General features: G+C 34.8%; 2 protein-coding genes and 2 long non-coding RNA genes across 7 annotated transcripts; 1 reads left to right on the forward strand and 3 right to left on the reverse strand.

The window, feature by feature from the left end:
- Positions 1-3,957: 3,957 nt before the first annotated feature.
- On the reverse strand, positions 3,958-12,722 carry LOC136204178 (oxysterol-binding protein-related protein 4C-like). Its single transcript, XM_065995378.1, has 7 exons — positions 12,615-12,722; positions 12,121-12,270; positions 7,439-7,684; positions 7,032-7,128; positions 5,895-6,183; positions 5,457-5,559; positions 3,958-4,567 (listed from the first exon to the last, which is right to left on the reverse strand). Exons 1-7 carry the CDS (start codon positions 12,615-12,617, stop codon positions 4,316-4,318), a joined length of 1,140 nt encoding a protein of 379 aa, XP_065851450.1. The 5' UTR covers positions 12,618-12,722; the 3' UTR covers positions 3,958-4,315.
- A 10,384-nt stretch (positions 12,723-23,106) lies between these two features.
- Positions 23,107-26,511, reverse strand: LOC136201917 (uncharacterized). The gene is made up of 4 exons (XR_010674185.1): positions 26,218-26,511; positions 25,238-25,446; positions 23,786-24,281; positions 23,107-23,382 (listed from the first exon to the last, which is right to left on the reverse strand). It is a non-coding gene; the product is annotated as an uncharacterized lncRNA (long non-coding RNA).
- Positions 26,512-32,315: 5,804 nt separating this feature from the next.
- Positions 32,316-41,449, reverse strand: LOC136202960 (protein FAR-RED ELONGATED HYPOCOTYL 3-like). Of its 4 annotated transcripts, none has more exons than XM_065993980.1 (4): positions 41,086-41,449; positions 34,128-35,476; positions 33,406-34,034; positions 32,316-33,321 (listed from the first exon to the last, which is right to left on the reverse strand). In XM_065993980.1, the coding sequence occupies exons 3-4, from the start codon at positions 33,530-33,532 to the stop codon at positions 32,693-32,695; spliced, it is 756 nt and encodes a 251-aa protein (XP_065850052.1). In that variant the 5' UTR covers positions 33,533-34,034; positions 34,128-35,476; positions 41,086-41,449; the 3' UTR covers positions 32,316-32,692. The 4 variants fall into 3 exon arrangements, 2 of the variants coding, with proteins under 2 accessions (XP_065850052.1, XP_065850051.1); XM_065993979.1 differs by lacking the exon at positions 32,316-33,321 and having other exon boundaries at positions 33,337-34,034; XR_010674683.1 differs by lacking the exons at positions 32,316-33,321; positions 33,406-34,034; positions 34,128-35,476 and adding an exon at positions 36,809-37,387.
- LOC136202961 (uncharacterized) lies at positions 39,841-41,895 on the forward strand. The gene is made up of 2 exons (XR_010674685.1): positions 39,841-40,253; positions 41,445-41,895. It is a non-coding gene; the product is annotated as an uncharacterized lncRNA (long non-coding RNA).
- The last annotated feature ends 30,194 nt before the right edge of the window (positions 41,896-72,089 follow it).

Consider the following 72,089-nt stretch of genomic DNA (forward strand, 5'->3'; position numbering starts at 1 on the left):
TCTCTCTTTTTCTCATCCGATTTATTTTTGTGTATGTCGATTTCAGCAGGTGGAATAAGGATCTATTGATTTTTAGAGCTATGATTTAAAGGGTTAGATCTCTCGCTTAGATACTGATTTTATTGTATTCATTGTTAGATTCACCGATAAAATTCTTGGGTCATTATCTTTTTTAACCTAGGGCAATACATTGCCGGTTGCTGAAGATGTTCTGATTTCTTTTTATTTGAACATAATATTTGTAGGGATAGTAAGAATGCTACATGCGAAGGCTGACTGAAGAGATTGTCAATCGGTTTATGCCTTTAGCATATGGGAAGATTTTTTTAACTTACTGAATATATATTAATGTTAAGTTGGTTTGAACTGATTGGTCATGCCTTTAGAAGTGCTTGTGTATGTTTGATGTACTGTTTTGGAACCTAGAACTCATTGATTTAGGAAACTATCCTGATTTAGTATATATATTGTTATGTGGGTTTGAACTGAACGATTACATATATGTATGATGTTTTGGGTGATGATGAAATGATTGGTATGAACTGATTGGTTAGATATAACTGTTTAGGAAGCTAGGACTCATAGAGTTTATGTATGAATGATCATTAAGCATGTGCCTGATTAGGCATACTCTAAAGCTTTGAATGTTCTTTGAGATTGGCACTACTCTTACACCTATGGGTTATACTGCTAGAAGTGATTGAGTATGTGTATGTGTATGAACCATGTTTATGTACGATGTTCTGTTGATGTTTATGTTTGAGGTTCTGTATGAGTATGTGTACGATTGTTCATTTGGGCATGTAGCTTATTAATCATGCATCAAGTATGAGAGGAACATTGTAAAAGGGTCATTGAGCATGTATGAAGCATGTATTAAAAGGTAAATTTAGGCTAATTGATATCACCATTCTCTTTTTTATTTGAACATGACCTATGATGATAAGTAAGGAATAAGTTGTATGCTTGTTATATCATGTTCACTTGAATAAGTTGTCTACTTGTTATAGCATGTTAGGCATACTCCTAAATCTCCATTACTATGTATCATGTCACTTGGCTTGTTATGCTTATGGAAAAGTGTTTAACATGGTGATGAAGTTGTATGATTCTAACAACATAAGTTTATGACTAAGCTTGTGGTGACAGTATCATACACTTCATCACCATACTAACTTCATCATGAACTGTACAATCCAAGTGGCAGGTACATAGTGGTGGCTTTATGATGCTATGAGAACAAGTTTTAGATATGCACGAATAAGTTGTCTATTTGTTATAACATGTTAGGCATACTCTTAAAGCTGAAAATGTTATGAAACCATTCAGAATGGTGATGAGATAAGTTTACAATATACCTTCCACTTGGCTTGTTATCTGATTGAAACCATTTAGGATGTTGATGGGTTTTCGATGCTATCAGCATAAGTTATGAACTTGATATTATGTTTAGGAAGGTAGCTGATCATGCATACTCTTAAAGCTGAAAATGATGAACTTGCCTGATTCTTTTCTATTTTAACATGAGTTATGCTGATGAGACATATGTTGGCTTGTTTTATGTTCTGTTTATGAAGTAACTGATTCAAGAATAGACATATGTTTCATATCAATTTAGCATGTTATGTGTTAGGAAGTAGAACTGATTCAATTTAATAGACATAAACGAATAAGTTGACTACTTTGTTATAGCATGTTATAATCCACTTGAATATACATATATATGTCTACTTGAATAAGTTGTCTACTTTGTATTGCCTATCAAAAAAGGATAGCGTGCAAGGGGGGCATTATGATGTGACGTGTGAATAGCGTACAAGGGGGGGCGTGATGCGCGATTAAAAAGGAGATTTTGATGCTAAAGAAACACTAGAGCTGGATGGATGGAGTGGAGTACTGGAGGGGCATGGAGCCAACATTGAAGATCAGATTGATTACCAAGTACATTTGTAATCAGTAATCATTCTGTTCTTTAAGATTGGCTCTATGCCCATCCAGTAGTCCACACCATCCATCTCAGTGTTTCTTTGGCATCAAATCTCCTTGCTTCAAGAATGTGCAAATGGTAAACAAGGATATCGGGATGATGGGAAACCATCAGAGTTAAATGGCGTCGAATACTGGAGGGGCATGGAGCCAACATTGAAGATCAGATTGATTACCAAGTACATTTGTAATCAGTAATCATTCTGTTCTTCAAGATTGGCTTTATGCCCATCCAGTAGTCCACACCATCTAACTCAATGGTTGCCCAGCATCTAAATTTCCTTGCTATTCGCACATCACGCCCCCTTTTGTACGCTATTCGCACGTCACATCATAATGCCCCCCCTTGCTTGCTATTTGCACAACATATATCCACTGTATGCTCTTCAGTCCATCTCCTGGCAGTTGCTATGTAACCTGCCTTGTTGCTGATGTCTCGTTCAGCAATTCACTCTCGGCCAGGAAATGGCCCCTCAATGAAGGGCTCTACCAGCAGTCCATAAATATTCCACAGCAGCTATAAAATGCATAGATAAATTAAATTAGACCCCAAACATGAGTAGATAAACTAGACCCCAAACATGAATAGATAAATTTACGGGTAAAAAATACATAGATTTACATCTTACCATGGCAATACTATGGGCAGGGCGATCAAGTAGCTCGGGCATAGAAACATGCCCCAAGGGACCGATATTAGGATGGTAAATTTTGGTCCTGAATATTACCTGCGAACAATAGTAATATCATGAGTGTATTTACAAAGACATGAACTGATTTATGTATGTTAACAAGTTTATGCATGTTCTTACAACTGGAGGTGTGGAGGGGAAATCGACAGGGAAGTCCATTTGGACTATGAATACACCTCCTTCATAAGGGGTGTTTGGAGGGTCATTCATCACAGCAGTCCATTGCTGCTGGTCAGGACCATGTATATTAACAAGCCACCTAGGTGTCTCATATCAGAGTTGGTCAATCTGAAACTCAACATTACGATAGAGGTTCCTTCTATCCATGCTCGAAATAACAAACTGTAAGTATAGTGTTAAGTTGCCCTGGGTGACTATTGAGAATTAGTAAATGCTTCCTATTTATAATGTGGGTGGGTAAGTGAAGGGTCTCAGAATGGAAAAAGGGTAAAAGTAGATTAATTAGGTCTATCTGTATACGATGTGTAATTAATGAGCATCATCAATTGGTTTTGCAGATACCAAGATTTTGGGGATTCTAGGAGATGATGACTTAGATATGTTTCAGTTCAAGTTGGATTTGGCTTTCCAATCAACACCACCACGCCTCTGACTATATATACAGATTTGGAGATGTACATTAATTGCTTATATTTTTTTTACCCTACATTCATTCAGTTATTTGTGTAGTTCAAATGTAAACAGATTATGAGCATTATTCTCCAGTAAAATTAAAATCATTGATATACAGAAATTCTTGTTCATTTGATAATTATTGTTCATTTCCAGAATCATTCGAAGAAGAAGGCAAGGAGTGACATTTACGTTTAAAAAAATATTATCTAAACAACAATAAAAAAGACATTATATTAAAAGAATCTGTCATCTAAAACAAATTTCTTGACATGATTGATTAAGACCTATGCCATCTGATACAAGTTACTACGACATAAATTATTATAAAAACTGTCACCGTGAATACCAATATGCCAATTTCCCATATAACGACTTGACATTTTTAATTATTAGTATGTCATGTGATGACATTAAAAGTGACGTTAATAAATAAAAAGATGCATCATAACAATGTTCATATAACAGTACGAAACTAGGCTGATGTCATGTATATTATCTTCAAATGACAGAACCTAACCATCGTCTGAAGGTGCAATAGACGGTAGCGAGCCCTGTGACAGATTTATATCTCGCGGGACGACGGTTTTTAACCGTCGTCTGAAGGGGGTTTTGGCATTAAAGTCCATACAAACAAAACTGAATGTAATATATAATGCATGTGAAAGTTGTATAAATTTTAGATCAATCTAATCTCATTATTTCAATAGTACATTAATATTTCTCTTTCTCTCAATTAGCTTTCTAAGAGAGAATTACATAGACATAAATTATATCCTTATAAAATAGGAATTTCGAGACAATATATGTGTAATAATATTATTTCACCAACATAAACAGACTTGAAAGTTACGTTGGAGAAGTGTTGTACTGAGCGAAACTAAATATGTTAAAGTAGGAAAATTATTGCAAGCCTCGGTCCTCACAAAAAGAAAAAAGAAACGACATGTGTCGTTTCTTTTATAGGAGTTCTCAAAACACCGAGCGCTTGCAATAAAAACGTGTTAAAGAGGAACGACAATAGGGGCCGGTGGGACCGATTTTTGAATAGGAGAAGATTCCCAAGTACCATTATTTTTAGAAAGAATGAAATGTTTGGGAAGCCAAGTTTGTCCTTTAGAATCTCTCTCTCTTTTTAACTCTCTTTGTTTTTCTTCAATTGATTTCTTTGCTTCTGTTGCTTTTTCCCAATTTTTACTCATTATTGCTTCACTTACTTCACTCCACACTGCTCCTGATTCAGTTTCCCATATTCCCTGATAAAAAAGAGAAAGAGTTGGAGCAATTAAAAAAACAGACTTTAGAAATTACCTTATATAGAAGGTGTGACTTTAAAAATTAACTAATACACAAATACTTTTTGACCGAAAAATAAATTCAGAGATCCTTAAATGACAAATTACATAAACCACAAACATGTGTTATGCAAACTTAATTGAATATTTGAAGTGGCTGAATAATTGCAGTTATCAAACACATTCGTTGTAAATAAGTATTTAAACTATTAAATTAAGTGATTTTTAATCAAACAGAGCCTTAGTAAATGGATATACTTCACTGTCATGGAACCAATTGAACTAAAAGCTCGAGCTGATAGTTAAGGCTCAATCATAGATCTTATATTAATCTCTAACACGCGCCACACACAAATGCACATTGGGCTTGCAACGTACACAACACATGCCCAACCCTTCATGTGTTTTTAATTTCACAAATTAACGAGGTTGTCAGGACTCGAAACCCTTGACCTTTTGGTCCAAGCGGCTCTGATACCATGTCATGGAACCGTTTTAACTAAAAGCTCAAGATGATTGTTAAGGCCCAATCGTAGATCTTATATTAATCTCTGACATTCGCCATTAGACTAATGTTAAACTAATAATTTACGGAGAAATTATAGCAAGCACCAAATCCTCTGAAGACCTCAATATATTTTGCGAAAGGTGTCGTCTTACAAAATGTATTGGGTCCTCTAAAAGTCCCGCTTACTATAAAATCTCCGCGCAGGACGCCTTTCTACCGTAGTTTCTAAAACACGATATAAGTAAGAAATTTGTTTCATCAAGCTTCATTGTCCCAAGCTAAATAGTACTAAAGTTAATTTTCTTAAATATAAAGTAAATCATAGAATATTTGATGAAGTACCTGAGGGTCCTTAACAATTGGAGTTTTGAGCCCTGAAACTATTTCTTTAGCATTGTATATTACACTTTCTTTCCCAGTTTTGGTGTCCTTAACTGTTATAATGCTGCATTATCAAATCCAATCAGAAAAATAAGTTTCAAAATTGATAAAATTAAGGAATAATTTCAAATTAACAACGTGGTTACAAGTTTTTACAGATCTCGTTATAAACCAAACCATGTGGTTTGCACCGTTAGCAGAATCAAAGCAAATGCCTTAACATGCTGATATGGTAGAAGGGTATTTTGCCTTGTCAGCTTTTTTAACAGAGTTAAGGTATTTGACTTGATTCTGTTAACCGCACAAACTACAGGATTTGTTTTGTAACGAAAAAACCCAGCTACCAATCTGCAAAAACTTGTAACCACGAGGTTTAATGTAACGTAGAGTTATATATACCTGTTCCAATGTCCATTAATGTGATAGAGAATGTTTGAGGGTGAATTAGAATGATAAATTTTGCCTTTAATGGAGTGAGGTTCTCTTCTTCCAAAGAAAGAATTAGATAAGAAACATAAGTCAGCTACAAGACCTGTCTCTTGGCATTCAATTTGAACATTTCCAACCCAATCAGCACCAGGTGGAATAAATCTTATATGTAGCTTTGGTGTATTCATTACATATGTTTCTCCATAATTATGAAGCTTCAGCTTCCTTTTTCCTTCCAATCCAGCTTCCACTCTAGTCCCTATAATAAGGAAAACAAATAAAAAGTATTATATCAGCGGAAATTTCTGTCGCTAAACGTGTTAGTACGTCAGTAATTTCACTCTATTCAGAATTTGTAATGGATTTGATTTCGGTGGATAGAATCTGAGGCAGAATTATCCGTGGCTGATGTTTGAAAAAAAGTTACTGCCTCCCTATTATACGAAAACGTCTTATTTACTCTTCTGAACTTTTTTAAAGTGATCTATTGATTTTAAAATCCATGTGGTGGAGCAAGGAGAGATTTTGGATAATTTGAAATTTGTACACTTTAAACAAGTTCGGGGGTTAATAGATCGTTGTAAGTAAGTTTATGAGACTAATAGATTACTTTCAGAGAATCAATATGTCATTTTAAGCAGTTCAAAGGGTAAATAGAACGTTTTCGAACTATAGCGTGGCATTTGACTTTTCTGGACAAATTCGAGAAGCTAAAAATGTGTTAAGCTTATTTTTGTCCATTAATCCTCCGAATTTTTGTTTCTAACTCTGTCACTGTGTGTCAATGTGAGACAAATGGACCTCTTGCTATACTTCGTATATGCTATTGTACTTGTTCAGATTATCCGATTGATTTCTTGAATTTTGGAGATATCTCATTAGTCATATGAACTTACTTAAAATGTTTCACTAGCCCCCTTAAGTTCATGTAGCGGAACAATGAGAGATTTAAATAATTTGAAACATGTATTACTTTAAGTAAGTTCAAACACTACTAATATATCATTGTAAGCAAGTTTAGATAACTAACCAGGCATCTATAATTTCAAGAAACATGATGAAAAACTATAAAAAAAAAAGTGACAGTGGAAGTTTGGTTATAAATACCATGAAATTTGGCAACTGTGTTCTGGCACCAAATCATCTCAATGTTTTCTTTCTCATCTGTGGCATGGAGTGCAAAAACTGGTGGATGATGTTCTACCTGAAACATCAATGCTCAAATCTCATTTTTTTGGTTTTCACGTGACAGTTTCAAGCAGTTGAATCAAGTAAATAAAAAAAAAAACACAATTTTTTTTGCTATCACTTGGCTGCGATATCGTATGTAAGAGTTAATCATTTCTAACATAACTGTCACGTAACTATTCTAGTGATTTTTCTGTCTAAAATGACCAGAATGATTTTATTGCAATAAAGTGAAAGTCCAGTTATGTTGTTGAAACAAAGGCTATAATCATGTTAAATAGGTTGTGTTAAGGGGTTGTGTCAGTAAATCGTGTTGTGGAATGTACCTGTTCGAGAAGAAGATTGAGGGATCCTTTCATGACATGATGAGTTTCGCCAAGAATAGGATTGTACGGAGAAAGACCGTAGTTAACGGGACGCATAGTTGAAAAACTCCAAGCAACAACTGCTATCAATCTTTCAACTGGGTTTTTGCCGTGGTTGCACTTGCTTAACATATCTTCTCTTACTGCATAAACCCATTCTCCAAACCCTTGTAGTTGTGATTTTGGAAGGTTAAACAATGGTGACAGCTGAATGCATATACGTTCAAACTGTCAGAGATTAATATAAGATATATGGTTGAGCCTTAATTATTAGCTCGAACTTTTAGTTCAATCGGTTTCATGACACAAACAATTATTAAACATTAATTATTATATGAGTAAACAATTTATTAGCCCCTATATTTTACATATTATATTTCTTCAAAAGAAAAAAAAAATATATCTTGTACTAATATGTATAAGTATATAAATGTTACTGTATGTGTACTGTAATTTTTTTATAATATTATGTTTTTGGTTAGAGACTGTTGTTTGTCTTTTATACATGAAAAATAACGTTTTTCCAATAACATGAATCCATACTTTTCTAATGGTAAACATCAAATTGTAACAGTAAACATCAAATAGCAAACAACAGATAAACTAAACAATCCGTTATTATTTTTATTAGAATTGATGATCATTAACTAAACTTATAAAATGTTCCCATAAGAAAGAAGCAAAGTTTGCAAGGAGAGAGAGGAATTAATGGAGATAAGATATATTAATTTAGAAGGGAAAGTAGGAGCCCCCACCATTTATGGGCTTTAATTCCTATTAAATGTAAAAATAAAAATAAACATCTTACTTTTTTGGTACTAAAACTACATTAAAATAAATGAATGTTTACTTATTACACTAATTAGTTATTTTTATTTAAAAAAAAAAAAACTCTACAGAGTGAACCGGTTTCATAAACTAACTACTTAATAATTTTATCCGTAATTTATTAATTAATATTTAAATTTTATATAAAGTTTTTTAAGGGAAATTTTATACAAAGTTAAAAGTGTATTTTTATAAATTATTTCAATGTTTCATAATATTTTATATATATATATATATATATATATATATATATATATCTTCAAAATAGATATTAAAATATTAAAAAAATTATTTTGTTATATATATTACATTAAAAATATATAATATTTAATAAAATATTACATATTAAAATTAATTATTAATTTTACTTATAAATTCAATTTTTTTTAATGAATATTAAATTTACGGGGGCGTTTGTTTACCTTTTCGAATGAGCTTTAACATTTTTTATGTAAAACTGCAGCGTTTTAGAATTTTTTGTGAAAAGTTGTTTGTATATGTTTGATGCTGAAAAAAATTATCTTTCTAATTTTCAAACATATTTATTCTTTAATATTATTCATATTTCTATAATACTATTGTCGAAAGAAAATGTTTTGCCCGATTCAATAAAATTTTTATTAGTTATTTAAATTATTTTTATTAATTTGGATTGTATTTTTTATTGGGCAACTTCTAAATATAACTGTGGTTTCACCGATTTACAAATTGATGCTTATGGGTTTTATTTTTGGTGCTAAAAGAGGACTAGGGTCCTTACCGTTAGTAAAATTAAAAACTTTTAGGTTGAAACCGTCAATATTGACCATTAATAACTTCAAATTAAAAAATTTCAAGAATTAAAATATGTCTATATTAAATATTTTACACACTAACATTTAATCATAATTTTACCAAATATTAATAATTAATCAGCTAAAACAAACCGCTTAACAACAGCAACAACAAACATCTAACTACAACATCAACATCAATAACTATCAGTTAATAACTGAATCAAACAGATCTTACATTATATTTCATTTAATCGATTATTATTTAGTAGATTAAAAATCAATAATATTTAAATTACAAACAATGTATAACATAAAGTTTAAATTGGAATTCGGTGCATTATTATCTAGAAATAACGAAAAGATTCCATATCAATTGAAAACTGGAAATTGAAAATGAAACATGGGCCGTCCTATTAATACATGTCTGTTACATTTTAAAAACATGATGTGGATGTACAGCAACTCACTCATTTAATTTTCGATGACTTTATCAAATATTAAATTTCTATCAAACAATTATTTAAAATAACTAATAATAATAGAATATAGACGTGATTATTTTGTTCTTCTTAATTCTTAATCAAAGAAGACGCCATAAATAGAAAACCAATAATGAAATATTTATTAGGATTCAAAAATAGTTGTCGATGATAAGGAAAATTAATTAATATCGACCTGTTAACAATATCAACAAACAAACAGTAATTAATAACATCGCATTAAAATAGTATGTACATGCAGTTGCAGAACCAACAAAAAAGGGTTGGGGGAATATTTCTGAACTCCAACTTTGGGGGGGGGGGGGGGGGGGGGGGGAATGGCCCCGACTTACCAAAACGACCTTGTTTTGGTCTGTCGGATGCTAACAAATTAAAAGTACCCAGTTAGAAAGGTAGTCACCCTTAATTTTTTTTTTTTAAAAATTATCTTTTGATTTTTAGTTACAAAATTCATTTAATGTTCTTACATTAAAATTGAATTCAAGATAATTAATAATTGTAATATAATTATTTAAAAAATAAAATGCAAACAAATAGTTCTTTTTTAAAAAATAGATATATAAAATTTGATCAATGATGTTTTATCACTAAAATATTCGACTTAAACCAATTCAACCATCTTAAAATAACGAATTGGAAAAGTTGTCGGGTTGGTGCGGGCAGTTCGGGGTTGCCCGGGATGAAGGTAGCTAGACCCTTGTTATATGTCATTATTGAAAGTCAAATATAATAATTTTTTGAGTTGTTTCCTGTTAGTGGCTTACTTGTATGAAAGCTCATCAATGCATATAGTTAGGAAAACTTTCATATTAATTAAAACAGTACTGCATTTCACTTTCAACTTGATCTATCTACCTACTAATAAAATTTATGAACAATAGAATTAATTAATTAATAATTGGAAAAAGTAAAAAAAAAAACATGTACTTTTATTCATTTATAAGTAAAAAAAAAGTATTTTGTTTTGTAAATAAAAACACATGTTTTCAGGGGCAGTTCTAGTAAAAAAAAAACATAGCAGTTAGCAACTTTATATTATTTGGAAAGAACAGATTTAGCCTTCGCATATAAAAAAAATGCAATTCATTAAGGAAAAATGAGCTTTTTCACGTGTAATTTGATGTTCTGGTTATCTTTCAACCTCTAGCATTATAGCCATCGAAAATGGTTGAAATTGCATATCTTATGTAAATGGGAAAAACTCTATCTTTCGGTATTGATGTTTGAAATTACACTGCGTAGTAAATGTTTGGCTTATGTTTGTATTGTTTTGTACGTGAATGCTAAATCCGCTCGCTCTATAACTAAATTTGTAATTTATCCCGATTATTCTTAAGAGAAAATAATTTTTGAATTTTGTGTTATTATTGTTGAAAGGTTGTAATTGATAAAACATAAACAATGTGTGTTATTATTGTCGACTTTAGATTTTATTTTATCAGACTGTATTCTTTTTTCTTATACATGATTACTATTAAATTCGTAAAAATATTTATATGGATAATTTTTAACAATTAAAATCTTAATAATTATTTTATTGTAAATGAAATAAGTTTTATATTTTATGAAAAAAATTAGAGGATAATTTTACTATAGTGTTCTTGGTCCAATAAACTTAGGTAAATTACACACATGGCCACTGAACTTTACTCATTTTCATATTATGGCCATTGAATTCCATTTCTTCCCGGTATGGCCAATGAACTTTACACTTTTTAATACTGGTGGCCACTCAATTTTAACTAACTTCTCAAAATAATCGTTAACGATCGTTAACGATCTCAAAATGAAAATATTCAAGAATTAAAGTTGTTCAGGACGACATTTACCATGAAACCACATTTTTTATTTTAAAAAATCACATTTTTTGGAGCTTTCTCTCTCCTAACCAAACAACACATAAATGACCTCAAAACGAAAATTTTCAAGAATTAAAGATTCTTAGAATATCATTAACGCTTTGAATTTTTTATTTTTAGTCGACAATGGTCGGTTTGAGGTGTTAAGTGGCCACCGGTATTAAAAAGTGTAGAGTTCAGTGGCCATACCGGGAAGAAATAAAGTTCAGTGGCCATAATGTGAAAATGGGTAAAGGTCAGTGGCCTTGGGTGTAATTTACCCAATAAACTTAACAATCAAAATATGACGATTATACAATTTTATTCTATAAATCAATTATTTTCTGACGAAGTGGTATATATCTCATTTTTCATCATTGTATCTATTTTATCTGGTCTACCATAGTTTTGGATTAGAGACCCTTTAAATATGAAGCCATAGGCTGGCTCTCCCTATATCCGTTTTTCATCGACTAACTAACATTTTTTGCCACGCCATCGAATCAATATATCACGATATCAAATCACTTGTCACGTTAATACTATTTAATATATTATTATAAAATGTTAATAAAATCATCAAAATCATTGTATCACATCAATCCAACGTGACAGGTGATTAAATGGGAATGCAAGCAAAAATATCTTAAATTTTTACTACAATGTTAAACTAATATCAGGAAAGAATGAAAAAAAATTACCTGAAAATTAGTAAGATCAGATCCTGGCCGTAAATTTGTAAGAAGACTTAAAATCCGACGAACTAGATTTGGAGCTTGATAATTAGCAGAGTCGTCTAATGATGTTGGTGCTGTCAGGATTACTTTCTTTTCATTTTTATCTCCGTTTATCTGTTTCATATCATAATATATTCCGGCCGATTAACCATATTCATTCGAATTTAGAAATTAAAAACCGTTAACCATTATTTTCAAAATTGAAAACCGTACACTACACCATTAACTTAATTTTCGGTCCGATTTCAATTTAAATTTTTTATTTTTCGGTTTTCGAGAATTTTTGTGTGCAACTCGAATAAAAGCTATATCTGTAATTAAAAGTACAATCTCAGAGTACATTCAAATGTTATTGTACTATTTGTATAAACCTATTTAAATAAGAATTGGAAAAAAGAATCTTGAAGAACAATATGTTTGATATATGAATTCATAGAAAAAGAAAGAGATGGACTTACCATTTTTTTTGGAGAGAGAAAGCTTGAGAGAAGGAGAGGAGGAAGAAGAAAGAGAAGTGCAAAAACTGAAGTTGGCGTATACTTAGAAGAAAAGAGACAAACTATTATATAGATAGAGAATGAGGTTGAAAATGATTGCACGTTTATCCTCTACTATTATATTTCTAGTTTTTGTTTTTTCTATTCAGAGGTCGTTATGGGGCGGGGAAAAACCGAAATCTGTAGGGATCCGAATTGATGGGACCAGGGTAAAATAAAAAAAAAATTGATGCAGGGTTAGAGGCTGGGTGGATATTACTACTCTCGAACCGTGGAGATCTCTATCCCGTCTCAAAAAAACCAACGGATACTCAAAAAATAAAATAATATATATATATAACATTCTAAGATACGTGGAATGTATCTTCCGTATTTAACTTACTTTCTTTTGCATCCGAGTGATCAATTGATTACATTTTATACAAGTTCAAGAGGCGAACTAAACATTTTATGCAAATTGAGGGGGCTATTGGGATATTTTGAAAGTTCAGGGGGCCAATCAAACTTTTTAGACAAATTCAGGGGGCAAATGATGTATTAAGCCACAAAAATATGATATATATAACATTTTGGTCAAGGTTTGAAATTTTTTCATTTTGTACATTCTAACATTAATAATCTTCAAATTAATGATGCTCTATTTTATCATAAGCTTAATAAATCTCTATTATGTGTTCAAAAATTATCTCGTGATAATTCTTGTTTCTTTGAATTCTAATCATTTTCTTGTAAAGGATCAAATAACTGGAAAAATCATGTTACACGTCCTGAGTAAAGATGGACTCTATGTGCTTCCAACCATCCTGAAGGAGCCGCTTGTGGGAGAGAATGTGTCTTTTGAAAAGTGGCATGCACAGCTTGAACATTGTCAGAATCAGACTGTTAACACAATTATCAAAGAAAGCAAGTTATCATCTTCATCACCAGTTAGTAGTCGCTCCTTTTGTCCTTTAGGAAAGTTAGCTAGATCATCTTTACTTTCTATTATCAAACACAATATTATCAAACATTTAATTTTATGAAGCTAAATACGTCCATGACAGTTTCAACTTAACACAATACTTACAAATAGTCAAATACAATGCACGACACATAAACAATCATGCGTATAAGCAACCTCTTACCTAATAATCAACTATCAACAGAGAAACACTAAGCGCCAATTGTTGAATTTTTACTCCTACAGTACTGTTGGAGTCTCGTCGGAACGCGGTGATCCACAGTTGAAAATTCACTAGAGTTGTCAAAAAAATGAACAAAAACCACCATAAGATAGACGATGTTTCGAGGAGTTCAACATTATGTTTCACTCGCAAACAAAACCATTTAAATAGTCGGGATCTAACACTCTTTCAGTGAGTAATGTCACACCCGACCATAAACATCCTTAATCGACATCGAGCATAATTTAGAGAGATCACAATCAACATCTAGAAGTCTCCAAATTATCCAAATATCATTAATATCATACTTTTTAGGCATTCATCTTAAATATATTTTTAAATAAATCCATATTTCTACTACATTTAAGTCCCAAAATATTACTTAATACAAACAAATCTCCAAATGAAAAGAAAAGGTCATAACTAAAGACAAAATTAACGACTTGATACTTCAAACCTTGTTTATCGACCAGTAACTTCTCTTATATATTGCTCTTTCTCACCTAACACATTAAAACATTTAAAAACGTGAGACTAAAATCTCAGTAAGTAATTATCAACTACATAAATTAGTTATACACAAATTAAATAAATAAATAAATATATATATATATATATATATATATATTATGATTTTCAAAAGTACAAAATATAAAATTTATTGATACGGATTAATGTCAATATGAAAAGAAGAGATTAAGTACCTCTCCCAATAGGAAATGAAAAGAAGAGATTAAGTACCTCTCCCAATAGGAAATGAAATTACATCACTGACCTCACTAGGGTTTCTTTTACTTAAAACAAGCTTAGGATAAAATAGTAAAAGACAAAAGATAAGGGGCATATGGGTCATTAAGTTATGTGGCAAAACAGTGAAAAGTGGGGGCCAAAGCGGAATTAACTAGCTAAGGCCGAAATCAGCTTGGAGCTGAAGTTACAGGTGACACGGCGTGTCAAGGTGGTGACACAGTGTGTTGCCAATGCTTAAAGTTCCACAAGGTTTCTTCAGGCTGACACGGCATGTCACACCTTAGCACGATATGTCAGCTGCAGTTTCAGCCGTCTTTTTATTTCCTTGGTCCGTGTGACCGTGTCGCTAGTGTCGGGAGATTTGGTGATTTCCTTCGGGCCCGTGTTGGAGATGTCCTCATCATTCACTCTCTCTTCAAAAGAGTTGGATCCCAACTCGTCCCTTGTAGTCTCAAGGTGCCCATCCAGTTCTTACAAGCTTAAATCTCCCACATTGAAAGAAGTAGACATCCTCCCGAGCCAATTAGGAAGCTCTATATGATAAGCATTGACACTGATCTTCTTAGTCACTTTGAATGGCCCATACCTCCTCGGTCTAAGCTTGCTACTAGGAGCATTCACGAGCCTCTCCTTGCTCAAACACACCATAACCTCATCCCTGACCTCAACCTAAAGACCCCTCTGATGTTCATCAACTTTGGTCTTGATCTTGCTATTCTTCTCCTCAATTCTCTTTTTCACCTCTTGATGCATTTGGAGGTAATCATTAGCTAGGTGTTGGGAAACCACGTTCTTCTTTTACCCTTTTGGAACCTCCCCTAAGTTGAGTGGGTGTTTAGGCGTCTTGGTGTACACAACCTCAAATAGGGACTTCCTGGTAGTTGAGCTCACATCTGAGTTATATGCAAATTCGGCTTATGCTATCACGTAATTCCACATCTTGGGCTTATCCCGACACTTGCGTAGTGGCTCGGTGGTTCGCTGCTTGAGGCTATTGAGGTCGGAGCTGATCTTTCTTACTTTTGCAGTCGCGGTGAACCTTGAGAGGAAGAGGTCTTTCAAGAGATCGAAAGAGTCAATGTATTCGGGCGCCAGTCCCCGATACCATTCTTGTGCGCTCCCGGAGAGCGTTGTGGGAAAAACCTTGCACATAATATTCTCGTCCTTGGAATAGAGGTTGATGGTGCTCATAAAAGAAGCCACATGGTCATTGGGGTCTTCTGTCCCTATGTATTACGACAAGCGAGGTGCCTTCCAGTCTCGCGGAAATCTAGTCTCAATGATTCTCTACACTAATGGAGTTTTGATGGATGTGACGCTTCCTCCCATGACTCCTCCGAGTGCCCGCTTGTTAAGGAAACGCTGAATCTTTAGCTCTAGCAAATCTTCGCTGCTCGTAGCTGTTGGGGGCTCGGGGCCCGCAACACTCCTTGCTGGTGATACATTCGGGTTTTTTGGTTGTTCCTTTGTGGAGGCATTCGGGATGGTGGGTCCCCCAGCGGTCGTGCTCGCTTGTCGCGGTTCTGCGGCCTCCTTGAGGTATTGCCAGATTTTAGCATTCTCATCTCGCAGGCTTCTTTGCTGCTCCGTGATCTTCATCTGAGTCGCCGTGTGGACGGCCTGAGTGGTTTGGAAGCCGCGTATCGCGCTGAGAAGCTGCGAGGTATTGTATGCTTTCTCCTCCGCCGGGTCAAACTCCTCCATCAAGGGGGCTAGGTTCCTGGGGAGATGGGGAGCACCGGTGCATAACGTAATTCATTCGTCATGGAGCTTGCTACTTTGGTGACCGGCTCTCTTACTGGAGTGGATTCAGTTTGCGTTTGCATCTTTCCGAAGTACTGAGGTCACTCGTAGTCCACGTTCACCGCTCCAAATAATTAGGTATCGAACTACAGTGATCCGTTGTGGGCCTCCGCTCGGCGAGGAGCACTTCTGCGAGGTGCTCAAGTCCCTTCGTTGTCGTCTCTGTGGGGGGATCGGTCCCTGCAGACACTCCGAAGCTTAAGACAGTTAGAGGTTTTAAGCGAAGTGCACAATTAGTATAGTCGAGGTGTCTATTTCTCTATATGCGTACCTTTAGTGGAGAAGCCTTCGGGTATCTATAGACTTTGTTAATGAGCTTGGGGCCTCCGAGGGGGCCTATAGCATATGTGAGCCTGATGGGCCGTATTCATATTCCGGATCAATACGTAATTAACTTATCAATCAATAAAAAAAACTATAATATAATATAATATTAGTGTATAATAACTAAAAATTAAAGATACGAACATGACAAGTAATACCATGCGGTTTATCTATTTTATACAAAGTGGGTATCAAAATCTTCTTTATGAAACAAGAAATTTAATCGTATAATTTTTACTTCGAAAGTGGCTAAAAAACTGAGTTAGGAGAGGAAATAAAGAATGAAACTGAAAATAGAAAAATAAGCGGGTTACTAAACCCAGCCCCACTTTCACACTTCCAGCCCCGGAAAAAGACGTAACCGCCCTTTAACCAAAAACTGAAAATTTCAATCCCTCCCAAACTCTCTCAAAGTCTCCCAAATACATTTTCATCCGAATCAAAGACAACACGTTTGATGGAAGGCAATCCGTTATCACCGGGAGGAGACGGGAGTGATGCAGTGTCTGAATTCGAGGTATTTTTCCAATTGAACTTCCTTGCATTTCTGTAATTTGAATTAAAAAAAAATCTGGTTCGGCACTCGGGCGTGTGAGCATCACGCCTCACCATATGGTGGGGCGTATGAGTATCACGCCCCACCACATGGTGAGGCGTGATAGCCACATGCCCCACCATGAGATGAGACGTGATGTTCATACGCCCCACCATATGGTGAGACGTGATGTTCATACGCCCCACCGCATGGTGAGGCGTGATGCTCACACGCCCGAGCATATTTGTGGCTGTTTTTCGGGTTTAGACACCGAAACGCTATACAAATGTCACGTTTTGGAATGTAATGTTCGTTATTTATCATTTACAGGAGGTTTCGTGGGAAGAATTTGACAGAAACGGCATAGATTACAGTTCGCAGTTTTTTTCCAAACAAATGTTTCAAACATATCATGAAGCTGTTAACTGGGCAAAACAGACGGTAATTGGGATCGGGTTCGAGCTAACCACAACGTCGCACAAGACGGGGTGCAAGTCAAAGTGGATATTGGTTAAATGTGCTCGTGGTGTTAAGAATTATAAAAGGAAAAAGGATATGGATACGGATGTTATACTACGGAAGAATACAAAAACAAAGTACTGTGGTTGCAAATTCCAGATAAAGGTTATGGAAATCGCTGAATTGGGCGGTTGGGTGGTGAATGGGATTCCTGGAGATAGAGGACAGCACTGTCATCAGTTGGCTGTATATCATCAGGGCTACAGACAGATGAGCGGACTAATCCCGGCTTCCAAAAAACTTGTTCGTGAAATGAGTTCAGCTCAAGCTAAGCCTTGTGCTATTTTTGCTGCAATCAAAGAAAAACATCCGGAGGATTGCCCGACACAAAGACATATCTATAATTATAGGGAGAAAATCAAGACTGAGAGCTTTGAGGGTCGGGATGTAATCGGTCAGTTTTATCGGCTTGCTATAGATAAGGACTACATACATTGGACGCAAGCGGTGCCGGGTATCAATGTCGTGACTCACTTATTTATGGCACATCCAACATCGATCACACTGTTCCGATCTTATTACTTGTTTGTTGGTATGGATTCAACATATAAAACAAACAAGTATAAGATGCCATTCTTTGACATCATTGGAATGACGCCTTCAAACAAAAACTTCTTGATCGCCTATGCAATCATGAAGGATGAAACTGAGGGTAGTTATATGTGGGTGTTACAAAAATTGAAGCTTTTGCTCCAACCTAATGTGCATCCGACAGCCATTGCTACAAACCGGGAGTTAGGACTGATGCGGCCGGTTCGTGAGGTATTTCCTCATAGTCATCATTTATTGTGCACATGGCATATTAATAAAGATGTGGAGGATAGAGTAGGCAAGTTGAGTGGAATGAAGAGGTTTGGTAAAATTTTTAAGAATTCCAAATGGAAACGTATAATTGAAGCCCCGACAGTAGCCGAATATGAGGCGGTAGTGGTAGCCATGAAGAATACTACTGCCAACTGGCCTCATGTGATAGATTACGTGGAGACCACATGGCTAGTGCATAAAGAGAAGTTTTGTCGAGCATGGACGAACAAGGTGTTGCACTTAGGAAACACCACAACCTGTCGAGTTGAAACTGTGGAGCACCTTTCATGTATCTCGACTTACACGTTTCACATTACTGCTTGGCTGTACTAAATGCTGAGCTCAAGCGGATGCACGGATTGAGTATGGATGTGGTAAGTCAATGCGGATGCGTGTTGCCCATGACTCATGGCATTCCGTGTGCATGTGAGCTTAAAACATATATTGACACAGATGAATCGGTCTGTGTTGACCACATCCATCCTTTTTGGAGATCTCTTGCATTTGAAGGGTTGAGTGACATACCAGTTACTGCTCCAGTATATGCTGACGGGTCTGAGGATCACCGATTTTTTCAATCTCTTGTGGAAAAGGTTGAAAAATTAGATAATTCAATGGTGCGTAGCATATCGATGTACATTCATGATCAGATAAACCCGGAACAGAGTGGCTTCAAAGAACCTGAGGTCAAAGACACTGTTAGGGGTAGACCAAAGGGAAATTCATCGACGAAACGATATCCGAGTGCATGGGAGTACAGTCAGGCACCACGAGGTCGAGCACGGTCCTCAGGTTCGAGGAGTAGTCGTAGTCGAGGCCGTTCCTCATCCTCATCTGTGCATAACAGCCAGATGCCGGGTATATTTTATTTCATTTATATATATGTTGAAGTTAAAGTAAATATATTTTTATTGATAAATTTCATATATTAATATTTTCAGTCGGATTTGATACGGATATCGCCGGTTACCACCATTTACATCGGGTTCAAGGTCTCATCGTACCATTTATTACTGGATTCCATGATGTTGTAGCAGATGGTAACTGTGGATTCGTGTTTTAGCCGATGCCATCATTTATAACCAAGAGGAGTGGAAGCTGATGAGAGTGCTCATAGAGAATGAGATGTGGACAAACCGTGATCTGTATGCGCCAGTGTACGGGAACGGATTTGATGCTGCCCTCACACGTATTAAATGGGCAGGAGCGGGTTGTGGTGAGTCCCACTGGATGGTGAGTCCGGATGACTTATTTGCTGCTGCATCTGTATTGAACGCAATAATTTTCCTCTTTACTACACAACAGTTAGGATGTTGCACTATACTGCCGATGCGTTCGGACGATGGAAGACCACCATAGCGAGAGATTATGATTTGTCATTTGGGGAGTTATCATCACTACATACGTCTTTATTTACATCATACGTTTCCAGTGCCTCCCATTGCCACCCAATGGCGTTTATTTTGTCATCCGAGTGTTCGTCACTTGGAGAATCTATACGCTGAAAGGAGAGAGGCTTGGACTAGATTATATTAGTTTTATATGTTGTGCTTAATAATATTTATTAATTAACTTATATTATTTTTACTGATTTTAGGACTAAATTGTATGGTATTTTTAGGTTTTAAGTACAATTCTGTAGTTACGGTTTTAACGGTCTATTTACGGGTTTAATGGCCTATTTACGGGTTTAACGAACTATTTACGAGGTTAAAAAGCTATTTTTTTTTGCCAATCCGACACGCGGACGTGTGGCTATCACGCCTCACCGCGTGGTCGGACGTGATAGACACACGCCTCACCGCGTGGTCGGACGTGACAGCCAACTGCCCGACCTTGCGGTGAGGCGTGCGGTTATCACGCCCGACCACACGGTGAGGCGTGATATCTATACGCCCGACCACGCGGTGAGGCGTGATATGCACACGCCCACATGTCGGATTGGTAAAAAAACAGAAATTCCCCTCCCCAAAACCCATGAAAGGGCATTTTCGTCCTTTCACAGGGCTAGGGGTGGGAATTTGAGGCTGGGTTTAACAACACCCAAAAATAAAGAAGTTGAGGAGAGATGTCGACGAATTGAAATTAGGAATAAGGAGTGGGTATTTATAATAATTAAATGAGACTCATACAAATTATTATTATTTTGTAATGTTTCTTTTTGGGTAAATTACACTCATGGTTACTGAATTTCAATTCTTAACGGTATGATTATTAAACTTTACACTTTTTTTTTTATATTAGTGGCCACTTAACTTTAACCAAGTCCTCAAAATGACCGTTAACGACCTCAAAATAAAAATATTCAAGAATTAAAGTTGTTCAGAACGCCATTTATCATGAAACCACATTTTTTATTTTCCAAAATCATCTTTTTTGAAGCTTTCTTTCTCTAAAAATTCACCCTCTTTCCTAACCAAACAACACCTAAATGATCTCAAAACGAAATTTTTTAACAATTAAAGCCCTTGGAATATCATTAGCTTTTCGATTTTTTATTTTCAGACCGTCGGCAGTCGTTTTAAGGCATTGAGTGGCCACATGTATTAAAAAGTGTAAAGTTCAGTAGCTATATTGTTAAGAATTGAAATTCAGTGGTTACAATGTTAAATGAGTAAAGTTCAGTGACCATCGGTGTAATTTACCCGTTTCTATTTTATTTATTTCTCCACTCAAAACCATCACTCATGTGAATCAAAATCAATTTAGAATAAAATTTAGTCAAATTCAAACATAATAAAATTGGACCCACCATCTTTATATGGCTCACAAAATATTAGAAACTAATAATAAACTACCTTATTAAATGTTACTTGCCCATAATTAAAATTGGTGTAGGCCTGTTCATGGATTGGATCGGATTGGGCTTGAACCGAATCTAACCGAACTTGCATATAATTAGTTTGTCCAAACTCACTCCAACATGTATTAAATTCGTATTAGGTTCGAGCTGGACTGGGCCAGATTAAAGGGACTGATTTCGAAGTCCAGCTCAGGTCGTCCAGCTTATTTATTTTACATTAAAAAAAATAAAAAATTAAATTATGATTAGTATAAAATACAATCAGCAATTTAATTTAGGGTAAATTCTAAAAGAAACCCATGTAGTTTCATGTTTTTCCAAAATAAATCATGTGGTTTGTTTTTACAAAAAAAAAAAAAGGATTGTGTCATACGCCGTTACAAGAATTACGGAAAATGACATAACAGCGTTAAATTTGATGACGTGACAAAGGGTAAAATGGCCTGAATTTGTTGGGGGATTCTTCTTCTTCTTCAAATTCGGGCCATTTTACCCTTTGCCACGTCATCAAGTTAAACGGTGTTAAGTTATTTTCCGTAATTCTTATAACGGCGTATACCACGATCCTTTTTTTTTTTTTAAACAAACCACATGATTTATTTTAGAATTTACCCTTTAATTAAATATAGACTTGTTTTTATATTTTTTATACCGTTTTATGAAATATTAATGGTATGCAAGATTTTATTTTGTATTTAAAAAAAATGCATAGATCGTACGTGATGTATCATATGCATTATATTTTTTGAGTTATATTCTCTAACAAATTTTAATATATCAAATATGAATTACTTTTTCAATAAAATAATGATAAAAACATATAATATAAGGACGGGTCGGAATGGCCGAGCTTGGGAGTTTTAGACAAATCCCAAACCCCAACCCATTTTATGTGCGGTCGTGAACGGACCTGGATCGGGCCGGGCCAAGCATAAAATATACATGTCCAAACCTAATTCATAAAGAGCGGGTCGGCAGGCCCTTGAACATGTCTAATTAAAATAGTAAGGCTTAATATCTTTCCAGCCCCTCAAGTTGTTCCAATACTGCAACTGACCCTCCGAACTTAGACTTGTGACAACTAACCCCTCAACTTGCTTATTTGGATTAAATAACCCCTCAAATTGCTCAATCGGAGCAAATAACTCCTCAAATTGCTTATTTAGAACAAATAAGCCCTAAACCACTACAAAAAATGGCCTACAACGACACTAAAATTTAAGGTTTAACGACGCTTTTTGGTGTCCCTAAATGCTTACCCATGCTTTTCAAAGCGTCACCGCAAGCGTCATTAAATCGTGTGTCGTTAATTTTAACGACACATAAAACATTGTATGTGTAAATTCAGTCCGACGACATAATGCACACAAAAGTCGTGATGTTTCCATCGCTTACATTTTTAGCATCATGATTTATTTTATATTATTTAATTTAATTTCAGAAATTTCCACTACGTCTTAATAAAACGTCGCAAAATTCACAACACATGAAATTTGTTATGTCGTTATTTTGTTTTAGAAAATATTAATAACGTCTTAAAAACCACGACACTTTAATTTAATTGCATCTCCAAATTGACGGCATTTAGAAAAAAATGTCTACATTTGACTACATAAAAACCCATTACGTCCCAAATACAATGACATTTCGCAGCTACATTATTGCCTTTAAATTGCAACACTTGTATATTATTATGTCCTTAGTATAACGAAATTTTCATAAATAAGCGACCAAAAGCTCGCAACGCAATAATTACAAAAATATAAAATATTAATAATAATTATCCAAAAATATATCAATAATTACAAAAATAACTTAATTATTATTTATCATGAAGCTCATCAAAGAATACAAAAAGAGTGCATGATTATCACTTTTTTTTCTTAACTGAATTGTAAGCGTCAACTACTTCTCCTTGGTGATTCAAATTCTTCTTGCGTCACTTCTCTTTCCTTCTTTTGCAAACCTCGTACTAATCCAGAGCCTTTTCAAGTTTAGAACAGGTTATCAGATAAAATTCTGATAGTACTGCACATACAGACATAAACAGATTAGCAAGAGCAATTTCAAACATAAGACGCCCTACCTAACGTATGAGGTACATTATACATACAATTGGATTTTCTGTTCTTTTCTGTTTCTTTTCTGTTTCCATTACCACTTCCTAGCTAAATTTTCTTAAAAATAAAGTTTCCGGGTGTCTGTTTCAGTTTCAGTTTCTGTTGAAAATAGACGATACTAGTGCATTTGACAAAAAAGGATCTAACCCAATTTCTTCTTTCTAACAGACACAAAACAGCCATAGAAATGATCAAGGGAAGAATAACGTATGAATAACCAAATTCTCATTATGAAACTACCTATCTCAAGTATCACAAGAATAAATTTCATATCTACAAATTAGATGGCAATAGAGACAAATAAGCCTTACAATGTAAAGAGAGGGGAGAGAGCGCAAAGGTTTCTAAATCAGCACGTATCGATTGCATAAGATACTCCTTCGAAATAGGCGAGAAAAGAACTCATATTCCTTTATGTACTGCAGATTCTCTATAATTTCATTCTCACCTAATCCCAGAATCATTTACAGTAGGTACTTTAGCAACGTAACCAGACAAGTCCATATCGATAAGCGACATATAGTATGGAACATGTACAAATTCTGAAGCATCCGCAAGCAACGAAGACTTCATTGCATCCGGAACAGAACCAGACGCTTGATTGATATGTTTGGGTGTGCTTGCACTCAAAGTAGACTGACTGGAAAGTTGAATTTCAACCAACTTGTTGTCAAACATAAGCTTGTTTCTCCTAATAGCATCCATCTCATGACCAGTTGGTATGAAGGTGCGTGAATGATAGTTCTGTGTTTCCCCATCTTCATCGCTATGGTTGTAGAGCACATAATTATGATAAGTCTGTGCAAACTGCAAAATCGACATATAAGTTGTTGGCATCAGTAACCATACAAACAAAGAAGCAATATTGTGACTACCAAATGCACCAACATACTCTTTGTAAAGAAATGCTAAGAAATGACCACCAAACTATAAGCATCTCGACACACATGATATTGTTTTGAAACTGAGCAACTTCGTCAACCTTCTTTATGAATCCAGATTTCGCAGCAAGAAAAACCAAAACTCCCTAGAAAATGTAACAATTAGAAGTTACACAATAGAAAGGCCACATGCTAAGGTCTTTTCCACTGCACTTTTTGAAACTGAGCAGCTTTGTCAACGTTCTTTATGAATCCAGATTTCACAGCAAGAAAAACCAAAGCTCCCTAGAAAATTTAGCTAGGAATAGAGAGAACAAGAATCAAGCAAATTCTAAAGGCCAAAACACATGATTTAATGGTTACCAGAAGCAGAAAACCAACAGAATTTCAAACTTCTTGTAGTATGATTTGTCTTACACTGCCATCAAAACCATTCTCTTCCAATTAGCAAGAAAAAATACTAAGTTTGAACCAAAGTAACAAGATTCTAAAATGTTTTACACAGATGTTTTGTTCAATAGATTGATGATGTAAAGAAAAGATGTGGTAATTAAAAACCAAAATCTAAGAAATCGTATTCACCCTTTCTGAGTAATCAAACAAAAGGATAAACCAAATGATACCTATAACTAAAACGGGAAAACTGGTTTTGATAAAACATGGGCATGAAACTAGAGGAAAAAGAGGAGACAACTTTTTCAGTACTAATCACCTAAAACAAGTAACCTATGCTCTCTATCCTACAATACATGTATCAACATCAAAGCCCCTAAATTCCTACTGTACAACATTATTAGTTAATCATAAAGTACACCCACTAATTAGCTGTCAAATTGAACTAATATCTAAAGTATCAAATGTAAAATTGGGGAAAACACATACATGATCTGAGAATCAATCTAGAGAATGTTGTACTGATGATAATTATCAGATGGATTGAACCAGAGACTGTATCTTTCTTCTCTGCCAATGCTGGTGCTTCCATTACCATAAACATTAGTCTAAATCCTCCAATATTGCCTCTTATATTACCCCAAGAACTCAAAATCGATTTCATTTTGATTTTTCTCAAATATGTCACCATTTGACATCTGTTAATAATACAAAAATTGCAACTTCATCAGTCCAATTAATTACTTATGCTATGGAATCCTAATAAATAAACTGAATCGTATTACTCACATAAAAAGCAACCACAACTCCGGCAATATAATAAGAAGGCAACTTGATAGAAGCACTGATCATATAAGTATAAATTGTAAGAAACGAATCCGGACCCTGTTCATAATCCCAAAAACACTTTAAATCAAAAAGCTCAAAATCATTCAATTTGAAAAGATGATTTCAAACAGGGCACCTGTTCTTTCATCAAGTGATATATGCACTGTTTCAGGATCAAAAACACTTTGAATCAAAAACCTCAAATTCAACCACAGACCAAAAAGCACTAACATGAAGAAATACAACTGATATTGCTAATAATAGAGAAAACCAAAGGAATCATTCAGTGTTATTAATGGAGAAATTTAGTATATATGCACTAATTTCAGCATCTGCTACTCATCAATTTTGACAAACACACAACAAGCATCACATTACTAGTAATGCTAAAAATATGTCATACAGTTGACGAAACCAAAAGGAAAATTGATAGGAAACACAATGATAAACCATTCTTCACCAAAGGAATTATGAGCCTAACATATCCAAACTGAATTCCTAATTCTCAAATATCCAAATTTGTCCTACAGAACAAACCCAATTAAGATTCCACTATCTCATAAACTATAAACCCAATACCGATATCATGTGGCGATGATTTCTAAGCAGATTAATTAAATTGGAAGATGAATCTAACTTACGAATTGAGATGTCGAACTGTATGAAACAGAGGTTCCGGAGCTATGCGGCTTTCCGATTTAGGTGATTTGATTCTGAAACACCTAGATTTTTACCAATTTCTGAAAGATCCATCCAAATTGCTTAATGGGCTTATGGTTTGATGTTTGTAATAATGAGAATTAGAGAAAGGGAAAGAGAAGCCAGAGACAGATTGGTGAAGGAAAGAGGATTAGAGAAACGGCCGGAGCTGTGGAGGAGACAGGCAGAAGGTGAAGGAAGGATTTGGGGCTCGAAATCACGGCAAGGATGTGAATAGCTAGTGCTTAAAAAGGGCCAAAACTTGGGCCCGTTTGGAAAAAAAATTGGGTAAGTTACACATTCATCATTATTAGTTGAAATATTTATAACTATCTCATGTTTATAAAGAATTTTTTAAAATGTCAAGTAGTTGAATAATAAAAGTGGTTTTAGCATTCTTTAAAAAAAAAAAAAAAAGAAGTGGTTTTAGCATGTATTTTTTTAAAAAAAGAGTGGCTTTACACGGTGAAACTCATAGTTTTTTTAGTTTTTTCAAACTAAAAAAAAAAACCGTATATTTTACAAAAGTATAATAAAAATTTCTAATCTGATTTTATATGTAATTTTCTCAAAAAAATATTGTGCTTTGTAAAATTTTATGCAGCGAAAATATTGTGTATGAAAATAAAATATTTTCTATGTTTGAAAACAACACTGGAAAATATTTTCCAACCACTAAAAATGTGAAAAAACACACAAAAAAAAGTGAAAACTTATTAAAAACACAAAAAGTGTAAAAATGCGAAAATCACGAAAAGTAAAAGAAAATATTAAAAACATGAAAAAAGTGGAAAAACACGAAAATGTGAAAAAGATAATGTTAAAAACACGAAAAACGTTTATTTCACATTTTCACATTTTCTATATTTTTTTTTGTACATTTTCTCGTGTTGTTAACGTTATTGTGTTTTTTTGCATTTTTTCGTGTTTTCACGTTTAGTTTTTTGGTTTTTTCCTTTTTCACATTTTCTTTTTTTTCACGTTTTTTATTTTTCGTATTTTGTTACTTTTTCATTTTTTCATGTTTTCGTATTTTTTACGTTTTCGTGTTTTGTTTGCATTTTTTGTCTTTTCATGTTTATCGCGTTTTTCACTCATTGTCACGTTTTTGTGTTTTAACATTTTTCGTATTTTTTCACGTTTTTGTATTTTTTTTATTTTTCACGTTTTTGTATGATTCATATTTTCTCACTTTTCATGTTGTTCATGTTTTGTGCTTTTTCAAGTGTTTGCTTTTTTTTTTTGCGTTTTTGTGTTTTTCACGTTTGTTCACATTTTCATGTTTTTTTCGGGTTTTTTTTATATTCTCGTGTTTTGTAACATTTTCACGTTATTCATGTTTTTTCGTGTTTCATATTTTTATATTTTTACATTTTTTAACGTTTTCACCATTTTTCTCTAAACGCGTATGTTCTGGGGAAAATGTTTTAACCTTTTGAAAATGGTAAAACATTTTCCCTTATTTCTTCATTTTTTTTCAATTGACTTACCACTTATTTTCCTTTGACTTATTTTTCTGCCCAAACAAACACTGGAAAATTAGAAAAATATTTTCCTGCAGAATATTTTTCCCCAAACAAACAACGTCTAAGAATTTGCTTTTGTTCATACCACTGTATATTGGTCTGATAATTTTGCATGCTATCTAGTTTTATATATAAAACCTATATTTGTACTTTATTAATTTCAATTTTTTTAGTCCTCTTATGTGTCATGAATTCTAAATTTGTTACTTTTATTTAAAAAAAAATCATATAACAAGGTATAAAGGTAAAATAAGTATAAAATCTTAATAATTAAGAAAGCTGATCAAATAAAATCTTATATACAGTAAAACCTCTATATAGGAATACGTTTGGGATCGGACAATTTGTATAACAATTGGGAGGTTATTCTTATATAGAGTTTGGTACCCAAAAAAAAATCAACACTTAAAGTTTATAAATTTAATGTTTAGCATATCAAGTCTACGAGTTTTATTTCCAATACCTAAAGAATTGGAAGAGTTTTGAGTTTAGTTTCCAATACATAAAGAAAAGAGTTTTATGGGAAAATAGTAAGAATTTATAGTTAAAGTTGGAATTTGTGTGCCAACTCATATTTAATCTCAATAATTTTTAAATTTTTTAATAAATTTTGTTTAAATCCTTAATACATATATACATTATTTACATAATTATTCCTATATAGAGGTATAGTTTCTAAAGGTGGGACTTGGATTATGTATAACAATTAACATTTGGGAAGTTATTCTTATTTATAACCGGCCCAAGTTGGGACCGAAATTTTTTATAACAAATTGGAGGTTATTCTTATATAGAGTATTCCTATATAGAGGTTTTACTGTATATGAATTTATTATTACTATACCTTTACTTGCATAAAAAAATTTTGGTATAGACATTGAAAATTAACTAAGATTCTTTATAAAAAAAAAAATCGGATTTGAAGATACTAATAGGAATTTGAACAGACAAAATTTTGAATAGGCAATAATATTAAAGAGATAATTACTCAAGTTTAGTAACTTGAGCTAACATTAATTAGTACTCCCTCCGTTCTTTATTAGAAGACGTTTTAGAGTGGATTTGCAATTCTTTTATATATGACGTTCTTAACTATTTTTTAGTCTTTTGTCCAAATATGGTTCTAAATTTAAGTCCGGTATATGCAGTTCATCTTCATCTTTGTTAGGCTCACTGTTTAAATCGAATAAAAAAAATTAGCAGAAACCATTGTTGAAGAATACCTATGTTATTCCTTTGCCTTCCTTCCACATTTATAAACTGCTCTAAGTTCATATTCAAAATTTTGAATGAAATATTTAGGGGGGAGAAATTGTAAAGCATAACAAAAAAATTAACTTAAAACTAATGGCGCCATAAGATTTTTTAAGAATTAGACCAATGATCGATAATACTCTAGTTATTTTAAACGTTTAGAGTAATTACAATCGGAGAGAGAGAAAGAAAACAGCATAGGAATTTGAGTTATAAAAGAAGTTAAATAAGGGTTAATTTGACATTTAAAAGCATGATGAGTTGTGCCTTGTTTTCCGTGGATAAGACTAAAATGTCTTCTAATAAAGAAGTGGGCTGCTATATACCGCAAAGGTTATACTTTCTACCGCACTTTTTTGACAATTTTGCCCTCCTCATAATTTAAACTCCAAACTCTCAAATCCTCTCTAACTTTTTGGATTTTCAAAAAACCCGACCTAAAACGACATGCCGCCAAAGGCAGGAGCGGGTAAAGGCTTCATGAATGCTCCGGTAAGGTTTTTTTTTAAATTACTCCGAAATCACAGGTTCCGCCTCCGAATTGGAGGCGGAACCCGTATGAATGTAGCCTAAATGGACGGACCGTGCCGTTTCCACCACGGGTGGAACGGACGAACTGCCCGTTCCACCCGTGCTGGAAACGGCGCTCTTGTTCCACTGTATGGTGGAACGATAGGCGCACACCGTACGGTGGAACGAACGTACCAGGTCGGCCCTATGGCCGACACGAGCGCCGCAACCGTCCGACTGTTGGACAATGAGTCCGGAATTTTGTTTTTTTTAAATAACTTCGTTCGACCCGGCCTATGGCAATGCCAAATTATTAAAAAAACCGAAAAATGAGAAATTGAGTATATTTAAATAAAAATGCGTTATTTGCTTATATATGTAAAATGTTTTTGGTTTTACAGGCTGATATTGTTGAGGCCCGTTCTGGACAGAGACATACAAGGTCACGTGTTGTGAGTGCCTCTGCCCGGAGGGAATGGGCGGAGCAACGGACAGAGTAGATATTGATGGGGGATGCCTAGAGGGCACAGCCTGAGGAGATGGCGGATGCTGTGGAGATGGAAGGAGATGACTCTATGCCTCCTCAGAGTTCATCCTCTATGCGAGTACCTACTAAGACCATACCGAGGGGGTCGTGATAGACATTTTGCTTCTACAGTAGGATCGTCTTCGGGTGAGAAATTTAAATTTAATTATTATTATGTGATTTATTCGTGATTATTATAAAATATACGAATATAATAAATGAATTTACTGTAATTTCAGGTAGCAGCAAGCGCTCGAGGAGTGATGGAGAGGATGACTGGATCGTGAAGACCCCGGTTCCTGGGGGTCCATCTGATGGTCTTGTGATCCCGAGCTTCTTGGGACATATTTCCAATGCTATCTGGAGCGGGCAGGATAGGGGCCTCCTCAGGTGTCAGACACGATCAGTATATTATGGGAAGCTGTGTGTATGGTACGGTGGTGCTTCTCAGCAGATCCAGAAGCGTATAGAGTCAACTGGATTGTCCCATTTACCTAATATCATGTATGGCCACATCGATGTGCCCCTGATTGCGGCTTTTGTGGAGCGGTGGTAGCCAGACACGTCATCATTTCATATGATGTTTGGTGAGATGAGCATTATGTTGCATGATGTGTGGTAGATTTTGCGCATCCCCATCGATGGGGCTATGGTGACTGCTGATGCGAGTGTTGAGGAGCTTCAGTCTTGTGTGATGGAGCTGTTTGGTATGACTCGGGCGGAGTTGCAGAAGGGTCACTACAGTAATGGTGGTATACAAGCGGCTTCTGTCCTGGATTATTGTCAAGGAGATCGGATTCCTGATGCACAGGCTACTGCTTAGACGTTTCTGATGCTCGGTTGCACATTGTTCGTGGATAAGAGTGGGGACCGCATTCGACCTTCTTGTCTGTTGGAGGTACAGGACTCTGTATCTGGAGCCATTGGACTCTCGTGGGGCTCAGCTGCACTAGCATATCTATACCGTCATCTAGGTATTGCTAGTAGAGGAGACTGCGGGCAGATCACGAGTTGTCTGACACTGCTTCAGGCATGGATTTATGAGTACTTCCCGTGATTCAGGCCTCAGCGGGAGGGAGTCACATTGGATCCAGCGACACCGAGGGCTTGCATGTGGCCATCTATACCGTTGGAGAAGAGTGGGGATCGACTGAGATCATATCGCGTCCGGCTTGATAGATTGACTGCTGATGAGGTACAATTTAAATTTAATTAAATAAACCAAATTCATTTACTTGTATTATTTGTATGTTAATGTTGTTGTATACATCTGTAGGTGATGTGGATACCGTATGGTCCTGATGTCATTACGCATACCCGTAGGAAGATATACGCCGGATAGATACGTTACAGGGATGTGATCGAGCCGTACATACCGGGGAGATGCCTTCGCTAGCTAGGTTACGTGCAGACCATACCCCGACCGATCTTGAGGCCGTTGAAGTCCGTACGTCCTTGGTCCAGCTTGAAGTATCGGGTAGAAGTGCCCGCTGACATGGCGGAGGATTTTTGGACCTCGTTTCCTGAGGCGGGCATGCTTATATTGTCTCGGTTCACTCTTGCACGGACTCCTTCGGACTGTGAGGAGCAGTACATGCCGTGGTACTACCTGCATTCACACCCTCAGCTACTATCGGATATGCCTGCACCCGGACCGGTTATTCATAATCGCTCGAATAGCGAAGTGGTAAGTAATTTAATTTTTAATCAATTTATTTACAATTATCAAATTATATTAAAATAAATGATATTTATTCATTTTGGGTTTTTTTTTTTTGCTAGTGGGTTAGCCGTTGGGCTAACTGGGGAGAAGGTGCATTAGCCGCGATGAACCTTCTTGATGAGGATGTTGCGGCTGAGTGGCAACAGTCGTACGACCAGATTTTGGATGCTTGGAATTCGGCCAAGTGATTTGTGGTTGTATTTTTAGTACTTTTTATTATAAGTATATTGTCGTTGGCATTTAGATAATATTTTTAATATGTACTTTATATTTTAGTACTTTAATGTTATAAGTACGTTGTTTATTACCATTTGTTATCCAGAGTCAATCAAAATCAACCTGTAACGCATATAAACCTAATAGAATCAATACAGACCTAATACAGACACAACCTGTAACTCGACTGAACAAAACTGAATCAAAACAGCAACGGTTTGTTATCTAGAATCAATCAAAATCAACCTGTAACGCATATAAACCTAACTGAATCAATACAGAATCAATACAGACCTAATACATACACAACCTGTAACTTGACTGAACAAAACTGAATCAAAACAGCAACTGTTTGTTATCCAGAATCAATCAGAATCAACCTATAACGCATATAAACCTAACTGAATCAATAAAGAATCAATACAGACCTAATACAGACACAACCTGTAACTCGACTGAACAAAACTGAATCAAAACAGCAACTGTTTGTTATCCAGAATCAATCAGAATCAACCTATAACGCATATAAACCCTGAATCAATACAGAATCAATATAGACCTAATACAGACACAACCTGTAACTCGACTGAACAAAACTGAATCAAAACAGCAACTGTTTGTTATCCAGAATCAATCAGAACCAACCTGTAACGCATATAAACCTAACTGGATCTAAGTTGAACCAGTCTTGTCCATTGTGTTGTCCTAGCTGCATAAATGCGATCCCACCCTTCAACGCTACGTTCATGGTGTTGTTTCCACCATTCTAGTACATGGGGGACTGGAAAATTAGGAGATAAATTTAAACGAATATAGTGGCGACAGTGCGTACCCAAATGAGCTATGAAGATCTCTCGTTCTGGTCTTGTAGCAGTGGAAGGGGCATACACTGGTAAAACAGTACCACAAAAACTAGAGTTATTTCCACCCAGGTAACCGAAAAACATTACAGCAGCATTGTACAATGTAGCAATCAGAAACAAGTCATTATAAGCGAGCATCCAATGCTCCTGCGAACAAGCTCCACCGTCCCAACTGATTCTATTAATTGCTGCATCAACACCGTCAATTAACACAGATTCATACCAAAAACAGTTAGCAATTACTTCATTCCTAAGGTGATGCCTAACTGATTGCCACTTCTCTTCGGTGCCAAAAATGTAGGAAGAAACAACACGGAAGCCACAATTTCCACCACCGACTACGTCGCAATATGTTTCAACATAGGGCTTAATGATCCCAATTATTTTGTCAGAATGAACGAAATCATTAACTTTATATGTATTTCCATCTGCATTGAGTGAAATAAGATATTGTAAACCGCACATAACTTATGTTAAGTGTAAATGAATTAGATATTGCAAAACTGTATTACCTGAGGATGCAAAATTATGGACAGATGATGAAGAGCTTTTCCTACCACTTCTACCATGGCTCATAAACGAACTACTAGAACGAGCACGTCCACGCCGAGTTTTGTTGTACTCCCAGGCACTAGGCATACGTTTTGTAGATTTACCCGCCTTCGGTCATCCTCGAACGTTAATTTTCACATCAGGTTCGGTGTAATGTGCTTGATCAAGGTGTAGTTGATCATGTATAAGTATTGAAATGTTTCGCAATAAGGCTGGGTCACCTTTAGAGACCTGGTCGACTAAGGATTTAAAATATCTCTGATCCTCTGTCTGATCATGACACCCTTCAGTTTCATGAGTCTGACCATAATTAATCAAAAGTGTTCTCCAGAACACATGAACCCTCTCAACACTGATCATATCGCCAGAATCATAAGCTTGTTTGATCTCGCATGCACATGGTATCTGATGAGAGGTTCTCAATACACATCCACAACGCGCATTCACTTCATGGCTCAAACTTCTCATGCGAGCTAACTCAACATTGATCAGTTGCATGCAGTAGTGTGAGACTTTGCATACCAGGTAGTTAAAGGGGAATCCGGAGTAAAAGACTCCTTTACGAAGCCTAGACTGCTCAAGCATGTACCTAATAAGAACATAAACATACTATCAGTTGACTGAGATTTACAAATACATGATAAGAATACAAACATCTTCCAATAGAACCTATTGAAAATACCTGATATTAGTTGTTTAGGCTTCTATCTGCTTATGAACCTTCTGCCATACCGTATCCAGCGATCCTGTGGCTGTATTGAGCCATTGCTTTAGACTCGCATGTTCGCTCTCCACACGAGAAGTGGTTGTGTTGCCAAAATGTAAGAAATTTTTCATCCATGCAACAACAAACTTCTCCTTATGCACCAACCACGTCTCCTCAACGTACGAGATAAGAGTTTGGTACCTGCTCATCGAATCCTGCATCTTGCCCAGATTTTCCTCGTACTCCGCAATGGATAAAGATTCAATTAATGTTCTCCATTTTCCATTCTTGAATTTACCGGCAATTGATTTGTCTCCCATAATTTTGTACGCCCGATCTTCTACATCCTTGTTTATATGCCAGATGCATAGCAAATGTGCTGTGTGTGGGAAAACCTCCAGAATCGGTTTCAACAACCCCAACTCCCTATCACTGACGATAACAGTCGGGTTGAGATCAAACCCAATCAAAACCCTCAGCCAATGCAGGACCCAACGGTAACTTCCTTCAGTCTCATCTTTAATGATGGCATATGCGATCTTGAAATTGTTATTGCAAGGCGTCATCCCAATAATTTCAACAAATGGCATTTTGTACTTGTTGGTTTTGTACGTTGAATCGATACCGATGTACCAGTGATAAGTCCTGAATAAATCTACTGATTCTGAATGTGCCATAAACACATGTGTAATCACGCTGGAATCACCCTCAGTTTGCGTATAATGAGCATACTTGTTCTCGAGAGCAATATGATAGAACTGACTAGCCAAGTCTCTACCTTCGAACCCATCCTTCCTCATCTTATCTCTATAGTTGTAGACGTGTTTAATTGTTGGGTTGTCTTTAGGATGCTTTTCTTTAACGACTGCTAAAATAGCACAAGGCTTTGCTTGAGCCGAACTCATATCACGAACGATTAATTTAGATGCGATACTGAGTCCGCTCATCTGCCGACTTCCCTCTGGATACACACGTAACGAATGATTGTGCTGACCAGTTAATCCAGCCTTAGCCTTTATCCCCCAACCAGTAAGTTCTGACCATTGATAGGCTTTAATCTCAAATTTACACCTGCACGCTTTAGTTTTAGTTTTTCGTATTAACCCTGCGTCATCTGTTTTCCCCCTGTAGCGTTCACCCCGTGAATATCTCAATTGCTTTTGCTTTCCACCATTTTTATGCGAAGATATTATAATCTCAAACCCAATTCGAACAGCTACCTGTTTTGCCCAAGTAACCGCATCTTCACACGAAGGGAAAACGGTGTCCGTTATAAAACGAGAACTGTAATCAATGCCGTCGGGTTGCCAATCTTCTAACGGTTCCTGAATATATAAAAAATGCATAATATGTGTTAACAATACGCACAAAAATGTTAAAAAATGGCATTCGGGTGCATAATAGGTAGTAACAATACATGTAAAAATTTAAAAATATAAATTTAAGGCTTAGTCGGGTAGTCTGCACGTTAAAAATTACAATTCCGAGCTTGTTCGGGCCTCGTATAGGCTAAACGGACAGGCTTCCCCGTTAAAATGTAAAAAATGGGGCAAATTATGCCTAAAGGGGCAGCCTGACTGTTCCACTGTAGGTGGGAACGGGCAGGTCACGCTGCTCGTCCGACGGCGGAACGAGCGCTGCGTGCCACCCGTTCCGCGGCTCGTTCCGCAGGCCGAACGAGCGGCGCATGCCGCTCGTCCGCACGGCCGAACGGGCAGTTCGTCCGTTCGGCCGTGCGGACGGGCGGCATGTGCCGCCCGTTTAGGCCAAATCCATTTTAAAAAAAAAATCAAAAATTAATAAACAAAATTTTAATTTAAATTTATATCGTAGGATTACCTCGTGTACAAAATCATGGTCTTCGGGAATGCTCGGGTCCATTTTCGTCCAATTAGGGTTTTTAGGTTTGGGAGAGAAAGAGAGGAAAAAAAAGTTTTGGTTTTTGATAAAAAAATTATGATAAGGGCATAAATGTTAAAAGAGTGCGGTGGGTGAAAAAAAAATTGCGGTATATAGCAATACCCATAAAGAATGGAGGGAGGAATAAGTAATAAATAATAGTAATAATTAATATAGTAACGAAAATTTGGATAGACACATAATTTGAATAGACATTAAGAATCTGCTTTCGTTCAGACCACTGCATATTAAACTGATAATTTTGCATGCTATCTAGTTTTATACATAAAATCTATATTTGTACTCTATTAATTTCAATTTTTTAGTCCTCTTATGTGTTATGAATTCTAAATTTATTGCTTTTATTTAAAAAAAAAAATCATATAACAAGGTAAAAAATGAAAATCAAAATATATTAGGTTGAGTTTTTTTATTTAATTTACATTTTGTTATTATAAAGCATTAATTATTATAATTATTGATATAAATTTTGTTGATAGTATTAATATTTTAGTTGTATAGATTAAATACAATTAAAAAATTTAGTATTATTATCATTCGTGCTTTTTATTTAGTTAAGGGAGCTTATTGATATTTTTAATAGTTTAGGGTCCTAGACTTTGAAGTTTTAATTTGAGTCTATATTAGGTTTCAATTTACCCAACTCCATCATGTTATTTTATACTTGTTACTAATTTTTGTTAAAGTTAAAAGAACAAAAAGAGAAGAAAAAAAAAGATTATAAAAAGAAAGGGATGAGTGTAATAATGAAAGGAAGAAAGAGGAAATAAATAAATAAGTGAGATTTTAAGGGTTTTAGATTTGTTTTTTTAAAGTTTGGATTATATTAGATTCAATGAAAACTGTTTTTTTTTTTAAATGGTTTAAAGTTAAATTTGCAAGATTATGTATGGATTTGTGTAAGATTAGTTTTAAAAAATTGGAAAATTAAAAAATGCCCTTATTCAGCCTATTGTAATGTGTACTATCACATAATGAATTCTCTTATTAGAATGTTTCATGTTTTCTAATTCTTCTTATGTTGCTGCTTGTAAATGACGGTAAGCTTCTACACATTTGTTTTTACTATGTGCATTAATTAATAAATATAAACATTACTAATTTTGTTCTTCAAAACAATATATAATAATGGGGGTACACATTGCAGAAGGTGGGAAACAATGTTGGGCAAAAAGCGCAAAATACAGAGGAATAATAACAAATGTGCTAATGTTTGAATAAATGAGAGATTTGAAAGAGGTACTTGCAAAGGACTTATCCACCATCATTGTTATTGCTATAAGGACTGTTCGTCTTCGCTTTTTAGGAAGTCATAGCTACACAAAATAATATAATAAGATAATCATAATAATAATAATAATAATCTTTTTTTTGAATTATTTTTATATATGGTTCTATTTTTGCTACTTTCATTTTCAATTATTTAGTAATTAGTGGCGGAACTAGGATCTTGAAGGAGCCGGAGCTTAAATGTAACGTCCGTGTCTAAAATTCTAATCTTCGATATATTATAATATAATTTTTATAGTGTTAATTAATTACGAACTTAAATATACTATCGGGTTTAATTTATCGAGTTTAATTTAATGTCTTTAAGTATAAATTAAAAGTTCTGGGAAAGTTTTATAAAATATTGTAAATTAAAGGACTAAATTTAATATTATTTTGAATTAAAAAGCATATGCACGCATAAATGTATTTTTTTATTAATGTGACTTAAGATTTAAATTTTATATAATATGAATAATAATTAATTAAAAATACATATTATAATAATAGCAATATATTATAAAGTGGTATATATATTTTTGACACATATCTAAACACTTGTCTAAATTAAGGATATCATATCTAATATTTGATGGAACATTGACATATGGCATATGAAATTGTTTCAATTTTGCCATATGTCATATTAAAAAAATAGTTGATAACTCTTATGCAAAAAGTTCCTAATATAAATTTGTATAAATTTGAGGGAGGATATATATAAAGATATATAAAATTGATGAAGGGTTTTGAGAATATATTATCTAGCTAACTACAATTTCGTTGAAATTTGGAGGGTCTTGAATCAACAATATAAACATTCCAACTTTCAAAGAACTTTGCTTAAATTTCCGTTAAACATACCGATCAGCTGTCAGTGGCTCGGTGACCGACGACAACATTTCGCTAACTGTATTTTATATCTAAATTATTTTTATAACTGTATTTTATATCTAAATTATTTTCAAAATTCTCTAGGTATGATTTTAAGTAAGTTTGGTTTCGATAGTCTCGTTAATTTAATATATTTATGATTAAAAATTTAGCGTCTATGAATTACTAATAAAATATAAAATTTAGACTAGTTGTCTCGTAGATTTATCGAAGTAAAATTTTGTATTAAGACTTTTAGCCGCGTAACGAGTTTAAAGGTATAATGAGTCCAAAAACAGCTAAGTCGTTTAAAATTAATATCTCAACGACCGAAAATAATCCAATAAGAATATTTTGATTATGTTAAATTTTATTAATAAAATAGTTTAAGCAACCTTATTTTGTCGTATTAAAATAGAAGGATTAATACTGGTATTTGCCAATTAGAGTCGGTATAAATTAGATTAAATTTCTACAAGAGTTTGAATATAAAATTAGTATAAGTCTTGAATATAAAATTAGTACAAGTAGACTTATGACTCTTAACGAGTCTAACTGAACCTTCGGTCGGATCTAACTATACCGGTTGTCGCAACCGGAATTTTTCCGGGCGCGGACGTCGGGCGTTAAAGATCGGGTTAATTAATAGTTTTGTCGTTTTTAAACTGTTTTTTAGAGTCGCCACCAATCAAAATTAAGGTGTGATTGGACACCGAAATTGGGTAAATTTTAATGGATAAGAAGGTCTGCGAAATAGAGATTTTAAGTTCGTTTGTCGGTTACGTGTAGGGAAGAAAACTTCAAGTAATCACCCTACCCCGCCCAAAATTGGTACTAAAAGATGTGATTTTTATATTAAACTTACTTGATTTATCTGATTCATTTCTTTTTATTTTATATATTTTTTTTATAATAAAGGCGTATAGGTTTGAACCATTTAATTTAGCCGAATTCATACCCCTATAACATAGACGTATAAATTGGAGCCGTTTTATTTCGATTAATTTGATTTTGACCGCTTTCATACCCCTATAGCATAGACATATGAATTGAGTCGTTTAATTTTATTTTGGTCCATTTCATACCCCTATGACATAGACGTACGAATTGAACCATTCTAAATTATTTATTTATTTTGACCGGCTTTATACTCCTATAATATAGACGTATAAAGTAAGTAATTTCATTTTAATTAACTTTATTTTAGACCGATTTCAAACCCTTGTGACATAGGCGTGTGAAATGGACCGTTTCGTTTTAATTCATTTTATTTTGACCGCTTTCATACCCCTATAGCATAGACGTATGAATTGAGCCGTTTCATTTTAATTTATTTTATTTTAACGTATTTCGTACCCCTATAGCATAGACGTACGAATTAGACCGTTTTAAATTATTTATTTATTTACTTTTGAGCTACTAAATAATGAATTTTGCATTATTACATTTAATGTATAAATATAATAATATAGTTTGACCAGAATCAATAATTAAACTCTTAACTTAATATATTTATATTATAGTATTTTAATTAATCAGAAAAATGAGAAAGGATAAAAAATGACAAGCAAATTCTAATTCGGATTGGGCTTAAGCCTAAGTAAAAGCCTTTTCCCTAACCAATTTCGACCCTATTTCCAATCTAGTTATCAAAAGAATTCATCCTAATCTACTTTCTAACCCTAACCTTCCTTTCATTGTTTCAGCAGCCCTTTTCTATCTCCGGGAAACAAGAACTCTAGGGTTCTCCCATGGCGGACTATTTCCTCTCTACGACAGCCTCTCAAGACACCCGATTCTCTCACGATGGTGGTTCGTCCATTTTCTCTCGTCACCTCACTACTAGCAGGCCCCTATTCCGATGACCCCTCTCTCTCTAGTCTAACGATTCGGCTATATCTATAACCAAACGACGACCTTGAATCTAGAATGAGTAAAGGAGACAGCAGCGCCGGACCTCAAAAGGAATCGTAAAAGGGAAAGGATGGGCAGGGTGACGGTTCGACGGAGTTCCGGAAACAAGTGCGGGATTTTCTTTAGGTATATTTCGATCTGTTCGTATGATTTTCCTCTGTTTTTCTAATTCTCCACTTTTTGTTTGATAAGTCAATTGCATTTTCTGATTTGTGGTAAAAGGCTTCTATTGGAGTTTCTTTGGTTTTACTTTTTGGGTTTGCTGTTTGGGTTGATTTTTGTTAGTTTAGTTTGAACAATGCTAACGAGGTTAATATGGTTCGCTGTTTGATTGGGTTTTATGTCAGGTGTATGAAATTTGGGAAATTCCCTGAAGCTATATTAATGTTCTATTTCTTGTGTGAAATGGTGTCATTCAATATATAACACATGGTTTGCCCTTGTTGTCAAATATATGATCTCTAGATATGGAGTTTTAAAAAATAATGAGTATTCAACATTAAGGTGCTTGCTGAATCGACTAACAAATGCACTTTCAAGTTATTGTTTCTTTTCTAATTTTATTTCTGAAACAATCGTGAAAACAGAGCTTTTAGATTACTGTTAAATGTGCTGATGTCTACATTAAACACCAATCAAACATATTCTATGGAGAGAATTCCAGTTGAGTTATTCTGAATTGTTAACAGGATTCAGGTTAAGGATTATATCTTTGATTGCCTGAGAGTTTAGGAACCAGCCATATGTTTCCATTTATTCATGCTTTCATTACAAATGCTTAAAAGGCACAGTTGGAGGACTTTAAATGATTTGAAAGAATATAGCATATCATTCCATTCATTTACAGGACTCCAACAGAGAAAAGTTAGTTTGTCCACTATAGCATAGGAACTCCCTAACAATTCTCTGAACTGTGTTTCTTAATGACAATATAGGTAGGTTGGTGAAGAAATTTCACCTGAGAAAGTGATTTTTGTCCGCAGGTAGTCTTGATGCTTTCTTTATCCCTCTTTTCCTTTTTTGTCCGTCACCTAGCTTGCTTCTGTCTATTTGTTTTCTGTTTGATGAATCTGATTGGATTTTTCTGTTTTGCTATTGCTGAAGGCAAGAGAACAAACGAACTCCTTTCCTTGTTTCTTTTGTCTGTGACCCTTTTTTACTCAAGGACCACTTGTGTTCCCAGCTTTCTTCTTTCTATGTTTTTTCTGTTTGATGAATCCGGTTGGATTCTCTGACGGGTTATTGCTGATATTGGTTTCTATTTGATAAATCTGGTTGAATTCTCTCCTTGGTTATTACTGGCCTTTCGTTTGACAGGGTCTTGAAGTTTACAGATTTCAGAAGTAAAGATGCTGAAGATGAAAAGAAGTGGAGATGGTCTACCTTGGAGAAGTGTCAACAATCCTCTGCTGTTTTAGAAAGAAGTGAAGAGGGAAAGAACCTGAAGTTCCCACACTAGAAGTCCCCTCAGTTGTGTGCTTTTTGGCTCTCTAAATAGAGAGCCAACAGCCTTAGTGGAACTTTGGCGTGGCTACCTAAATAGAGAGCCAACAAATGTGTTTGTTGGTGGCCAAGCAATGGGACGTGGACACTGCTTTGGCCACCAGGAAATTATGAATTTACATATAATTTTGTATTTTGTGTGTATTTATTTGGTATTTGTCTTTGAGTGGACTTGTTGGAATTGGTTTGCACTTCAAGACCCCTTTTTTTTTTGTAAATCCTGAAATTCTATAATAAAAATAATAATAAATCTTTTTTTATCTAATTATTCTTTTTTTTATCTTAACAAACTCAATTAGAATAATTAATGCTTATTATAAACATAAAGTATTAACAAGGTTTTTATTATTTGTAAATGTAAACATTAATTTGTATGTTGACATCATTTCACACATTAGTATTTTTCTTTTTGTAAGATGTAATTAAGAATAGTCTATAACAAAATATAAGTATATCTACTAAATATAGCAAAATATCGATATATTTAGTAAACACGGCAATGTAAGTATTTTATGAAATAAATTGGCTAAAAAGGTAAATTTAAGAAAAGATGAAAATTTACCCCGGACAAAATGGGTATCTACACCGTTTTAATGTTCTACGTAATGACAGATAAAAATAAGTCCCGTAAAAGTATTTGGTTTAAAATTTAGTTTTAAATTATTTATATATATAATCTTTGAGTTATTTTGAATATATTTTTTTATTAAATTGTTTGAAATATATTGTTTATATATATTTGATTTTGATTGTAGAATAATTATTTACGATTGTGATATTTTGAAAATTAGAAAATGAGTTTGACAATTTTATATGAAGTATTTTTGGATTGAGAAAGCTGATTCAGGTGTTGTTAATATTTTTGTGATTTGGATTGAAGTTCAAATATGATTTTTATGTTGCGATATTTTGAAAGATAGAAAAATGGTTTTGTCCATCTAGGATTGCCCGGGGTAGGAGTTGTATTTGTAAGACCATACCTAAGGGCGGTATGGCCAGAGTGCACGGTTGGTAGTCCTAACGTTAGGCAATGCGAGATATGAATGAGATATCTCGATTATTGATATGATTGATGTTATGATAAGCTACACGGGTGGAATTCGAGGATGGACATACACGCAAATTTTGTATTATGTTTTGATAATGTTGGATGATTTGAATTATAATGTTTTACGTTTGTTTGATTACGAGTTGATTTGTTAATTGGTTTGATTACGAAATTGGGTTGATGAAACGTTTATTCGTTCATGAGTTAGTTGGTTTGTTAAAGCGGTTTATTCGATTTGATTCGTTTTGATAAAACGTTGTTCGATTTGATTCGTTTTGATAAACGTTGTTCGATTTGATTCGTTTTGATAAAACGTTATTCGATTTGTTTCGTTTTGATAAAATGATTTATATATATTAAATTATATAGTAATAAAGTGAAATATACAATTAAGTTATTCACGAATCAATCAACGTGTCAATAAGTTAAAATGAGTACCTAAGTTAAGAGAACTACCTAAAATAGGTAGAACTACGTGGCTTTGATTCCCGATTTAAAGATCAAAAGACATTCGGGATACGTAGGAAGCTTGATAGAATTATCAAGTCCAAATCAAATAATTAAATAAATTTTAGGGAGTCCGAATAAATTTTTATATATTAGAATATATATTCGGGTTTCAGGCTGTCCGAAGTTCGTTATTTTATATTCCGTTCATACCCGATGCCGTTTAGGATCGGATGTGACATTAAATATTTAATTAAAATTTCACTATGTGCATTTGATACGTAATGAGCACCAAACTAATTAACCCCTTACATAAACTTGCTAACATACAAAATGGTTTTTTAGATATTTTAAAAATTATGTTAAATATTGTAAAAAAACTGCATTATCATATGATAAATTACGATATACCTCGCACACTGCATCATAGTCTGATTGATGTGGTATGCCGAGAAATTTTACCATGCGCCAGGCACACCATATCAGATTCAGATTCTGACGTGGTGTGCCATAGCCATTCAAAATGAAACATCTGTAAAACTAAACTTAATAATTAATGAGGAAATACACGTTCATTTATTTAGTACCGTCCCTTTACGTTTGAGATCTGTTTTTCCTTCCCCGACCACCACACCTCTGGTCATTCTCTTCCGACCACCACCATCCTCGTTTGATTCATTGAAACGGTTTTTACCATTAATTACTGGTTTTTTTTTTCTTCTTTACTACTCTTTTCTTGTTGGTTTTTCCATATTCCATGGCTTGGAAATCTTTAAGACCCAAATCGATGTAACCTTAATTTAATCGGAATTAAATTTCTGTTAAACATATTCCATGTCTTATTGCGTTAAACAGAATTGATTTTCCAGACCCATATCTCATTGTGGCAAGGAAGGTTTATTTTAGAAATGCAAGGAAGGTTTGAGATTAGATTTTGGATTGTGGCTGCACCAAGATTTTGAAATCTAATTAATTGCATCATATATATAATCATATAAGAGGAGAACGAATGAAAGTAGTAAAAATACAACCATACATGAAAATAATTCAAAAAAAAAATAATATTATTATTATTATTATTATTATTATCTTATTACATTATTTTGTAATAATAGAAATAAATTTACTTATGACTTCCCAAAAAGCGAAGACGAACAGTCCTTATAGCAATAACAATGACGGTGGATAAGTCCTTTGCAAGTACTTCCTTCAAATTCTTCACTTATACAAACATTAGCACAGTTGTTATTATTGTTGCATCTTCCTCTGTATTTTTCGCTTTTTGCCCAATATTGTCTCCCACCTTCTCCCGTGTGTACCCACATTCCTATACATTGTTTTGAAGAACAAAATTAGTAATGTTTATATTTATTAATTAAACGCACATAGTAAAAGAAAATATGTAGAAGCTTACCATCGTTTACAAGCAGCAACATAAGAAGAATTAGAGCACATGAAAAAACTCTAACAAGTGAATTCATTATGGGATAAATAGTATAATAGGCTAAAAGAAAAACTAGAAATGGTATTTTTGTATAAAACAATCGTTTATGAATTCATTAGATAGTTGTATAACTCTTTATATAGGGATTAGGAAGGGTATTTTTGTATTTTTATATTTTTTAAAACAAATCTTATACAATCCCATGTAAACTTCCACATTTAATTTTAAACCTGTTTTAGGATAAAAACAAGTTTTTTTCAATCCAATGGAATCCAAATTAAAAAAAAATATTGTCTAATAAAGAATGGTCTTTCCAAATTTATGAAATAGTATCCATTTCGCTCAGAACAATAAATGTTGACGTTTTAGGATTAGTCTCGGATTGATATCATTTTCCAAATATTGATATCTTTGTAAGTATCACCCCTTAATTTAAAGGATTTTTTTTTTAAAACTAACCGAAAACTTCACTAGAAATTTAATAAGTGGACCGACTTTTTGAAAACTAACCCCTAAACTTTACTGGATGGTATCTACTGTGAATAAGGTAAATTGAACGTCTCAACGGGTTTGTTTTGGCAAAAAAATACAGATTTATAGAATAAAAGTAACCATTTTCTTAATCGGAAAAAAAAGAAACATTTTCTGATTTTTTTTAAATAAGGCAGATTACCACCCAAACCCTAAAATCCAAATAAATACTAAATAGGGATTTAATCCTTGTCATCGATCTAGCTTGTAGGAATTTTTTCCTATTTGTAAATTCACCTCTCTAATTCTCTATATCTGTAGATTGACTCCACACATTTTTAAATATCATATTTTAACCCCATCGATTCTAATCTCCATTCATTTTGGTCCCTCCGTTTTTCTAAATCAACCCCCTGTTTGTTTAAACCATCACAGATTAGTCCCTTTGCATTTCCAAATTGGCTCCATCCGTTCAATTCGTTTCAATTGAACCCCTTAGGACTACAAATCAACCCCAAATTATTAAAATTGAGTTAAATTGAACCATTCCGCATTACAAATCAACCCCAAATGTTCAAATTGAGTTTAATTGAACCCCTCAATAATTGTTCAAATTGAGTTCAATTGAACCTCTCCACATTTTAATCCGCACCCTATTGTTCAAATTGAGTTCGATTAAGCCCCTCCACGTTACAATTCCCCATTTTGTTTTTAGTTCGCCCCTTAATTCTTACTTTTACTTTATAAATTGGAATATGTTCCATTTATTAATTATTTTATTTTACTATCAAATTATGTTATTTTATTAATTATAGAAAATTATACTCACCTAAACAAATTAATCATTGAAAACTGTACTTTATATGTCAGCCTATAGGATAATAGAAGAAGATTAGCAGCTCCAAAAATAAAAAGAAAAAAGCACCAGACCAGTCCAGAACATACAAAAAGATCAACAGAGAAAAACATATCTCGATTAAATCAACTAATAACTATTCCCAGTTTAAAAAAAAAATTAAAACTCAAATTTTTTATTTATATTCTATTTTTATATATTAGATACCTAATTAATAATAATTAGTAATTATTTACTCAAATTTTGATACATTGGAAAATTTAATACATGAATAATTTAAATCGATTCTAAAGAACATATTACAAGTGTGAAATCCAAAATTTAGGTATGTTATATGAATGAGCATGTAATAGATTGAGGGGGTTGATTGTCGATTTTAATAGATTGGGGATATAATTGAATTTGGGCTATTAGTTTAGGGGCTTAAATGGGTGTTATGCCAAAAAAAAAACATTTTATATTTTAATAAAATTTTAATTAAATATTTAAGCTCCCACTCCTTCACAATTCTAAATAATTGAAAGTAAAAATACAACCATACATGAAAATAATTCAAAAAAAGATTATTATTATTATTATTATTATTATTATTATCTTATTACATTATTTTGTAATAATAGAAATAAATTTACTTATGACTTCCCAAAAAGGTGAAGTCGAACAGTCATTATAGCAATAACAATGACGGTGGATAAGTCCTTTGCAAGTACCGCCTTCAAATCCCCCACTTATACAAACATTAGCACAATTGCTATTATTGTTGCATCTTCCTTTGTATTTTTCGCTTTTTTGCCCAACATTGTTTCCCACCTTCTGCGGTGTGTACCCACATTCCTATACATTAATTTGAAGAACAAAATTAGTAATATTTATATTTATATTTATTAATTAAATGCACATAGTAAAAAAATGTAGAAGCTTGCCATCGTTTACAAGCAGCAACATAAGAAGAATTAGAGCACATGAAAAAACTCTAACAAGTGAATTCATTATGGGATAATAGGATAATAGGCTAAAAGAAAAACTAGAAAGAGTATTTTTGCATAAAAACAATCGTTTATAAATTCATTATAGAGTTGTATAACTCTTTATATATTAGGAAGGGTATTCTTGTATTTTAACATTTTTTAAAACAAATCTTAAACAATCCAATGTAATCTTCCACATTAATTTTAAACCTTTTTTAGGATAAAAACAAATTTTTTTTAATGGCATGTAATCCAAATTTTTTTAAAAAATATTGCCTAATAAAGAATATGGTATTTCCAAATTTATGAAATAGTATCCATTTCGCTCAGAACAATAAATGTATGTTGACGTCTTAGGATTAGTCTGGGATTGACATCAGTTTCCAAATATTGATATCTTTCTAAGTATCACCCCTTAATTTAAGGATTTTTTTTTAAACTAACCGAAAACTTCACTAGAAATTTAATAAGTGGACCGACTTTTTGAAAACTAACCCCTAAACTTTACTGGATGGTATTTACCGTGAATAAGGTAAATTTAACGTCTCAACAGGTTTATTTTGGCAAAAAAAATACAGATTTATACAGTAAAAATAACCACTTTCTTAATCGGAACTGAAGGAACTGTTGACACCAATCATTCCTCGCATCCATGTAGAGAAATTGGCAAAAAGTTTAAGAAATATGAGAAAGCAACTTGTTGATGAAATGACGGAGAAAGTGAACAACAGTGTCCAAAAGAACTTACCAAGGGTGATGAACACGTTGAGAAGAATTGAACCCAATCTGACAGTTTAACTATAAAATTTATCTTTTCTAATATTAGGACTGTATATATCCCTGACTTTGGTCGTTTTACTTCTTTTTTTAAGATGCATGCAATACATCTTCCCCATTTAACTTAATTTTTTGCAACTGACTGATTAATTGATTACATTTTACGCAAATTCAGGTGGCTAACTGTACATTTTATGCAAATTGAGGGAACTATTAGAATACTTTGAAAGTTTAAGGGGCCAATCAAATTTTGTTGGAAGTTTAGAAGCAAATTTATTAGACCTAAAATTTACTTTGGGCCAAACTAAGGCTCTGTTATTTATCACTGAAAAAAAACTGAACTGAACCGAACCGAACTGAATTACTGACTGAACTGAATGCTACTGAATACTGAACTTAACTGAACTGAATTTAACTGAATGCTACTGAACTTAATTGAATACTACTGAACTTAACAGAATGCTAGCGAACTTAACAATAATGATGATATTAGACTTTAAAATAATTTTACTGATAATATTGGACATTAATAAACTTATAATAATAATAATATCAATAATAAATAAATATATTACTAAAGATAAAACTAAATTGAATATCAAATGTTTGAAAAAATCTTGGCTCGATAAAAGCCTATGAAATTAAATAAAAATGAGTCTAATTTAAATTAAAAATACAAATTACATACAAACACAAATTTACATACAATTTAAAACCTATGAAATTAAATACAAATTTTTATATGAATACAAACTCTTAACTTTTCAAAATATGGATGCATACTTTAACTTTATTTTTTTTATTAAACGATATATACTTTAATAAACTATCATTTCTTGACTTTTATCTAATTTATAGATAATGATAAACTATAGATAAATAATAATAATAATAACAAATAATAATAAGTTATAGATAAATAATAATAATAATAATAAATTATAGATGAATAATAATAATGATGATAATAAATTATATATAAATAATTATAATTATAATAAATAATGATAAATTACTTAATGCTGAAATTAAATGCTGAAACTAAATGTTGTTGAACTGAACTGAATTGATTGCTACTGAACTGAATTAAACTGAACCGTTTCTCCAAAGCATTGTAGGTGTGATTTTGGAAGGTTAAATAGAGGTGGTAGCTGAATTTAATTTTAAACATTTCAATTATTATATCATTCTAATTCACTTTTCAAACGGGAAACTTCTAAATATAACTCATGTGGTTTCGTGAGTTTGTATAAAAGAGTTATTACAGGTTTTTTTATTGTAAAAAGAAGATTGCAGTATTCGAAGTTGGTAAAATCAAAGATTTTTCTATCAGTTTGACTGTTTATATTGTTTGGTCAATAGAAAGAAAGTAATGTTTACGTTACAAATCATGTAAATATACTATAAACACATGTGATACTATATATATGAATATACCTAGACTAAAACTATATGAATATAACCAGAAGACTAGTACCTACAAGACCCATGCAAACTTACATTAAGTTTACATCACTTGCAAATTATGACTTGGATTGACAAAATGAATATGTTTCTCTAAATGTAATATGAAAATGCAACTGGATTGATTTAAGTTTGCACCTTTAATATAGCTACAAAATAAAAGGAAATCAAGATCATATGAAATGCTTCTTTTTTAATGAATGTTGCTTAGTTTTTGTAGTTAATGAATTGTATGCATCTTAAATCAATATTTTTTTTATAAGATCATATGAAATCCTTCTTTTCTAATGAATGTTACTTAGTTTTTGTAGTTACTAATTTATAGGAGTACTTAAAAAGCTTAAACAATTAGCATATCAACATGTACAACATTTATTCTCAAATATTTGCTTTTTTTATAATTAAGTTTCAGTTTCAACTCAAAATGATATCATGTGTCTTCATTTGTTTAATTTAAATCAAATATATGAGAACTATGGAATTCGTTTATTTTGTTCTTTCTCGATTTTTCATATGTAGATTTGACATGCATTTTCCTTGATTTCCTTTGGATTTGTAAAAACTTATACTTCCCGTCCCAAAAGAAATTAATAATAATAATAAATTATAAAAAAACTGTAAAAAAAACTTTCCGTGCAAAGCGCAGGTATACTGCTAATTAGGCTCTAAATCCAAATTTCTAAATGTTTTGGTCTCTCTAAATCCGGATTTAACTATCTTCTTTAGTTTCTTTTTCCTTTTCTCTCTCTTCGAGCCTTGAGCCTTCTTTGCTTTAAAAAAAATGATTTTTTTTAATAACAACCAGTTTGTTTCATGAATAGGTGCAAAAAAAAACATTTTTGGTGTCTCATGAAATATGGCCATAACCTAATTTTAATTTGATAATTCACTAATTTACCCTTAATTATAATGGCTGTAAGCAGAATTAACTTTAAGTCAATTAAAAAATTATTGTTGTCAATTTTCAATTACATTTAGTGAAGTGTACTCTTATTTTCTATATATTGGTTACTATTAATTAAGATTAGATATTTTTGGAAATAATTTGTAATAATTGATATCTCCATCATTATTATATTATAATTAAAATTAGTTTTAAATTTTATATAAAAAATAAAAAAATCAGAGGCCTACCTAAATTGGAGGTTCTAGGCGGCCCCCTAGGCCACCTTCCCTAGAGCCACCCCTATGTATTTGCAATATAATTAAAACATAAAAAAAATATGATTAATAATTTAAATATTCAAAAGGAAACCAAGCCTTTTTTTCCCTTTTTTTTTTTAGAAAATGCATTAAAAGTCCCTAAATCCCTAAATCATAATATCTAATTAGCCTGCTCTAGTTTCAAAAAAAAAAAAAAATTAGCCTGCTCTAAGTCCCTAAATCTAGCAAAATGCATTAAAAGTCTAAAGAGTAGAAATTAATTTGTTTTAAAGTTTTAGAATCATGAATTAGATTTTTATTTTTAAGTTTTGAATTTTGTTATAGATTTAATCAAATTGAAATGTATATCATTTTAAATAAGTTCAATGGCTAATGAATCATCGTAAGTAAATTCAGAAGAGCATTACTTTGAACAAATTCAAATAGTCAATAAATTATTTTAAACAAGTTGGATGGACTAACGAGACACTTTATACGTTTAGGGACTAATCAATGTTTTAGAATAAGTTCATGGTCAATCTTTTCTCTATAAAGTAATTAAATTTATATATAATGGTTGTGAAAAAAAGGCTTAATACATTAAAACATCATTTGTCTCATGAATTTATCTAAAAAAACTTAATCGGCCTTCTAAACTTACATAATGTCTAATTAGCTCCTAAACTTGCTTAAAGTGTAATGATTAAGGGTCTATTTGGTTGAACTGCTATTACGGTTTGTTGTTTCTGGTTACGGTTTGTTGTTTACAGCCTGTAAAAAGCTACTTTAGATATTAATAGCAAACATGAATTATCTAACCAAACACTTATATCTCTCCATTTTAAAATTTTGTTACAGACTTAAATAAATTAAGATGTTATTTTAAACAAGTTTATAGAGCTAATGAATCACTATAAACAAATTCAGTCATCAATAAGTTATTTTAAAGGAGTAACAAATTACTTAAAGCAAAGCCTAAAAAAAAAAAGTTATTTCTGAAACTAGAAGGACAATTTCCATTGCTTTAATTTAAGCAGCCATTTCTAAAAATTAAAATAAAAACAAAGCATTATATCTATTAAAAAAACTGTATTCTCTAATACTAAAATATTTCTATTACTTTCTGTAATTTCTATTTAAAAAAAAAATCAAATACAGGTTGACGAAACCTTACTTTATTTAGAAAAACAGATTATGAACCAAACATTTATTATTACTATTTAATATAGTTTTTAAATATTTAAAGATATCATTTTGTATTTTAAGTATATAGTAAGGGTGGCAAATTATCTGGTTAGTTGGTGTCGTGCTCGTATCGTGTCAATTATTATTTTTATAATTTATTCGATTTTTCGGTTCAAGATTGGTCAGGTACTTTATAGGTGAATCTTCTCACAATTAAAGTATAGTGTCAATTATTAAATTAATGTTAATTGAGTCAATTCCAAAATTCATTTGGCTTTGCCTGTTGTTTGTTATTACGGTTTTCTATTTTCTGTTAGAAAATGCTACTTTCTCGAAAAGCAGAAAAAAACTACTTTTTTCATGTATAAGAGACCAACATTAGTTTTGCTTATCAAACACCTAAAACCCTTCTTTTAATGTGAAAAGACAAACATGATGAGAAATTTGAGTAAACAAACACCCTCGAAGTGTCAACTTAATCGGGTTAGTGTCGATTTTGTATCGTATTTTCAAATTACTATTGACCTGAACTAATTTTGACATTTAAAAATATAAAAGGATATAATAATAATAATAATAATACTTGTATGTTATTTTTTGGATTAACAAGTTAACCAAGACGATATAAACGTCTATTGATATTATGTTGAATTCGTGAAATGTGTTTAAGGATGGTATATTCTATCAGAAAAAAAAGACGATATATAAAAATATGAGAGGTTCAACTCGTGTTTATAAGGGACCTTAGGAGTGGGTAGACCTATCCTTACCTAAACTTTTTCTCATAAAAAAAAATCGTGTTTATAAGGACGACTCTAGTATTTTAGAGGTCCTAGGCATTTTCATAATCCATTTTTCTATAAATTCAAATTTAATATATATATAATATAATTAATTTTTGACTCAAGTAAAAAACCAAGATCAAAAAATTTGGCAATTTGCGAAAACATATGTAGGGGTGTTTGGTTGATCCTTTTCGCCTTTTCACTTCAAAAATGAGAGTTTTAGGTGTTTGGTTAGTGGCATCATGTTTGCCTTTTACACCTGAAAGGTAAACTGTAACAGCAAACAGTAGGTAAAACAAACGAGCCCTTAACCACAGTACAAAATAATGCAATTTCAAACTTCATTAATGAAATATGAATTTTTTTCAATATGCAATTTCATGTTTTGGCATCCTCTAAACCTCTAGTATTTCGACTACCCAATAAGGCTTGCATATACCTTTTAATGGAAAAAATTAACTCACCTTGCGTTAATGAGGTTGGAATTGTATCTCTAGTAAATCATAGGTTGGAAATTTTACTATTTTATATGTAGAGTCTAAATCTGCTCTCTCAGATAACCATATGACTAAAAATTGTAAAATAAATTTCACAACTCCTTGTTGTCCTATTGTTGTTAAGAGACAGTGATAACAAAAAAAAAAAAATTTACAACTCCTTGTATATTATTGTTGTCGATTTTCAATTAAATTTAGTAAAGTATACTCTTATTTTCTATATATTGGTTACTATTGATTAAGATTAGATATTTATGGAAATAATTTGTAATAATTGATATCTCCATCATTATTATATTATAATTAAAAATTAGTTTTAGATTTTATAAAAAAAAAAAATCAGAGGCCTATCTAAAAACTCTCTCCCAAACCTCTTTCTCAAATCTCTCTCCACCAAACACTCCAATTAGCGGTTTCAATGGTCAAACCTCTAAAGTTGGTCAAAACCGCTCTTTTTATCCCAAAACGCTATTTACCAAACAGGGACTATATATATGTATGTGACGGTTGAAAATTATTAAAATTGAGTTCAATTGAACATTCCGTATTACAAATGAACCCCAAATGTTCAAATTGAGTTTAATTGAACCCCTCAACAATTGCTCAAATTGAGTTCAATTGAACCTCTCCACATTTTAATCTGACCCTATTGTTCAAATTGAGTTCGATTAAGCCCTTCCACATTACAATTCCCCATTTGTTTTTAGTTCGCCCCTTAATTCTTACTTTTATTTTATAAATTAAAATGTTCCATTTATTAATCATTGAAAACTGTACTTTATATGGCAGCTTATAGGATAATAGAAGAAGATTAACAGCTCCAAAAATAAAAAGAAAAAACCACCAGACCAGTCCAGAACATACAAAAGATCAACAGAGAAAAACATATCTCGATTAAATCAACTATTAACTATTTCCAGTTTTAAAAAAAAAATTAAAACTCAAATTTTTTATTTATATTCTATTTTTATATATTACATACCTAATTAATAATAGTTACTGATTATTTACTCAAATTTTGGTACATTGAAAAATTTAGTACATGAAAAATTTAAATGGATTCTAAAGAACATATTACAAGTGTGAAATCCAAAATTTAAAAACAAATCAAATTAAGCACATCTCGTCGAGTTTCACTAGCAAGAATTGAGAATTTATCTTCTGGCTCTCTTTTATAAAAAAAACATTTTGTATTTTAATAAAATTTTAATTAAATATTTAAGCTCTCACTTCTTCACAATTCTAAATAATTGAAAATGAAAGCAGTAAAAATACAACCATACATGAAAATAATTCAAAAAAAAGATTATTATTATTATTATTATTATTATTATTATTATTATTATTATTATTATTATTATTATTATTACATTATTTTGTAATAATAGAAATAAATTTACTTATGACTTCCCAAAAAGGCAAAGTCGAACAGTCCTTATAGCAATAACAATGACGGTGGATAAGTTCTTTGCAAGTACCGCCTTCAAATCCCTCACTTATACAAACATTAGCACAATTGCTATTATTGTTGCGTCTTCCTCTGTATTTTTCGCTTTTTGCCCAACATTATTTCCCACGTTCTGCGGTGTGTACCCCCATTCCTATACGTTGTTTTGAAGAACAAAATTAGTAATATTTATATTTATTAATTAGATGCACATAGTAAAAAAAATGTAGAAGCTTACCATCGTTTACAAGCAGCAATATAAGAAGAATTAGAGCACATAAAAAAACTCTAGCAAGTGAATTCATTATGGGACAAATAGGATAATAGGCTAAAAGAAAAACTAGAAAGAGTATTTTTTGTATAAAAACAATCGTTTATGAATTCCTTATAGAGTTGTATAACTCTTTATATAGGGATTAAGAAGGGTATTCTTGTATTTTAACATTTTTAAAAACAAATCTTATACAATCCTATGTAATCTTCCACATTAATTTTAAACCATTTTTTAGGATAAAAACAAATTTTTTTTAATCCCATGTAATCCAAATTTAAAAAAAAAAATATTGCCTAATAAAGAATGGTATTTCCAAATTTATGAAATAGTATCCATTTTGCTCAGAACAATAAATATTGACGTCTTAGGATTAGTCTCGGATTGATATCATTTTCCAAATATTGACATCTTTCTAAGTATCACCCCTTAATTTAATGATTTTTTTAAAAAAAAAACTAACCGAAAACTTCACTAGAAATTTAATAAGTGGATTGCCTTTTTGAAAACTAACCCCTAAACTTTACTGGATGGTATTTACCGTGAATAAGTTAAACTTAACGTTTCAACACGTTTATTTTGGCAAAAAAAATACAGATTTATACAATAAAAATAACCACTTTCTTAATCGAAAAAAAAGAAACATTTTCTGATTTTTTTAAAAATAAGGCAGATAACCACCCAAACCCTAAAATCCAAATAAATACTAAATAGGGATTTAATCCCTGCCATCGATCTAGATTGTTAGGGATTTTTTCCTATTTGTAAATTCACCCCTCTAATTCTCTATATCTGTAGATTGACTCCACACATTTTTAATTACCATATTTTAACCCCATCGATTCTAATCTTCATTCATTTTAGTCCCTCTATTTTTCTAAATCAACCCCCCATTTGTTTAAACCATCACAGATTAGTCCCTTTGAATTTCCAAATTGGCTCCATCTGTTCAATTTGTTTCAATTGAACCCCTTAGGACTACAAATCAATCCCAAATTATTAAAATTGAGTTCAATTGAACCATTCCGCATTACAAATCAACCCCAAATGTTCAAATTGAGTTTAATTGAACCCCTCAACAATTGTTCAAATTGAGTTCAATTGAACCTATCCACATTTTAATCTGCACCCTATTGTTCAAATTGAGTTCGATTAAGTCCCTCCACATTACAATTCCCCATTTTGTTTTTAGTTCGCACCTTAATTCTTACTTTTACTTTATAAATTGGAATATGTTCCATATCTTAATTATTTTATTTTACTATCAAATTATGTTATTTTTTCTTCTTCAATATTCCTGATTCCAAAATCACTGTACATAATCAATGACGGTGGATAAGTCCTTTGCAAGTACGTTATTTTTTCTTATTAAATTATTTTATAATAATAGAAATAAATTTACTTATGACTTCCCAAAAAGGCGAAGACGAATAGTCCTTATAGCAATAACAATGACGGTGGATAAGTCCTTTGCAAGTACCGCATTCAAATCCCTCACTTATGCAAACATTAGCACAGTTGCTATTATTGTTGCATCTTCCTCTGTATTTTTCGCTTTTTGTCCAACATTGTTTCCCACCTTCTAAGGTGTGTACCCCCATGCCTATACATTGTTCTGAAGAACAAAATTAGTAATGTTTATATTTATTAATTAAATGCACATAGTAAAAAAAAAATTATAGAAGCTTACCATCGTTTACAAGCAGCAACATGAGAAGAACTAGAGCACATGAAAAAACTCTAACAAGTGAATTCATTGTGGGACAATAGGATAATAGGCTAAAAGAAAAACTAGAAAGAGTATTTTTGCATAAAAACAATCGTTTATGAATTCATTATAGAGTTGTATAACTCTTTATATAGGGATTAGGAAGGGTATTCTTGTATTTTAAAATTTTTAAAAACAAATCTTATACATTCCTATGTAATCTTCCACATTAATTTTAAACCCTTTTTTAGGATAAAAACAAATTTTTTTTAATCCCATGTAATCCAAATTTAAAAAAAAATATTGCCTAATAAAGAATTGTATTTCTAAATTTATGAAATAGTATCCATTTCGCTCAGAACAATAAAGGTTGATGTCTTAGGATTAGTCTCGGATTGATATCATTTTTCAAATATTGATATCTTTCTAAGTATCACCCCTTAATTTAAGGATTTTTTTTTTTAAAAACTAACCGAAAACTTCACTAGAAATTTAATAAGTGGACCGACTTTTTGAAAACTAACCCCCTAAACTTTAATGGATGGTATTTACCGTAAATAAGGTAAATTTAACGTCTCAATCGTAAATAACCACTTTCTTAATCGGGAAAAAAAAGAAACATTTTCTGATTTTTTTTAAAGTAAGGCAGATAACCACCCAAACCCTAAAATCCAAATAAATACTAAATAGGGATTTAATCCCTGCCATCGATCTAGATTGCAGGGATTTTTTCCTATTTGTAAATTTATCCCTCTAATTCTCTATATCTGTAGATTGACTCCACACATTTTTAATTATCGTATTTTAACCCCATCGATTCTAATCTTTGTTCATTTTGGTCCCTCCGTTTTTCTAAATCAACCCCCCATTTGTTTAAACCATCACAAATTAGTCCCTTTGCATTTCCAAATTGGCTCCATCTGTTCAATTCGTTTCAATTGAACCCCTTAGGACTACAAATCAACCCCAAATTATTAAAATTGAGTTCAATTGAACCATTCCGCATTACAAATCAACCCCAAATGTTCAAATTGAGTTTAATTGAACCCCTCAATAATTGTTTAAATTAACCTCTCCACATTTTAATCTGCACCCTATTGTTCAAATTGAGTTCGATTTAGCCCCTCCACATTACAATTCCCCATTTTGTTTTTAGTTCCCCATTTTGTTTTTAGTTCGCCCCTTAATTCTTACTTTTACTTTATAAATTGGAATATGTTTCATTTCTTAATTATTTTATTTTACTATCAAATTATATTATTTTTTCTTCTTCAATATTCCTGATTCCAAAATCACTGTACATAATCAATGACGGTGGATAAGTCCTTTTCAAGTAAATTATTTTTTCTTATTACATTATTTTGTAATAATAGAAATAAATTTACTTATGACTTCCCAAAAAGGCGAAGAGGAACAGTCCTTATAGCAATAACAATGACGGTGGATAAGTCCTTTTGAAGTACCGCCTCCAAATCCCTCACTTATGCAAACATTAGCACAGTTGCTATTATTGTTGCATCTTCCTCTGTATTTTTCGCTTTTTGTCCAACATTGTTCCCCACCTTCTACGGTGTGTACCCCCATTCCTATACATTGTTTTGAAGAACAAAATTAATAATGTTTATATTTATTAATTAAATGCACATAGTAAAAAAAATATGTAGAAGCTTACAATCGTGTACAAGCAGCAACATAAGAAGAACTAGAGCACATGAAAAAACTCTAACAAGTGAATTCATTATGGGATAGATAGTATAATAGGCTAAAAGAAAAACTTGAAAGGTATTTTTGTATAAAAACAATCGTTTATGAATTCATTACAGAGTTGTATAACTTTTATATAGGGATTAGGAAGGGTATTTTTATATTTTCATATTTTTAAAAACAAATCTTATACAATCCTATGTAATCTTTCACATTTAATTTTAAACCCTTTTTAGGATAAATCCAATGTTTTTTAGCAGACCTTAATATGGAGAGTATGCAGCTGACCTTGCCTTAATTTGGTGATAAGCATTGCTAGTAGATAGAATTGTGCAACAACTAAATCTAACATTTGAGGAAAGTATCAACAACAATTAGTGTTTGCCTTAAGGAAGTCAAAATCAATTGATAATGAGTTGTGGATTTGAGTGTGTTCACAACATTGAATTTGACCTTAAGCTATGCTAGAGAGACCTTCTTAGGCTGGCCGGGTTTGGACTCGGACTTGGCCTGGGCCAGGTTCGGACTCGGACTGGATCTAACTGGTCTGGGTTCGGATTGATTTAGATTAGACTAAGAAAATTAATTTTCAGTAACTGGAAGATTTTATATTTTGAATTTTTACACATATATATATGCAGTATATTTTTAAATATTTTTGTGAAGGAATTGTTTTTTTCATAAACTATTTGACTCAATTTTTGAAATAAATGATTAAAAAATAAAATAAAAGACAAGTATATATATGTATGGTATTTAAAAATAAAATAAAAGACAAGAATGGTAACTTTAAATCCTTGGTTGACTGATGAATATCTCATTCTTTCCACGCTTGATTTGGAGCCTAAGAAAGAAGTTGAGTTCTCCCATCATGGACATTTCAAACTCAGTTTGCATCTGTTTACTAAATTCCTTGCAAAGAGACTCATTAGTACCACCAAATATTATATCATCAACGTATATTTGAGCCAGTAGGGTATCCTTACCCTTTTTCTTTATAAATAAGGTTGTATCAGCTTTTTCCCTGACATAATTTCTAGTCAGTAGAAAGCCTGTTAAGCGTTCATACCAAGCACATGGTACTTGTTTTAAACCATATAGAGCCTTCTTGAGTTTATAAACATGGTTTGGGAACTTTGGGTCCTCAAACCCTAGAGGTTGCTTAACATACATCTCCTCATTTATAACTCCATTCAAAAATGCACATTTAACATCCATTTGAAACAACTTAAAGTTCATGAAACTAGCATAAGCAGCATAATATTCTAATAGCTTCTAACATTGCCACTGGGGCAAAGGTCTCACCATAGTCAATACATTTCTACTGACTATAACCTTGAGCAACGAGTCTTGCTTTATTCATGAAAACATTTCCTTGCTCATCAAGTTTGTTTCAGAAGACCCATCTTGTTTCTATTGTCTTCTGACTTGTAGGATGTGACACCAAGTCCCAAACTTCATTCCATCTGAATTGGTCAAGTTCCTATTGCATTGCACCCATCCACAATTCATCATTCTCAGCTTCTGAAAAATTCTTGAGTTCTAGAACTGAGACGAACGCAACATTGTTGAGGTACTCCTTAGTTGATTTCTTGTCATGAGATAATTCTCAGCAGCATCAAGAATGTTACTCTCAGAGTGCCCTCTAGGGATTCTGACTTCTGTTTATAGTGTAATGTCCTCAGTGTTGTCCTCGTTGTTGGATGTTTCAACAATATCTGCAGTTGTAGATTGGTCAGCAAAGATAATCCCAGTTTTGTTTTTACCTTTGGTGAATCTGAGTGGAAATGACTCAGGAGTGGTGCTCAGCTCAGCAGGTGCTGGGCTTAGATCATCTTCGGAACTCTGATTGACCTTCTCTGTAGGATTAGTCTCATCGAACTCAATATGTACTAACTCTTCTAAGACTTGAGTTCTTTTATCGAAAATTCTATATGCTTTACTGTTTGTTGAATAGCACAAAAAGATGGCTTCATCAGCCTTGCAACCAAAGGCTCGAAAATAACCTATGTTAGGTTTTCATCCTTTCCAAAGTTCATATGGGGTTTTCCTCAGTATAGGTCTGACTAGAGCCCTATTGAGTATATAACATGCTGTATTGACAACTTCTACCCAGAAGTATTTTGGAAGCCTATTCTCACTCAGCATTGTCCTGGCCATTTCTACCAGAGTTTTGTTCTTCCTTTCAACTATCCCATTTTGTTAAGGAGTCCTAGGAGGAGAGAAATTATGGTCAATTCCACTGGCTTCACAGAATTCATCAAACAACTGGTTCTTGAATTCTCCACCATTATCACTTCGGATATGAGCGATTTTTAGGTCCTTGTCGTTTTCAATTTTCCTACAAAGGTTTGAAAACATCTCAAATGTTTCATCCTTGCTACAGAGCAAGATGACCCATGTATAACAAGAGAAATCATCTACAATGACTAAGGAAAATCTTCTACTACACAAGCTCAGTGGCTGGACTCGCGCGAAGAGATCCAGGTGTAGTAGTTCCAAAGGATGCTTGGTTGACAAAATATTTTTACTTTGAAAAAAAAATTCTAGTTTGTTTCCCATACTGACAAGCATTGCACAACTTATCCTTTTCAAAATTCATTCCGTCTGAATTGGTCAAGTTCCACTTGAATTGCACTCATCCAGAATTCATCATTCTCAGCTTCTGAAAAATTCGTGGGTTCCAGAACTGAGACGAACGCAACATTGTTGAGGGACTCCTTAGTTGATTTCTTGTCATGAGGTGATTCTCAACAATAGCAAGAATGTTACTTTCAGAGTGCCCTCTAGGGATTCTAACTTCTCTTGGTAGTGTATTGTCCTTAGTGTTGGATGTTTCAACAATATCTGCAGTTGTAAATTGGTCAGCAAAGATAATCCCGGTTTCATTTTTACCTGTGGTGAGTCCGAGTGGAAATGACTCAGGAGTGGTGCTCAGCTCAGCAGGTGCTGGGCTTAGATCATCTTCGGAACTCTGATTGACCTTCTCTGTAGGATTAGTCTCATCGAACTCAATACGTACTGACTCTTCTAAGACTTGAGTTCTTTTGTCGAAAATTCTATATGCTTTACTGTTTGTTGAGTAGCACAAAAAGATGGTTGCATCAGCCTTGGAATCAAACTTGGCAAAATTGTCTTTAGTGTTTAAAATAAAACATTTACAACCAAAGGCTCAAAAATAACCTATGTTAGGTTTTCGTCCTTTCCAAAGTTCGTATGGGGTTTCCTCTATATAGGTCTGACTAGAGCCTTATTGAGTATATAACATGATGTATTGACAGCTTCTCCCTATAAGTACTTTGGAAGCCTATTCTCACTCAGCATTGTCCTGGTCATTTCTACCAGAGTTCTGTTCTTCCTTTCAACTACCCCATTTTGTTGAGGAGTTCTAGGAGCAGAGAAATTATGGTCAATGTCACTAGCTTCACAGAATTCATCAAACAACTGGTTCTTGAATTCTCAACTATTATCACTTCGGATATGAGCGATTTTTAGGTCCTTGTCGTTTTCAATTTTCCTACAAAGGTTTGAAAACATCTCAAATGTTTCATCCTTGCTACTGAGTAAGATGACCTATGTATAACGAGAGAAATCATCTACAATGACTGAGGAAAATCTTCTACCACCCAAGCTCAGTGGCTGGACTCGCGCGAAGAGATCCAGGTGTAGTAGTTCCAAAGGATGCTTGGTTGACACAATATTTTTACTTTGAAAAAAATTTCTAGTTTGTTTCCCATACTGACAAACATTGCACAACTGATCCTTTTCAAACTTCATTCCGTCTGAATTGGTCAAGTTCCTCTTGCATTGCACTCATCCAGAATTCATCATTCTCAGCTTCTGAAAAATTCTTGGGTTCCAGAACTAAGACGAACGCAACATTGTTGAGGTACTCCTTAGTTAATTTCTTGTCATGAGGTGATTCTCAGCAGCATCAAGAATGTTACTCTTAGAGTGCCCTCTAGGGATTCTGACTTCTCTTGGTAGTGTAATGTCCTTAGTGTTGGATGTTTCAACAATATCTGTAGTTGTAGATTGGTCAGCAAAGATAATCCCGGTTTCGTTTTTACCTGTGGTGAGTCCGAGTGGAAATGACTCAGGAGTGGTGCTCAGCTCAGCAGGTGCTGGGCTTAGAACATCTTCGAAACTCTGATTGACCTTCTCTGTAGAATTAGTCTCATCGAACTCAATATATACTGACTCTTCTAAGACTTGAGTTCTTTTGTCAAAAATTCTATATGCTTTACTGTTTGTTGAGTAGCACAAAAAGATGGCTTCATCAGCCTTGGAATCAAACTTGGCAAGATTATCTTTAGTGCTTAAAATAAAACATTTTCAACCAAAGGCTTGAAAATAACCTATGTTAGGTTTTCGTCCTTTCCAAAGTTCGTATGGGGTTTTCCTCAGTATAGGTCTGACTAGAGCCCTATTGAGTATATAGCATGCTGTGTTGACAGCTTCTCCCTAGAAGTACTTTGGAAGCCTATTCTCACTCAGCATTGTCCTGACCATTTCTACCAGAGTTCCGTTCTTCCTTTCAACTACCCCATTTTGTTGAGGAGTTCTAGGAGCAGAGAAATTAATGTCAATGTCACTTCCTTTCAGCTACCCCATTTTGTTGAGGATTCTGTTCTTCCTTTCAACTACCCCATTTTAATTTTGACAATTTTAATTAGATTATAATTTTGGATTAGATTAATTATAGGATAATTAAGTTAGAAGGTTTATTGAGATTAAATTGCTTCTAATTATTATCCTATTAAATAAGTTAATATTATCTTTATATTTAGATATAGTTATAGATAATAATAACAAGAGTATTATTCTGAATATAACTCTTATTAAGTAACCTAATTCTATCTAACTAGGGTTTAGATACAAGAGGTTATTAATACCCCCTCCTAATGAGAATTTCAGCCAACCCTAGTAAGCCTACGGAGAGAGAATTCGACCCCCCTACCATAGTGGATCGATTTTCACCGCTTGCTTCTGATCAATTGATTTTCATCTCTTTCTCTTTATCCTTGATCTTATGTTGATTAATTAGAGGCAATCTATCTTGGTTGCTATTCATTGGTTGAATTCTAATTTATTTGATCTTGTGTTTTTGTCTTGTGCTCGTGAACTCGGATCTAGAGTTGAGGGCACTTCGCTAGCAACAGTAGATAGTTCTTCTGAAAGGTATTATCTTCTATCCTTCCTTGTATGAAATAACGATTAATGGATCTTGGAAAAAGGAAATAGGTTAAAAAATTTATATTTCCGCTGCCAAACGTTTGCCTATTTTCCTTCAAGTGGTACGGCTCCTTTGTTCTTCCTTGGACTTCTCTTTTTCTTTCTTCCCCTTTTTGCCAGCATCAGTACTGGGCTTAGAAGAGGAAGGGAGAGATTGACAAGCAACTCCGCTTTGTATAAGCTTGGATGAAAATTTCTTGAGCTCACTTGCACTGTCGGAGAGGCCATTAAACACAGACAGTCCAGCACCCATTTATTCTGCCGGAACATTACCAGTTGCACTCATTTTGCTGAGGATGAATTAGAATGCTTTCGTATGCCAAGATATCGCATCCGTTAGCTGAGCTATGCATTGCTGATGGCGTAGAACAGCGTTGTCCTGACCATGATGTTGATGAGTCAGATACTTGACATGCCCAAAAGTTTCCTTAGCGTTATGGTAAATGACAGAGGTCTTCTTTTGCTCAGTCTCCATTGCCGCACGATTAATGTTGAGAAGCCTAATAGCCTCAACAACCTACTCGATTGTGCATTCTGATGAAGACGTGATAGAGTGTTGAGCTTTGGATATTTCAGTAGTCAGCTGCTGGAAGTGAGAGTTGACTCCAATAAATGTCACAGCAACCGAGTTGCAATGTGAGAGAACCACGATCTTCTCCTCAAGGCACTCCATTGAAGGGCTGCCATGCGGTCAGCAAACATTGAGTAACGTTGCTGTGAGACCAATATAGTTAATGAATTGAGAAGTTCTTTGATGACGTGCATCACGTTCAGTAACTGCATTGTCTGGCTAAGTGGGGTAGGCTCGGTAGATGTGGTTGTGAAAGATTGGGTCTTGAGATCTTGCCATGTCATTGGTTAGGTCAAAGGCAGCTTAAAGAAGCCTTTTTCCTTCCTCGGTGGCATTTATAAAGCACTGAGCAGGAATCTCCCTTTCGGGGTCAGTGGAATGCTCAGGGATGTGTTCCTTCTCCTGTTCAGTAGAATTGTTTTGAGGTTGAGAAGATGGAGCGGGAGTTTCAGACTCAACATTTGCATGCTCAATATGAGAGGAGTTGGGAGCAGCATCAAATTCAATCACTTGCTCAGTTGTCGAAGAGTTGGGAGCAGCGGTGTTTGATTCTTGGAGGCTTAGTTTGGGTTTAGATGAGGCTTGTTCCTTTGGATCAGGAACATAAGTTTGTTTTTCCTGAGTTGAAGGCTCAGTTTGTGGTGCAATAGGGTGGAAGAAAGGAAAGGTGATTTCAATATTGGAAGGGCCAAGGTCTTGAGCAATTGAAGCATCAACATTCGTTTGCTCATCAACGAAGTGAACCTTTGGTTTTCTGCTCTTCGTATTGTATCATTTGTCTTTATTGGACCGATGATGGTGTTTGTGTTTAGGAAAGGCAGTGGGTATAGGAGCTGGTGAGTGAGGAGGAGGAGATTTGGTTTGCTGAGTGGGTTCCTCCTCAGAAGTTCATATTCCTTCACCTTCAAGCCACTCTTTAGCAGCTGCCATGGGGTTCCTCCTTAGTGTGGATTGGATCATCCTAGTGATCAGTGGTGGATGGAACGGTGAAGACAACAGGGGCTTGTTGACCCATAGCAAAGGTTATGATAACATTGAGATATTATCCCAAGGACCGAAAGGGATATTCACCTGGAGAAACGCCGTGTACAGATCCCCAAAGAAGATCCGACGGGCAGATCTCCTTGATCCAGCTTGAAGGGATCCGCTGGCGAACCTATGAGGCGAATCTCCTCCTTCACCTGATTCACCATAGTAACGGCTAACCGCCGACTCGGCCATAAAGACCATTAATGAGCTATCAATTAGCTAACCGCCAGGTTAAAGATAACCTGTAACCGCCATTAATGGAGCATTAATGGAGACTTTCTAATTGCTGAAGGTTACGACTTCCTAGCTATATATAGCCTACATCCCTAGGCTATCAAGGTACACATTCTCACATCCTTTGTCAATTTAGTTTGTTCCCTTGATTCACCTTACTGACTTTGGCATCGGAGCTTCCCCCCGTCGAACCCAACGACGCCCCCACAGGGATGAAAGTTGATCAGAATTTCTCTCCTTGTTATCAATTGGTGCGGTGAGCGTGGAATCCTTAATCGAACAAAGGGTTTTTCGTTCACATTAAAAAACTATGACAACTGGAGATTAGAATCCCTCTTCAGGGATTGAAACACCATTAGTTACACCATCTAGTGCTGGCCACACAGATTCAACTACTCCTGCAACGCACGTCGAAAGTAGTATAAACCCAGATGCTTTCATCAACATGTGTGCACAAGCAATCGGAGAACAGTTTGGACCCGAGACGGGGAATCGCCTGCGGTCATTTATGACCCTTCCTCCGCATTGGAGCATGGCGTCCACATCGGTTGTATCATCTTGGCCCTTATTAAACTTTGGACCGGGTGCCCAAAGTTCTTCATTCCTCCAAGCTCACAACACGGATTCTATGGTAACTACCACGGCAGCAGGTGGAGAACGTCAAATCAATCGGGAGTTATTCCCTAATGGCGCAGAAGGAAGTCAAAGAAACGATTCAACCCTTCCGGGCGGATCTACGGATCTTGGGTTAAATCTGGGTGGGTCCAAAATCCCGAGGCGCCCACGGACAAATCTCTCCTTTGGCGGATCCGAAGGGCGAACACACAAAAAACATAGAAAGGAGAAAGGTAGGCGGTCTAAATCACCTTCGCCTCGACGACCGAAATCCTCCCGTCGTGGTCGATCGCCCCCATCTACTGGTCGTAGACGGAGTAAAAGGCCAAGGGAGACACCCCATTTGAGTGGACCACCGCCGCCGCCACCCCCAGGAACTGTTAGTGACATCCCGTCGGGAAGCCATGGGGGGGGTAGTGGGCAAGCTCCCCCAGGTGGGGGGGGGGGGGGCGGAGGAGGTAGTAGCGGAGGAGGAGGCGGACGCGGAAGCGGAGGAGGGCGTTCGCCATCAGATCCATCATCTGGGTCAATCTCTTCTTCCTCTCCAAGCAGATCTCCACGAGGGGGTCGCCCAAGGGCGGATCCGGAGAATTTTGATGATAGAGTTAGAGCTCTGGTACTCCGTATGAATGAGGAAAATGCCAGGCATAATCCGTTCGCCAATAGAGATTCGCCTTTCGCAGCTTGGATTGAGGCGGAGGAAACAGATAGAGCTTTTAAAATACCTAATCTCGCTATATACACAGGTGTTGACAATCCGGAAGCTCACGTCAGAAAATACCGAATACTACTTAAACTCAATCGTGCCACCGAGCCGATGCTCTGCAAAATGTTTGTCACCACGCTAGGGGGTCCAGCCTATGGGTGGTTTCAGTCTCTACCTCCGGGCTCGATAAACAGTTTTGATCAATTGAGCAGGGAATTTTGCGCTAAATTCGCCGGCTGTATTCCTCCAGTGGTTAAATCAGGGAAGCTTTTTGAGTTAAAGCAGAGGGTGAACGAATCCCTTCGGGAGTACGTGGACACTTTTAACCAATTGTGCATACAAATCGTTGATGTGGATATCTCCGTAGCAGTGGAATGTTTTGTGAGAAACACCACTTGTAAGAGCTTGCAAGAAGATCTAATTCGAAAGAAACCCACCAGCATGGCAAAATTGATGGAGCGTTGTAAAGACTTTATCGAGGTGGATGACATTCGCCGAGGATCACTGTCATCGCCTAAAAGGGACAAGGGCGAATCTCGCCATCGAGATAGAGACAAAGACAAGCATCAGGATTCTTCCTCTAGAAGTAGGCAAAGAGGTTCTAAGAACAAATCAACGTTTGTCACCTCTTTCACACCTCTCAACGCTTCTAAAAGTGAAGTCCTTATGTGGATCGAGAACAGTCAACACAAACGGAGCATTTCATACCCCGAACCAAAAGGGGGGGAGTACACCAATACTGGTAAAAATCCTAAAAATTGTTGTAAATATCACAGGAAAAATGGCCATGACACCGATGCATGTTGGGAGTTAGCTCGGGAAATCGAGCGTCTCATTGAGAGAGGCAAATTGGATCGGTTCATCCAAAGTGATGGCAAGAAAGGAGATGGCGATAGATCCAAAGAGGACCCAAAGAAGAAGGGAAAGGGTACCATTAATGTCATAGCAGGCGGACCTGGATACCAACCAATGCTAAAAAAGGCAAAGACCACCGCTCTTGACAAAACATCGTTAAATCGCCCCTTTGCCGATGTAGGTCCTGAAATCTCTCCCCATGCGGATGCATTGGTCATCACTATGATGGTGGAAGGCTGGGAGATGAAAAGAGTGATGATTGATACTGGGAGTTCGTGCAATGTCATCACCAGAGGAGCTTTCGCCAAACTCATGATTGATCCAGTCCAAGTAGAGCCAACTGTGGTTGATATCCTAGGAGTGACGGGACACACTATCCAAACAAAAGGCCAAGTCACTTTGGATTGCGAGCTTACAGACGATGATCAGGTCTGGAAAGGTGATTTGGAATTTTCTGTCTTGGATGGTCAGTTAGCTTACAATATCATCCTCGGACGGCCCTTTATCTCCGAAGTAGCAGCCCTTATCTCCATACGCCACTTAACGCTTTACATCCCCACGGCCAAGGGAGGTGTAATGGTCAGAGGTAGCCAAAAGGTGGCCCAGGAGACATATTCGGCATCACTAATGATTCGCCCCCAATCTAAAGAAGAGGATGAGGAGGAGCTCGTCACAATGGCCTTGGGCGAGACAGAAATGTACCTTATGGCGGATGAAAAGCAGGTGCGAATGGCTAAAGGGCTCAAGGGCGAAATTAAAGACGCAATCACCAAGGTACTCCGTGAAGCGGAGGATGTCTTCGCATGGAAGGATGAGATTCTCCCCGGGATCAGTCCAGACGTGATCACTCACAAGCTCAACATTGACAAAGATGCAATTCCCGTAGCTCAGAAGCGAAGGAACCATGGGCTTGAAAGACAAAAGGTGATAGAGGAGGAGATCACCAAGCTTCAACGGGTGGACGCCATTGAGGAGGTACTTTTACACTCAATGGTTGGCGAACGTCGTTCTGGTGAAGAAAGCAGGCGGATCTTACCGCATGTGTATCGACTTTACAGATCTTAACAAGGCTTGTCCAAAAGACAACTACCCTTTGCCATGTATTGACATACTCGTGGATGGAACTGCCGGACATGCGATGTACTCCTTTATAGACGTGAAGTCGAGTTATCATCAAATTCCCATGGAGCCTTCAGATAGAATCAAAACCTCGTTCGTGACTCACCAAGCCACTTATTGCTTCAAAGTCATGCCCTTTGGGCTTAAGAACGCAGGAGCCACTTATCAGCGGATGATGAACAAAATATTCGCAGAAAGCAAAGGTGATAACTACTCAGTCTATGTGGATGACATGATCATTAAAAGCACAACCATAGAAAGGCATGCGGATGATGTAAAGGAAGTACTGGACGTACTCCGACGCCACAATATTAAGCTGAACCCAGAGAAGTGTACTTTTGGTGCGACGTATGGAAAATTCTTAGGGTTCATGATCAGCGAAAAAGGAGTTAGCCCAAATCCTGACAAGGTTATGGCTGTCCTAGAAATGCAGGCACCACGGAACATCAGAGAAGTGCAACGCCTTAACGGGCGGATCATAGCCCTGGGCAGGTTTATCTCCTATTCAGCGCGCAGATGTCAGCCCTTTTACGAGGTTATCAAGAAGCAAAAGGCGTTCGAATGGGACGAGGATTGTAAAAAGGCCTTTGAAGGGATCAAACGGTTTCTCACGGAGCCGCCCATGATGAGTCGGCCGATGAAAGGAGAGGACCTCTACATGTACGTATCGGTTACGGATAAAGCCGTGTGCACGGTCATGATACGAGAGGAAGACGGCCAGCAGTTTCCGATTTATTATGTGAGCAAGGTTCTGAAAGATGCCGAAACCAGATATTCTAAGCTTGATAAAATGGCGCTGGCTGTTGTCACCACAGCAATCCGCCTTAGGCCATATTTTCAGGCTCATACTGTGGTGGTTCGAACGAATATACCGATGAGAAAGGTGTTGCAGAAGCCGGACACTTCTGGAAGGTTGATGGAATGGGCAATCCGCCTTGGTGAATTCGATGTGAGATATGAAAGCAGGTCAGCTTTGAAAAGTCAGGTCTTGGCAGACTTTGTGAATGAATTCACTGAGGAGGGGATAGATCATCCCAAGCCTCCAATGGAAGAGTGGACAATGTACACCGACGGCGCCTCCTCGGCGAATGGAGCGGGCATAGGCGTTGTGATCAAGGGTCCCCAATACATAAAGTTACGGTACGCAGCAAAATTGAATTTTCATGCAACTAATAATGCTGCTGAATATGAAGCTCTGATATTGGGATTACGCCTACTCAAAGAAATCACTCCCGAGCGGATTGTGATCTATAGTGACTCCAAACTAATGGTCAATCAAGTAATCAAGAATTACGAGGTGAAAGATGATGTTTTGGCCAAATACGTAGCAGAAGTCAAAAAATTGCTAGATCACCTTGAGGCAAAAGAAACCAAATGGGAACTGATTCATGTACCCCGGGGGTCCAACACTGAGGCGGATCATTTAGCCAAAACGGCCTCCAGTGAGGAGAACTGGACAGATCCACAATGTCCCTTCGAAGTTAAAATAGCTCCAGCCTTCGCCTCAGAGGAAGTATCCCTACTCACAACAGTAGAAGATGACTGGAGATCGGCCATTCGCCAATATCTGCTATGTGGAACTTTACCTGAGGATAAGGAAGAGGCACGACGGATAGTTAGAAGAGCGGCTTATTTCTCCATGATCAACGATGGCCTTTATAAAAAATCTTTTAGCCACCCTTGGTTAAAGTGTATTCTGCCGGAGGAGGGACAACAAGTCCTCAAGGAGCTGCATGAGGGTTCATGTGGGGCCCATGAAGCATCCGCCACCATTTTGAAGAAATCCAGGTTAGCAGGTTTCTACTGGCCCACGGCCGAACTGGATGCACAAAAATTGGTAGAATCTTGTCATAATTGCCAGATTCATGCGAATGAATCACATACTGCCAAACATCTCCAAAGGCCCATCATAGAAGGACGGCCATTCGCCCTTTGGGGAATAGACATCGTCGGGCCATTCCCTCCAACTCGCCGACAGAGGAAGTACGTGGTAGTGGCAGTGGAGCATTTCACCAAGTGGGTAGAAGCCGAAGTTGTCTCCTCCATCACTGCAGAACGAATGGTGGAATTCTTCAAAGACAACATCGTGGGAAGATACGGTGTTCCGCATACCATCATCACTGATAATGGAACACAGTTCAACTGTAGCGAGTTCAAAACTTTCTGTGAAGAGTTGGGCATTCTGAACAGATTTGCCTCCGTTTATTATCCCCAGTCCAACGGAATGACCGAAGTCACGAACCGGACGATCGTAAAAGGGATAAAAAAGAGATTGGGAGAGCATGATAAGAAGTGGGCGGATCAACTGACGAGCATTTTATGGGCTTATCGCACCACTCCTAGGACGGCCACAGGAGAAACACCATTCGCCCTCTCTCATGGTGTAGAGGCTGTGATCCCTGTCGAAATACAAGTCCCAAGCGATAGAGTGGCCTTTTATTGTGAGGAGGACAACGGAAAAAGGCTAAGGGAAAGTCTGGATCAGGTAGGAGATCGAAGAGACCAAGCCTATGTACGCATGGCGGCGTATAAACAACGGATCGCCGCTTACCATGATAAAAATGCCAAGCTTGTGGATCTGAATGTAGGTGATCTTGTACTCCAAAAGGCCGACAAAATCCAGTCTCGAGAAGGCAAGGGCAAGTTAGGGCTCAACTGGACGGGTCCGTATCAGATAGTGGACAAGATTGGATCCACCACATTTAAAATTCAGGACATGGAGGGCAACACATTGCCGCGCACATGGAACCTCCAAAATCTCCGCAAATATTTTGTCAGAAAATGAGGTGTACACACGGTCTTGAGTACTCTTTTTCCTTTAGTAAGCTTTTTCCCATGTGGTTTTTCTTACTAAAGGTTTTAACGAGGCTCACCTATAAGACCTGCTTGCTGTAATAAAGCATTTCTCCCATTAATAAACATCATTTGTTCTATTATCTGTGTTCTTTTTAAAGTTTATTGCAGCAATATCAATATTCCAGTCTTAAAAAGAAGGGGGGAATCCAACGCTCTCCGCATTAACAAAGTATCGCTATCTCATAGCTACTTTTTCTCCTTAGACATAAGAGAATCTATCTTATGGGCGGATCCATCTCTGAGAGGATCCCAATCTCCGATAGAGTTAAAACGATCATTGGACGCAAGGTCTTTACACTCTCTTACATATCCTTCCTAAAAAAGGATTCACAAGTCCTACGAGCGGATCACTTCACCTCAAAGACAGGTAGCAAATTGATCCCCTAGGCAGCTTTACTTCCTTCAATGGAATAAAACAGCTTCTAACCTTCAAAAAGGTCCATGCAATGGAGTATGGCTGACCACCTACTCCAAAATAAATCCTACATGCCTATATATTTACTTACGCAAACGTAATAGTAAAATAAATAGCTGCCATAAAGGATTAAACAAATTGTACTTAAAGGATTTTTTACAAAAAGTAAACAACTAAGTAATAATGGGAGCATCCTCCTTTACACTATCTTTGCTTACGGCACTTGCTTGGGAAACCTCCTTCTCCAAAGCCTCGGATACGCCAGCCAAAGGTACCTCCTTCTCCACGGAAGATGTGGGACCACGAGGAAGGGCGTTATCAGTGATCGGTTCTTCACCCGCCTTGGGGGGCACTTCCTCAAGCTCCACTAGCGTGACATTAGTGGAAGGCTTGCTTTCTTCCATGGGTCCCTTCATCCATCTCCGAACATATTCGCGGAGGTATTCCTTAGCGTCTGACATTTTGTCATATTTGGCTACGTCCTCTGGGTCGGGGACGGCGAACTGCGGATCTATAAAATTAATCTCGGGATACGCCAGGGAAAAGTACGCCATGAGCAGTTCGCCATAATAGAAGGCTTGTTCGCCCGCCATATATTCAGCTTCTCCT

Source organism: Euphorbia lathyris, chromosome 8, assembly GCF_963576675.1.
Source record: "Euphorbia lathyris chromosome 8, ddEupLath1.1, whole genome shotgun sequence".
In the NCBI taxonomy this organism is placed as follows: Eukaryota; Viridiplantae; Streptophyta; class Magnoliopsida; order Malpighiales; family Euphorbiaceae; genus Euphorbia; species Euphorbia lathyris.

What these genes read in the sequence shown, in the direction of transcription:
- LOC136204178 (XM_065995378.1), bottom strand. An exon ending in ATTAATGGACATTGGAACAG is followed by an intron (nt 5,560 to 5,894) that starts GTATATATAACT and finishes TTGATAATGCAG; the next exon opens with CATTATAACAGTTAAGGACA. An exon ending in CAATTGTTAAGGACCCTCAG is followed by an intron (nt 4,568 to 5,456) that starts GTACTTCATCAA and finishes CTTTTTTATCAG; the next exon opens with GGAATATGGGAAACTGAATC.
- LOC136202960 (XM_065993979.1), bottom strand. Translation starts at nt 35,098, where the DNA reads ATGAGCGGACTCAGTATCGCATCTAAATTAATCGTTCGTGATATGAGT.